General features: G+C 42.0%; 6 protein-coding genes across 6 annotated transcripts; 3 read left to right on the top strand and 3 right to left on the bottom strand.

Annotated features, from left to right (window-relative positions):
* Positions 1-11,656: 11,656 nt before the first annotated feature.
* Positions 11,657-13,810, bottom strand: LOC109400264 (heat shock protein 70 B2). The gene has a single exon (XM_019672747.3). It carries the CDS (start codon positions 13,619-13,621, stop codon positions 11,702-11,704), a length of 1,920 nt encoding a protein of 639 aa, XP_019528292.3. The 5' UTR covers positions 13,622-13,810; the 3' UTR covers positions 11,657-11,701.
* A 2,754-nt stretch (positions 13,811-16,564) lies between these two features.
* On the top strand, positions 16,565-20,296 carry LOC109423617 (heat shock protein 70 B2). Its single transcript, XM_019698591.3, has one exon. The coding sequence runs from the start codon at positions 18,220-18,222 to the stop codon at positions 20,137-20,139; it is 1,920 nt and encodes a 639-aa protein (XP_019554136.3). The 5' UTR covers positions 16,565-18,219; the 3' UTR covers positions 20,140-20,296.
* A 6,942-nt stretch (positions 20,297-27,238) lies between these two features.
* LOC115265081 (heat shock protein 70 A1-like) lies at positions 27,239-29,520 on the bottom strand. Its single transcript, XM_029869302.2, has one exon. The coding sequence runs from the start codon at positions 29,318-29,320 to the stop codon at positions 27,401-27,403; it is 1,920 nt and encodes a 639-aa protein (XP_029725162.2). The 5' UTR covers positions 29,321-29,520; the 3' UTR covers positions 27,239-27,400.
* Positions 29,521-31,814: 2,294 nt separating this feature from the next.
* On the top strand, positions 31,815-34,079 carry LOC115266509 (heat shock protein 70 A1). Its single transcript, XM_029872756.2, has one exon. The coding sequence runs from the start codon at positions 32,004-32,006 to the stop codon at positions 33,921-33,923; it is 1,920 nt and encodes a 639-aa protein (XP_029728616.1). The 5' UTR covers positions 31,815-32,003; the 3' UTR covers positions 33,924-34,079.
* Positions 34,080-40,597: 6,518 nt separating this feature from the next.
* On the bottom strand, positions 40,598-43,276 carry LOC115265080 (heat shock protein 70 A1-like). The gene has a single exon (XM_029869300.2). It carries the CDS (start codon positions 42,698-42,700, stop codon positions 40,772-40,774), a length of 1,929 nt encoding a protein of 642 aa, XP_029725160.2. The 5' UTR covers positions 42,701-43,276; the 3' UTR covers positions 40,598-40,771.
* Positions 43,277-52,016: 8,740 nt separating this feature from the next.
* LOC109400253 (heat shock protein 70 A1-like) lies at positions 52,017-54,173 on the top strand. The gene has a single exon (XM_029869301.2). The coding sequence runs from the start codon at positions 52,181-52,183 to the stop codon at positions 54,098-54,100; it is 1,920 nt and encodes a 639-aa protein (XP_029725161.2). The 5' UTR covers positions 52,017-52,180; the 3' UTR covers positions 54,101-54,173.
* The last annotated feature ends 17,668 nt before the right edge of the window (positions 54,174-71,841 follow it).

Below are 71,841 nucleotides of genomic sequence, written 5' to 3'. Positions count from 1 at the left end.
ATTGTTCTGGAGGCTTTTTCTACTACGTACGATACATGTTGTTTGAATGTCAGCTGAGTGTCAAGGATTACTCCCAAATCGGTCGACACGTTGAATTTCACAGCCATTAAGCTTATACGAGATGATGATCGGCTGGCGAATGTGGTAAAAAGACATTACGGAACATTTGTTTGGATTAACGACCATGCCATTCAAATCGCACCAATCCGCGAAAATATTGAGCTCTTCCTGAAGACGTATTGCATCATAAACAGAGCAAATCTTCAAGTAGATTTTCAAATCGTCCGCGAATGATAGTTTAGGGCCTTTAATTGCGTAGTTGACGTCGTTGAAATATAGCAGAAAAAGTAGTGGCCCCAGATGGCTACCTTGTGGGATACCAGATGGAGCCGGAAACTCATTCGACACGGAGCCTTCGACGGTGACTGTTAGCTTACGACCGACGAGGTACGAATTAATCCATCTCAAAACACTACCGCCGACACCAAGCCTTTCCAACTTAGCAATCGTTATAGCGTGACTGATTTTATCGAAGGCTGCAGACAAATCCGTATAGATGACATCCGTTTGGACTCTCTCTGCAAAGCTTTCCGCAATGTACGTGGTGAGACACAAGAGGTTAGTCGTGGTCGACCTACCTGAGATGAACCCATGTTGGTCGTCACTCAGATATTGTTTGCAATGTGCGAGAAGTGGGTCCATAATTACAAGTTCAAACAGCTTGGAGATTGCGCACAGTGATGTGATACCGCGATAGTTGCAGACGTTCCTGCGATCACCTTTCTTGTGAACGGGAAACATAACGGCGGTTTTCCAAACCGACGGGAATTCACCACTTGACAAGGACAGGCTGAATACGTGCTGCAGAGGAGTCAGGAGATTTTCAATGAACCTCTTCACAAAAACGGATGGGATTCCGTCAGGGCCAGACTTGCTCGATGACTTTAACGACGAGGCGGCTCTGAAAATCATGGCATTGTCGATGTCAAGTCTGTATAGACTACTTCCAGTCATTAACGGAACATTGCAAGCGGCTTGATGAATTTGACGATCAGGAATGACTTGATTGTTGAAAGTGCTGGCAAACTTGTCGGCAAAAAACTGGCAGATGTCATCGGGGTCACAGGAGAATTTTTCGTTGAAGGTCATGGTTGAAGGAAAGCCAGCCTCTTTCCGTTGACTGTTAACGTACTTCCAGAAGGACTTGGGCCGAATCCTCAGATTCCGTTGGAGGTTTTCCTGGTACCGTCGGAAGCTCAGGCGGCTACTCAAATGGTATGCGGTGTTTAATCTCTTGTAATGGTCTCGCAGCGAAACTGTCCGATATTTCGAGTACTTCTTAAGAGCAGCTTTCTTCGTGGACTTCAGTACACGAAGCTCACGAGTCATCCACGGTTTGTTGTTCAGGAAAGCTTTGAAACATCCATGTAGTTTGAAGTATACTTTCTACAATAACCCTACACCAGTCGTTTATGGACCAAGATTGGTTACATAGTATACCTTCCAGATCTTCTCAACGAGATGCCCAATGCTGACTAAAATGTTTCACAAATGAATTGATTCAAATGCTTCTAAGGAAACTTCGAAAAATCTTCTTACCAGAAGATTCTAGGAACTTCTTGATTTGATGAAAAAACTAAAATAATTTGAAAAGTCTTAAAATTAAACACACCATCTTTATCTTCAAATAAAGATAATTAGATAATTGTCAAAAGGATAAGAAAAATATACATTATGTTTGGAACGTGGCTAGCCACTTTGGGTCTGCTAGTTGTTTATTAATTGGGTTCTTTAGGGGTACTCGGATTATCTCACAATCGGATTCTCCGTCCAAAAATTATGCGAAATCCAAAATTTCATAATTGTTTGAGTCCGGGAACTATTTTTAAAATGCGTTTAAAGTTTGTATGGGGATTTTTTTTGTCCGGGTTGAACTGTCACATTATCGATTGAACTGTCATTCAATCCACGAAAATTAAAACTGTTTTGCTGATTTAACCATCAAAACAAAGGTGTTGGAATCCAATAAAATCACGTTATACTCAGAAAAATGAGCTCTTCGATTAGGCTATACAAAATAGCAATATTTTGTTCACTAAACAACCCAATTATCTCAAGGGTAAACGTATCGTTAATATAAATATAAATAATAACTGAATCATAATAAAGTTCCCCATTGCTTTCAGCCCCAATCCACTGACACTATGCCCAATCCTTCTTCGGCATATCTTCATTTACGGAAAACTTCGGCTTTTCTATGTGACGTTCATTAAGATGCCTAACATTTCTCACTGAATTTATGCGGCAATTATCTCGCCTTCACCAAACTCTCGGTTCTGTTAACGACGATGAACACGTAAGTCTCAGAAAGAATCCCCAAGTCGCACAGTGTAAAAGCTTCCTTCCGTATCCGGCGGCATTCTTCGACTTACACTTTTGATTATTTCCACTCACAGCAAACGGATCATATGTTCTTTCTCGGGGTTTGATCCCACTCCAACTCAAATGCACCACAACGTACCACTGCTGAACGAAGAAGAGGTAATCCTTTACAACACTTAACCGGAACACGATTGTGTGTCCTGTCTTCTTTCCGTCCTCTCTTCCGAGATGAAGCGATTAGGGAAATCTCCTTACGGTTTGAGGAGATGGCAATACGCTGCACTCGAACCGGAAGAGTTGAAGAAGGGTAAAGATTGTCAGAGCACTTGAGCTACATTTTGCTTTTCCTATCGAAACAGAGCACTACATAATTTTAGTTTTATTGAGGCTTTATTAGCCTGAGTCGGTTTTGCAGACAGCGTAGACTGAAAGTTCTAATTCAGTAGGCCATCCCGAAGAGGGGGTGGTCCGGCACCCCACCTCTAGCAGATGTTCCAAATGCGCTCGCTACGGCTAGATAAGATCCGCGACCACGACAACATACGATAGATAACGGAGCGCACGGCGCGCGGCGGCAAACGGTAGACGACGACGGACAACGGGACAACACCCCGCCGGTAAGTACCCACATACACAGCGGAACAACGGGGTTCCAGCCACAGAGAAACGATTCGACTGATTCAGGACTCGTGACGAAACTGAACGGCACAGCTGACTGGCAGACTGACTTGACCTGGCCCAGTCACCGACGACACGACCACGACCGTCATCATCGTCATTCACTAGAGAAGAGTCATAGTCATTCGGAGTCGGTTGCGAATCCGCCGAAAGGTCCTTTCCTGGAGGACGAACAAACGAACGAAAAGCTTGGCGGAGCCAGCGTGTTCGGATCGGGTCATACCTACCCAGCCGATGACGATGATTGCGGGTGGATATGTAGAGCACATGCTTCCCGCAAACAGCTGTGCAGGGTGGCGAGCAGATAAAAGGGGAGCTTTTCGAGGGGCCGGATACGAACAACGTAATGGTGAATTTAGGAAAAGTGTTGCTGGAATGGGACAGTTGAACGAAACAAATAAGAATATGCGTTGAGGTGAACGTGTCCAATATTAGCATTACGTAGTTAATGGATGCCGTCAAAAATATTGACAACTTGCTTCTCTGCCTTATTGGTGAAAATAGCGAAAAGCTTTATCCAACACAAAAAGCTCGTGGAAAACATGGAAGCTAACTTGGATAGGAGCATCGGATAATTGGGATACTGGCCAGCCAATGATGGCATAAATGATGTAAACGCCGACCGTAGAACAAGAGTCGCCACTCAAAGCCGTAAAAACCTATCTTTAGACTTAATATAGAAGAAGAGGCGTTAGCTTCAAATCTTTTTTTTGCTAGGAGTTCGTCTACCGGTAGTAGGAAATAATGAAGTATCGCTACTAAAAGCTTCGTGGACAAAAAATCAGAAGCTTCTGGGCATTTTTTTAGAAACGTAGGGTCATTGAGTACCTCTCCACTTTAACAAAACGTACGAAATGGTTCGGCGAAACTAATCCCGTTCAACCTGGTGATTTGGTCCTCATCATCGACGGTACCCGACGACGTGATGGATGAGTACGTGAACGTGTGCTTGCAGTGCTGCCAGCTGCCAAGCAATAGTGCAAACTACGGGCAGTGCACCCTCCAGAAAACCTGTTTCTAAACTGGTGGTCTTGGAGATATCGAAGGATCTTGGAACCGAGGACGCTGTGAGGTTCCACCAGAGGGAGGATGTTGCAAAATTGTCAGTTCCGCCAGAGTAACGCCGGAAACACGAACAACCTAACGACGAAGAAGCAGAAAGCAGAATAACAATAGTTCCTCGATGGTGACATGTGGTGTATTGTGGAAGGCACAAGTTACAATTATCGTATAAATTTAAGCCAGATTGACATCCTTAAAATTAAATGAGATATTCGTGCTAATAGAATCTGGCCATGTAAATAATGTGAAACTTAATTTGAATTTCATCATAGATTGTAGCTATAGATCACTACCATATCCTGATTGACGCTGAATTTCTGTTAGCGCTTATCTCGGAATTCCTCTTGAAGGTGTTATTCCAGGGATTTCTTCGGGAAGCTTCTCCAACGATTTTAAGGAGTTTTTCACTAATTTTCTGCAGGAATTCCTTCCGGGGTTTCTTCCTAAGTCTATCCTGTGATTTCTTCAAGAAATTTAGCTTTCTTCTAGAGTTTCTCCCAAGATTTCTACAGAGGTTGCAGCTGGTAAATTTCCCAAAGGCTCTCACGGGATTCCTTTAAGATTTCTCTAAGAGCTTCTAAGAGACAGATTTGTTCCGGTATTGATCCTGGGATGTCTCTCAGAGTTTTGCAGAATTTATCCTGGACTTTCTCCTAAGATGTTTTAGAGAGTCTTTTTGCAGGAGCTACTGCTGGTATTTCTCATGGATTTCAAGCCGTATTTTTTTCGGATATTTACCAAGGGTTTTCCTTGTAGGTAATTATCTTAATTCTTGCAGTGATCCACCTGAGATTATTTTCTTACAGATTTTATCGGGGTTATTCTCAGAGCTTTTCCCGGAATCAGTACCAGAAATTATCCCAAGATTCTGGAGGCTCCGTCTTTGGGGTTTCTTTAAAAAAATACTCCCGGAATTCTTGCACGATTTTTTCAAAGAGTTTTTCTCGGAATATCTCCTGGGATAACTTATAAGATTTCTTGTACAAAATTCTCGGAGAAACATCTGAAGGAATCCCGGTCAAATTTTGCGAAAATCTTCGCAAAGACCTATTGGAGAAATCTCAAGAAGAAATCCTGAGAGAAACTGGGACATCCCGGAAAAAAAGTTCTGAGACCAATCCCAGGAGAAAATATTCAGGAAATTTAGGCAGGAACTCTGAAAACCTCTGAAAATAATCCCGGGAGAAACTACGTGCGAAATCCCGTAAGCAAATGCACGAGAAATATCTGAAAACTATCACTGGAAAAAATCCCTGGAAGAACTTCTGCAAAAATCCCTAAAGAAACTCTTGGAAAACTATCCCGGAACCACTAAGAGACATTCCTGGAAGAATTTTGAAAAAATCTTAGGGAGGAATCCAACGAGAAACTCTGGAAGAAGGTCCGAGAGGTACACACTGTAGCAGAGACCCCGTAATAATTCTCGAAAAAACTGAAATCGGGAAAAATATCGGAAGGAGCTATTTAACGAAGCAAATACGTAAAAACTACTGGATATTCTTGGGAAAACTGGACAAAGCCAGAAAACAAAAAAATCTTTGATAATTTGAAGAAAAAAAAACTGTCAGCAACTGGAAATTTAAAGGAAGAATTCTGTAAGGATTTCAAAATCTCAACATTACTACACCACCAGCACAGAGTACAAACATACAAGTTCAAATTCAAAACTGTGTATTGATTTCAACGGTTGTATAGTCTTTGGAATTACTGATTGAAATCCTGATGTTTTTTTCCTAGTTTTTTAGAGTACATATTTGGAAATTATTGTAGGTGGAATGTCAAAGCAATTTCTTGAAATTAACTCAAAAGAACTTTGGGAAAAGTTTAAAAATTTTACTCAACCGATTTTGCAATATATTCGAAATAGTTTGTTAAACAACAAATTAGGAGTTCAGCAATTTGATGAAATCTTTTGGATAAGTAATCTTGCGCATTTCTCCTCATAATGTTTAACTTAAGTTTTGAAAATATTTCTGTATAGTTTTTGGAAGTATAGAACTTTTATAAAATTTGGGCTAAGTTTTGATCGCGGAATTTATCAACATTTAAAATTTCCCACTTGAAAAACCTGGAAAACTCAGGAAGTATTATTTTTTTTTCTTATGAGTAGACCTTTCAGCTTGGTCTGCCACTATTAACTAGTTCTACTTTATTACTTTACTAGGGACGAATTTCGCGCCAACCCTTCTATGGGGCTGGCAGCACCCTCTCAGAATCGAACGAAACTTTGTGGGCATAAACAATAGGTCTTTCTAAGCAACTTTGCATATTTTGTTTTTCGATATTTTTCAAGATTTACGAAGAGGGCCTAATTTTTTTCATAGATTTTTTTTCAAAGCGATGTAACTCAAAAATGACAAGACCTACAAAAAAGTGTTGTATGGCGGACTATCGTGAAATTCCATGGAGTTTTTTAGAAAAATATCCAAAAAATACAAAATTAATTCCTACACTGAAAAATAAAGGTTTTAAAAATTTAAATCGATATTACAAAAAAACCCTATGTTTTTAAATCGATGATTTTTTTTTCTGGAGAAAGGTATTTTAATTAACTACATTTTCTCCAAACAATGTTGCTGTGACATATTTAAGGGAAAAAAGTTTTTCTAACAAAAACTTTTTTCATGTCCACATTGAGTGAATATTTTTCATCGTGTTTCGTGCCAACATGGCCATACACGGTTAGAAAATTCACTCATTTTCGAGCTAAAGTGGGACAACTCAAAATTGAGTAAATTTTTTTTCCAGCGATAGCGCTGGCCCAAGTGCGAAAACCTCATCAGTTTAAGCCGTATAATATTCTTGATGATGCGAAGAATATTATACGGCTTAAACCAGTTGGATTTTTGCACTTGGCCCAGCGCTATCGCTGGAAATGCAATTTACTCATTTTTTGAGCTGTTCCAGTTTAGCTCAGTTTTGTGTGAATCTTACTCATTTTAGAGTAACATTTTCTTAGCGTGTATATAGGTTCAGTAGCCTCTCATCAACCAATGAAACTTTATGGATGTTTAAAAAATTGTTGAAGAAGCAATTTTGCATAATCTAGCATTCATCTAGACTACCATTTGAAAAGGGCGTATTAGGCCCACACTTATATAAAAAACAGAAAATTCGAAAAATTTCAAGTCTTACCTCCTGTATCGATTGTTTTGGACTCCCAGGAGCTACGTTCAGCATTTGAGCGAAAACGAGTTAGTCTAATACACAAATCTCGGATACTTTTTCAAAACGACGTATAATACACGCAAATCCTATGTTGATACGTCGTTTTGAATAAGTATCCGAGAAATTATGTCACGTAAAATACGTCCTTTTTCAACCCCCCTCCCCTCCCCTCACCACTGTTTGTATGGGTCGTCACGTTCTGCAAAACCTCGCCCCCTCCCCTTCTTAAGCGTGACGTAATTTGTGCATGGCCCCTAATGGGGCACTCAACGGGCTTGAAGTTTGTATGGGAAAACTTTGTCAAATGTATGCAGAAATCTTAAGCTTTTGATTTTTGCCGCTAGGTGGCGCTGTAAGCGTTCAATTAATAAACACATTGTTATTATTGTAGGTGACTATATGCCAAACAACTTTGTTGAAGACCCGTAAGTGATTCGCCAGTGAGGCGAAGCATTGGGATTTCATTATTGATATTCCTTTACATGTATTGGAAAAACGACAATAATGTTTCACCTCAATTTACCTAGAGTATAAATTTTTAACAGGCTTCGGATCACTTTGCGGTCTTCGATAAAGTTGTTTGGCATATCGCCACCTACAAGAATAGCTGAGGTTTTTAATTATTTTTTTACTAATTGAACACTTGCAGCGCCACCTAGCGGCAAAAATCAAAAGCTTAAGATTTCTGCATACATTTGGCCAAGTTTTCCCATACAAACTTCATGCTCGTTGAGCGCCCCATTAGGGGCCATGCACAAATTACGCCACGCTTTAGGAGGGGAGGGGGGTTTTGCAGAACGTGACGACCCATACAAACAATCGTGAGGTCCCATACAACAAAGCGTGACATTGAGGAGAGGGGGGTTGAAGAAGGTCGACATAATTTGTGTATCACCCCTTAGACTAAATTGATTTCGCTCAAATGCTGAACGTACACTCAGAAATAAAAGTATACACGAAATTACTATAATTTATGCATTTTGTATCCGCATCTCTCTCACTCTCTTTCTGTTTTCATGCTATCTGGTGCTTCGCCTGGGTTGACGAAACACTTCTCTTCAACCCAGGCTAAACGGCAGATAGCATGAAAACAAAACGAGAGTGAGAGAGATGCGAATACAAAATGCATAAATAATAGTAATTCCGTGTATACTTTTATTTCTGAGTGTAGGTTCTGGGAATCCAAAACAACTGATGCAGGAGGTAAGGCTTGGCATTTTTTGAATTTTATGTTTTTCATATAAGTGTGGGTCACTCCAATACGCCTTTTTTAAATGTTAGTCTAGATAAATTTTAGATTGTGCAAAGTTGCTTCTTAAACAATTTTTTGAACTTCCATAAAGTTTCATTGGTTGATGAAAGGCTGCTGAACCTATATATGGCCATGTTGGCACGAAACACGGTGAAAAATATTCACTCAAGCAATGTAGACATGAAAAAAGTTTATGTTAGAAAAACTTTTTTCCCTTAAATATGTCACAGCAACATTGTTTGGAGAAAATGTAGGTAACTGAAATACCTTTCTCCAGAAAAAAAATCATCGATTTAAAAACATAGGGTTTTTTGTAATATCGATTTAAATTTTTAAAACCTTTATTTTTCAGTGTAGGAATTAAATTTGTATTTTTTGGATATTTTTTTTAAAAAAAACTTCATGGAATTTCACGATAGTCTGCCATACAACACTTTTTTGTAGGTCATGTCATTTTTGAGATACATCGAAAAAATACACGAAAATACACGAAAAAAATCTATGAAAAAAATTAGGCCCTCTTCAAATGTTACTCTTGAAAAATATCGAAAAACAAAATATGCAAAGTTGCTTAGAAAGACCTATTGTTTATGCCCACAAAATTTCGTTCGATTCTGAGAGGGTGCTGCCAACCGTTGGTCGAGTTGGCGCGAAATTCGTCTAGGGTAACATTTTACTCACCATGCGCTTCATTCGTTTCGTTTTCTGCAATGCAATGTTCGTGCTTTGCGTCGTTCGTATCTATGTTCGTGTTTGTGATTCTTCACGTAGCAGAGCCAATGGTCCGTTGTATGTGGAGTTCAAATTTCCGCATTCTCGTTAGAGGTCCGCTACTTGCTGTTCTCCGTTTTTTTTTTTAATACGAAATTCCTCCGCGATCATCCTGACCTCCAGCTGTTCAAAAGCACTCCAGTACGGTCGTTTTATCGTAGTTAAACACGTGGCCTTCATCAATGGTGTGTATTATTAAGCCCGATGTTGGATTTTTTTTTTGCTGTCGTTACGATGTTCGAATATCCGAACCTCCAGCATGCATTTTGTCTGCCCTATATATTCTTTTCCGTCGACGGCTCCACATGGTATCGAATACGTTACATTTGTCTGCTTCCCTGGTGGTATCGGATCCTTCTACCATGTGTTTGATTTTGTGCTGCGGCTAGGCAGCTAGGACCACGTTGTTCCGCTATAGATTTTTTTCTCAAACTTTTTAGTTAAACTTCCTATGAAGGGAGCAGACACAAACGTGCATTCTTCTTTCAAAATATTGTAGTGTTTATATAAGCGTTTTTTTAGACGCGATGTACAAACCATGTTGAGTAGTGTTTCGTCTCCAGGTTCTTTATATACTCCTGTTCTAGTTTCTCCAACACCACATTGTCAATGATAGTTGATGTGGTTTATCGTTGACGATGTGTTGACATTCTGTTCCTGCACAACACTTACTTGAACTGTCTATAGTGCCTACCTCTGAATAGAATCCATAATTACAATTTTGCGTTATGTATTGACAAAGAAATTGTAGAAAGGTACCTGCGGTAATCATGTGGTCGAGAGTGCAAACGTTGTACTGAAATCTCTAGACTGAGCAGTTGTATTTACTGGTGGTATCGAAGATTTCTGGTTGTCGTTGCTGGAAGTGCCCTGCAAGATATTTGAGAACAAAGTGTAAGTAATCTAGACAAAGTTTTGTATCAGTTCGTCAAATTAGTACATGGATTAATGTTTGATACCTCTGAAGAAGACACAAAACCTTCGAGAGTGATTAACCACCATTTAAATTGGGTCCATTGAGGTAAAATATATTTAGGTTCCTCCTTTACGGCAGCATTACCTAAATAGTAAGTTTGATTTACGGAAAGGAAGAGAGTGGGGTTGAGGGTATTTCAAGGCGTGTTCGGAGGTAAGAGATAAGGGCGGGTTTGGCATATTTAAGAGTCTCAAATACTTTATTGAACAAAAGTCACCATGTCTATGTACATAACTTGTAACCTTTCGCATTATTATGAATAAAGTTTTAACTCGCATAGGCTCATACATGTGCTATGAGTTCAATTATTGCCCAGATCCGAGATATTCCTGGCAAAAAGGCCATCGCATCTACAAGCGTAATCACTGATGTAGTGGAGCATTATGAATGAAACTCAAGTTTGCACAGTCTTATGCAACTATGCCCTTTCAAAGAGTGAGTTCAATGTATGTTTGAGGATCTCCAAGAGCTCCAGTCAGTATAGGTTATCGAATTTACAAGCGTAACCATTCTGAAACGTCTAGAAGCCCTTATGAAACCATTTGAAACGCCTTTGATACTGCTTAGAACATGGCTTAGTATCTCTCCTGATAGTGTCTAACCCGCCTAACACCCCGCTGAAATCTCCTGAAACGCCCTGAAGCTCTTCGGAGAGCCTATGAAGCCTCGCTGAATACTGCAGGAATGCATTGAAACGCCTTCGACATCCAACACCCTGTATGCGAGAATTGAAGGGTAAATCCAAGCCACATTTTTCCTGAAGCAAAATGATCCCACTGCTGAAACAAATCCTGTCTTTTAAATTTTCCTGTCAGTTGAATTTGGAATTCATTTGAGCATTTTTCTACTATTTATACCAAGCAAGATATCCTAACAGAAACGATGCCTACATCTCAGAATAAGGTCCCATAAGGGCTTCTATAGCTATACTACTTATTTTGCAAAAGTTACATTTTTTGAAGTCAGTGGTGTCTGGAGCGGACCTGGTGTGATGGTTAGAACACTTGACTATAACGCCGAGGACCTGGGATCGAATCCCACTCCCGACAAACTCACAAAATGTGGGTTCTTCCTTCGGAAGGGAAGTAAAGCGTGGGTCCCGAGATGAACTAGCCTAGGGCTAAAAATCTCGTTAATACAGATACAAAAAAAAAAAAAAAGAAGTCAGTGGATACATTTAACAGGCCTTATGAGTTTGAAAGCCTTCTATTTCGGCATGTTTAGTACATGTTTAACAACAGCACGGAAATTTAATTTGTAATACTGTAGTAATTTATTTTCGTGAAAAAATCCTACTTATGAAAATAAATGTATTGCTACTTTCAGTCTCATTTCAGGCATTCCTACAAAATACTCAACATCATTCATTCTATCTCTCAACATCCTTTTAGTCTCATTTCTCTCAATCCACTTTAATCGACTTCCTCGACGGTGGGTCCCGTTCGGCCACCGAATCTTCCTGCCTGTTGGCCACAGCTGGAAGCACCGGCTCCAGCTCCGGCTCCACCCTGATGCAACCGAGTCATGATCGGACTGCAAACTCGGCTCAGCTCCTGCATCTTGTGCTCGAACTCATCCTTCTCGGCCATCGTATTTCCGTCCAGCCATCGGAGCGTTTCGTCGCATTTGTCATTCACGGTATTCTTGTCCGACTCGCTCAGTTTGTCTCCGGCCGACTCGAGTGATTGCTTCAGCTGGAAACAGTAGCCTTCCAGCTGGTTTCTGGCGGAAATACGCTCCCGTTGCTTCTCGTCTTCTTCGCGGAATTTCTCAGCCTCGTTCACCATCCGGTCGATATCGGCCTGGCTAAGTCGGCCCTTGTCGTTCTTGATTGTGATGTTCTTTTCCTTTCCGGTGCTCTTTTCCTTGGCCGATACATTCAAAATACCATTGGCGTCCATATCGAATGTGACCTCAATCTGAGGAACGCCTCTAGGAGCCGGTGGAATGCCTGATAGATCGAACTGTCCCAGACGGTTGTTATCTCTGGTCATGGCGCGCTCTCCTTCGAATACCTGAATCGATACTCCTGGCTGGTTGTCCGCATAGGTCGAGAATATCTGGGTCTGCTTGCACGGGACTCGACTGTTACGCTCAATTAGCTTCGTCATGACTCCTCCAGCTGTCTCGATGCCCAGGGATAGTGGGGCCACATCAACCAGCAGCACATCCTGGATCTTTTCGTCCTTGTCTCCACTGAGAATGGCAACTTGAACAGCGGCACCATATGCCACGGCCTCATCCGGGTTGATCGATAGGTTCAGCGACTTTCCACAGAAGAAGTTCTGCAGTAGGTTTTGGACTTTTGGGATGCGAGTTGATCCACCAACCAGAACGATGTCGTGAATTGAGCTCTTGTCCATTTTGGCGTCGGACAGAGCCTTCTCAACTGGTTGAAGTGTGGAGCGGAACAGATCCGAGCACAGTTCCTCGAATCGAGCCCGAGAGATTTTCGTGTAGTAGTCGATTCCGTCGATCAGGGCATCGATTTCAATCGTGGCTTCAGTGCTGGATGACAGTGTGCGCTTCGCTCGTTCACATGCCGTTCTCAGTCGTCGCAGAGCTCGAGGATTCGTTGAGATGTCTTTCTTAAACTTACGCTTGAATTCCTCAACGAAGTGTGACACCATGCGATTGTCGAAGTCCTCTCCTCCCAGATGAGTATCTCCAGCCGTGGCTCGTACCTCGAACAACGAACCTTCGTCAATGGTCAGAATGGAGACATCGAATGTGCCACCTCCCAAATCGAAGATCAGGACATTGCGTTCACCTTTGAGATTCTTGTCCAGTCCGTAAGCCAATGCAGCTGCCGTCGGTTCGTTGATGATTCGCATCACATTGAGTCCCGCAATGGCTCCGGCATCCTTCGTGGCCTGTCGCTGGGAATCGTTGAAATAGGCTGGAACTGTGATGACTGCATTCTTAACACTCTTTCCCAGATAGGCCTCGGCAGTTTCCCGCATCTTCACCAGAACCATCGAACTAATTTCCTCCGGAGCGAATCGTTTCCTCTCACCTTTGAACTCGACTTCAATCTTTGGCTTTCCACCATCGTTGAACACCTTGAAGGGCCAGTGTTTGATATCGGCCTGGATTTTCGGGTCGTCGAAACGGCGTCCAATCAATCGTTTGGCGTCGAAAACTGTGTTCTGCGGGTTAAGGGCCACCTGGTTCTTGGCTGCATCACCGATCAGACGTTCCGTATCCGAAAATGCCACATAACTGGGGGTGGTTCGATTTCCCTGGTCGTTGGCGATGATTTCCACTTTGCCATGCTGGAACACTCCCACGCAGGAGTACGTGGTTCCCAAATCGATACCAATTGCAGACATTTTTTTGCTTTGGATTCGCTGACTTTTGATACTTTTTGACTTGTAATATGTAATACAATTTCACTTCTGATTCACTTATTTCACTGACTGAATTTGTTTCACTTCTGAATACTGAATTCGTTTGCGTAGATTTGCTTTCGCGCTTTATCGCTCTTGCTTGTGCTTCGTTCTCTTGTTTGAACTGTTATGACGAGAGCTGCTCGAACCGGGCGTTTATATAGTGGAAGCGAGCAGATCTAGAAAATTCGAGTGCTTTCTGTGAGAGTTCGAGGAAATTCGTTTTCGTGTTTCTCGATTGATGTCGGTGTCTCTGCTACGAGGTGGGTGCAAGTTTGTCTAATGTAATTGTGTTAGTGTCGTGAGCGCTTCTTTAGACTGGCTCAAATATTTGAATGAAAAAACACACATACATTGCTTCGGGTGGATTATGACTGTAATAGTTTTCAACGATATTGACAGTAAATAAAATTAAATCAGTGAAATTTTAGGCAAAGGTAAAACGCGGTTACACAGTTTGAGGACAAAATACGGTTCTGCTACGGGTATATTTAATACATCTCTCTGATCTGTAGCTTCTGAAAGTTTGCGTCTCTCTAAAAAATAAATTTAAGAAGTGTTACCCAAACCTAAATTCTACAAAGACTTCAATGCATAATGAGAAAAAAAACCCTCGAGCCACCTGTTTCACACATGTCTGAAGCATTTGAGAACCTTATGATTTAATAATTTAGGTGAACTAGTCTAGAGCTGTGACCCGTTCGATCGGCGTAGAAACGAGAAGAAATTTCTCGAGCACTCGAGCATGTATGAGTGTGCGTTGGTACTTTCTTCTGTGCTGCTTTCGGCATCACAAGCTTTGTTTTGATTCTTCGTTCAGCATCATTTTTTGGAAATAGGAATTCCTCTGTTACTCTTTACCAACGTAAATTTCATCATTGTGATTCACCGGAGTATTTTTACTTTTTAGATCCAAATTATGCACCTGGTTACCGGCTAGACGACCGCATCTAAAAATAAGAGAAGCTTGCCTACTTTTCAGTGGACAAAATTATTATTGATCGTTAATGTTTGGTATTTTTGCTATTTTTAGGTTTTATGGAAAAATAAACTCTATGATATTCAAGTCGAAGCTAAGCTTAGACCAACAAAGCTAGGAATGGAAATGCATCGAGTATATATATCACCAAATTGCGTACTAGCATTTCGGATAGAATAAATAAATTGATGACTAGCTATATCTATTTGAAAGCGCAAAACTTGTCAATGCAGATCTGAGGCTGCAACAGATCAACAATATATCGAACAATTTCAAGCCTGAGTTTGATTTCAGTTTCTTCTCTTTTCTTCTCAGTTTTTTAGCTCGAGAAATAGTTTGTTGATTGTGTATCAAATTGGAGTCATTTTTGATCTAAAGTTTTGGGTCTATCAGCTTTGAACAGACATTTACTGAACTTAGCGGACAAAACTAGAAAAAAATGTAAATGGGCTATTGATGTCATGGACCCCTCTACAGTGCTGATAATTTCATTTCGATTATTCCAGACTCAACCACCTATAGCTCATTTCGTTACAGAAGCTAAACCTGAAAATATGGTATATGGAAAACTGGTGCGGCTAGACCGCTCTCAATAGTCCATTTTACGAGCCGTTTTTATGAATGAAATTTTGACAGGAGGTAGCGTCCAAACCTGTGAAAATCAATATCATCATCAACATTGTTGTCACTTCGTAAAATGGCTCATATGATTTAAGGTAAAAAACAACGACTATCTTCGAAAAATGCCGACTGGCATTCATGATGAATATCATATGGCAGTTTTCGAAGGTACCACCGTCGTTGAGGGCAACAATGGGTCAGATGGGCGACATTGGGTCAAACATTATCTGAAACATCTCATCAAATCTTACGAATATCAAAACGAAAATTTTATGGTGTCATCCTCGTAGTTGCCAGTAGTTGCTGTCGTAAAATTCAGTTTCTAGAGCAATTAGTTCTCTCTCTCTCTCTCTCTCTTCTTGGCGTAACGTCCTCCTGGGACAAAGCCTGCTTCTCAGCTTAGTGTTCTATGAGCACTTCCACAGTTATCAACTGAGAGCTTCCTCTGCCAATGACCATTTTGCATGCGTATATCGTGTGGCAGGCACGAAGATACTCTATGCCCAAGGAAGTCAAGGAAATTTCCTTTACGAAAAGATCCTGGACCGACCGGGAATCGAACCCGTCACCCTCAGCATGGTCATGCTGAATACCCGTGCGTTTACCGCCACGGCTATATGGGCCCTCATTTAGTTCATTTTTCATAAATCATCGAAAAAAGCCTGAAATGAAGGCCTTTTTAAAATGCCACTTTTAAGGCTCGATGAAACATCACACTTGATACTTTTCAGAATCTTGAACTCATATTCATCATATAATATACTAGCTGACCCGACGTAGCTAGCCACGTGTGCTGGGGAAAGATTGTATAAAGTATAAATAGTATAAAGGAGAGTTCCAGAGATTTCTAGAATGTCCAGCTATTTCTGTAAAATTCTCGAAAACAGTTCAGAATCTCTCTCTTCAAAATGCTGCTCTCTTGAACGTTCACTAATCTCCAGAAAGTTCTCGAAATTTAATAAATTTTGATTTTCCAGAACTTTTTAGAAGGTTCATTTTATATTTTTTCATGAACGCTCACCAACTCCTCGAACATTCTCAGCATTAAAAAATACGTTCCAGGAAATTCCAAAAGATTCGTTTTCTTATTCTTTCTGCTGCTATTAACGTTTCAGCAGCTTTTTGGAAGTTCCAGGTATTTAAAGCAGTTTGATGTTCAAGAATGTTCTAGAGGATTTTTCTGTTTTTTTTTTGGAATGTGCAGTAGCTTCCAGAAATATCTCAAAAAATTTATGAATTTTGTTTCACAACGTTTCTTTTTTCTGGAACGTTCACAAACTTAAATTTAAATTTAAAAAAAAATCCAAAAGGTTCTTAGTCTTGTTTTGAGACGTCCAGTAACATCTCGAAAGGTCTTAGAATCTTAAAAAAATTGATGATCTAGAACATACCTGTACATTATTATTCTTCTTTTTTAAACATTCAGTAATCTTCAGAAAGTTCTCGAAATTCTATGTAATTTGATGTTCCAGAACATCCCAAAAGGTCCTTTATTCCTTCTTGAACGATTATTAACTTCCAGAAAGTTTTCGAAATTTATAAAAAGTGTAACAGAACATTCCATAAGGTTCCTCTTATTTTAGTAGCTTACAGAAAGTTTTCCGTATTTGAGAAAGTGTGATTTTCCAGAATATCTCAGATTATTGTTTTACTTTTGGTGCATTCAGTTACTTTCAGGAGGTTTCTGGAAATTTTATAGCTTTTTATGTTCCAGAACATGCGAGAAGGTTTTTTTGCTTGTTTCCAAACTTCCATAAAGTTTTCTAAATTTTATTAGGTTTGATGTAAAAAACATTCTAAAAGGTTTTTTTCTAAAAAGTTTACCAACTTAGAAGTGGTCATTAGAAGAGGAAGTTCTCAGTTAATAACTGTGGTAATGCTCATAGACAGAAGCTCATAGCTGAGAAGCAGGCTTTGTCCCAGTTGAGATGTTACTCCAAGGAAAAGATGTTCCATAATGCCACAGAAGGTTATTGCCCTTCTTTTGAAGCGTTCAGAAACTTCAAGGAGATACTCGAAACTTTAAGAAGTTCAATAATCCAGAACATTCTAGAACGTTCCTTTTCCTTTTTTCCTGGAACCTTCAGCAACTTCCAGAAAATTCTTGAATTCTATAGAATATTGATGTTCCAGAACATTCCAGAAGGTTCTTCTTATTATTTCTGGAAAGTCAAAACACATCCAGAAAGTTCTCGTTATTTTTTATAAATTTAATACACCTATGGTGAGACAACAGAAGAAAAAAGGCATCCAGGTGAATCAGGTTCGTTCCAACAACCAACAACAACAATCACGACTAGCTTCATAAATGTTCTGTTATACCGAAATGCACCGGCATTGGATATGGAGAATTTTCCAGACATTCGATTAATTTCTTTCTGCTTTCTCCCTCGAAGACATTCCCCCTTCCATACGTAGTAGCAACAAACACACTTCCAATCAACCCCATCAGCCCGATAGAAACTCGAACGTTACAAAGTGCTCTAGACTTTTCTCGCTCGCAACACGAGTGTGTTGATCCCATCAGTTCAGTGTGCGAACCACTGACTGTACCTGCCCCTATCTCGAATAATTGCCAACACATACAATCATAACTAACACGACATGAAACCGAACGACAGCGAGCAGGCAGCAGCAGAGACACCGACATCAATCGAGTACCTAATCGAACCTGCTCGAACACGCATGGAAAGCACTCGAATCCTCTAGATCTGCTCGTTTCCACTATATAAACGCCCGGTTCGAGCAGCTCTCGTCATAACAGTTCAAACAAGAGAACGAAACACAAGCAAGAGAGCGATAAAGCGCGAAAGCAAATCTACGCAAACGAATTCAGTATTCAGAAGTGAAACAAGTTTAATCAGTGAAAAAAGTGAATCCAAGATAAAATTGTGTCATTACAAGTCTAAAAGTATCAAAAGTCAGTGAATCCAAAGCAAAAATGTCTGCAATTGGTATCGATTTGGGAACCACGTACTCCTGCGTGGGAGTGTTCCAGCATGGCAAAGTGGAAATCATCGCCAACGACCAGGGCAACCGAACCACCCCCAGCTATGTGGCATTCTCGGACACGGAACGGCTGATCGGCGATGCAGCCAAGAACCAGGTGGCCCTCAATCCACAGAACACCGTTTTCGACGCCAAGCGGCTGATTGGACGCCGTTTCGACGACCCGAAAATTCAGGCCGATATCAAACACTGGCCCTTCAAGGTGTTCAACGATGGTGGAAAACCGAAGATTGAAGTCGAGTTCAAGGGTGAGAGGAAACGATTCGCTCCGGAGGAAATCAGCTCGATGGTTCTGGTGAAGATGCGGGAAACTGCCGAGGCCTATCTGGGAAAGAGCGTCAAGAATGCAGTCATAACAGTTCCAGCCTATTTCAACGATTCTCAGCGACAGGCCACGAAGGACGCCGGAGCCATTGCCGGACTCAATGTGATGCGAATCATCAACGAACCGACGGCAGCTGCATTGGCTTACGGTCTGGACAAGAATCTCAAAGGTGAACGGAATGTCCTGATCTTCGATTTGGGTGGTGGCACATTCGACGTTTCCATTTTGACCATCGACGAGGGTTCGTTGTTCGAAGTACGAGCCACGGCTGGAGATACTCATCTAGGAGGAGAGGACTTCGATAATCGTATGGTGTCACATTTCGTGGAGGAATTCAAACGTAAGTTCAAGAAAGATATTTCATCGAATCCTCGTGCTCTGCGGCGACTGAGAACGGCATGTGAACGAGCCAAGCGCACACTGTCATCCAGCACTGAAGCCACGATTGAAATCGATGCCCTGATTGAAGGAATCGACTACTACACGAAAATTTCTCGGGCTCGATTCGAAGAACTGTGCTCGGATCTGTTCCGATCCACACTCCATCCAGTTGAGAAGGCTCTGTCCGACGCCAAAATGGACAAGAGCTCAATCCACGACATCGTTCTGGTTGGTGGATCAACTCGCATTCCAAAAGTCCAGAACCTGCTGCAGAACTTCTTCTGTGGAAAGTCGCTGAACCTATCGATCAACCCGGATGAGGCCGTGGCATACGGTGCTGCAGTTCAAGCTGCCATTCTCAGTGGAGACAAGGACGAAAAGATCCAGGATGTGCTGTTGGTTGATGTGGCGCCACTCTCCCTCGGAATCGAGACAGCTGGAGGAGTCATGACCAAACTGATTGAACGCAACAGCCGAATCCCATGCAAGCAGACCCAGATATTCTCGACCTATGCGGACAACCAGCCCGGAGTATCGATCCAGGTGTTCGAAGGAGAACGCGCCATGACCAGAGATAACAACCGTCTGGGACAGTTCGACCTGTCAGGCATTCCACCAGCTCCCAGAGGCGTTCCCCAGATTGAGGTGACATTTGATATGGACGCCAACGGTATCCTGAACGTTTCGGCCAAGGAGAAGAGCACCGGTAAGGAAAAGAACATCACGATCAAGAACGACAAGGGCCGACTTAGTCAGGCCGACATCGATCGAATGGTGAACGAGGCTGAGAAATTCCGCGAAGAAGACGAAAAACAACGAGAACGCGTTTCCGCCCGGAATCAGCTGGAAGGCTACTGCTTCCAACTAAAGCAATCACTCGAATCGGCCGGAGACAAACTGAGCGAGTCGGACAAGAACACCGTGAAGGACAAGTGCGACGAAACGCTCCGATGGCTGGACGGAAACACGATGGCCGAGAAGGACGAGTTTGAGCACAAGATGCAGGAGTTGAGCCGAGTTTGCAGTCCTATCATGACTCGGTTGCATCAGGGTGGAGCCGGTGTGGGAACTGGAGCCTCGAGCTGTGGCCAACAGGCAGGAGGATTCGGTGGTCGAACGGGACCCACCGTCGAGGAGGTGGATTAAATGACGAAAATGTTGATGAATGAGCGAAAAACTAAAAATAATAGAATATTAAATTTTTCTCATAATGAGACTTTAAGCTTCATAGACTGATTTATCAATTGCATATTACCGTTATAATTTATTTTCGTGAAAATATAATGTACAGAATGATCTCGAACTTCACATGTCTACAGTTTAATCTGAAAACATACCGAATTCTTCTTGGTACGATGTTTCAACTGGAGTAGAATATACTGTTCAGCTTAGTGCTCTAAAAGCATCACTGAGAGATTTCTTTTCAAATGAACATTTTTGCGATCTATATTGCGATATGAACAGATACTCTGTGGCCAGGAAAATTCTTCTCAAGGATAGGTTTCTGATGAGATGGCTTGAATAATGAGGTTATTTGGTGAAGCTTTAATCTGAAAAATTTCATGCAGTTTGCGCCAAAGTTTCACCGATCAAGATGGAGAAACAAACCAGATAAATGATGCAGACAGCCTTCTGCTAACCACACCCATATCCCCTTGACACCTTGGAGATCGTTCAGCTGTCTCCATCTTTCGTAGGTGTCCAACTATCCATCCTTTCCAATTCCGCAGCAGTCGCAAGGACGTGGCTAGGACAATACTCGAACATTGGAGGAGCGCGTCAGTCTTGTCTAATAGTCAGAGATTAGTCCCAAATCTTCGAGCTTTTATTCGGACGGGAAGGAGGCAACCCTCATAACAACGGTCTAGGACTGTACCACCTACGAATTTGTGCGACTCGCTTAATGCTAATGTGAATGCTAAATCTCAACAATTTCATTTCCGTGCAAGAAACGACGCGTCTTCAAATACTCTTTAAGTGTTCATGAGAAATCTATCCATGATTCCCCAGAATATCCGGATTCTACCGTAATTCTTCCTTCAAATTCTCCCATTTGCCCCCATGAATAGTTCCTTCCGAGATTGTTTCGCTGTCCTTCCGGACTTTTCGAGAGTTGTTCTAAAGGTTTCGACTAGAGTTCGCCCCCAGATTTCAGCAGAAGTTTTTTTTACAAGGTCTTTGTAGAGTACCTCCCAGGGTTTCTTCCAAAGGCTTTCGCGATATGCTTCCCAAGTTTCTCGCTGGATTTCTTCCAGAGATCCTTCCAAAATTTATTCAATGTTCCTGCAGGAATTTGATGCAGATTTTTACAGAAGTTCTTCCAGGAATTTCTACCAGATTTTTTTTAGTTGTTATTTACATGCAGTTTAACTCAAATAATCTAATTCTACATTCTTCTGCCAGAAAGTTTTTCGACATTTCTCTTTGATTTCCTTCCGTGGTTCCGCCCGTAGCTTCTCCCGGAATTTCTCTTGGAGGTTATCAAAGTTTCCCCTTCATATTTCCTCCCGGGATTAGTCCCAGAATATTTTCTTATATGTCTCAGTGTTTCTGCTGAAGTTCCTTTCGGGATTTCTCCAATAAGCCTTTGCGAAGTTGCTCGCCAGATTTCACCTGCATTTCTTCCGCTATTTCTTCGAAAATTTCTTCAAGGAATTTCATAAGTCATACCAGGAGACATTCCGAAGAAAAACTCCTGGAAAAAAAACCTAGAAGAACTCGGGAAGCAATTATTACAGATATCTCACAACCCAGTCAACCAGTGATCGTATAAGATGTTAAAGTGGAGGCGATATGCGTACATTTTCTATGCGTCTAAATGAAGGCATGCACGCATATGGCCTCCAGTTTATCATCTTATGCAACATTATACGATTACTGGTTGTCTGGGAAGGAGCATCCAGCTTATTGAGACAATTTCTGGTAGGCATTCCGGAAAGAGTGGTGGGAACAATCCCGAAAACATCTGCTTAAAAATACATCCCAAGTGGATCACTGCAAGAATCCGGTAAACAACTACGATGAAATACCTGGAAAAGTTCTAAAAGAAATCACGAGTAGAACTGCATGAGAAATATCAGCAAAAGCTCCTGCAGAAGTCCCAGAAGACACTCCGAAAACAAAAATCGTAGGAGAAAGACCAGGGGAAATTCAGAAAAACTCTAAGAGACATCCCAGGACCAATACTGAAATGAACTTTCTGATAGAAGTCCAGGGGGAAATTCCGAGAGAATTCTCTGGTGAAACGTTTGAAACCTATAAGAACCTTTAGGAAATATCGCAGCTGAAACTCCTGGAGACACCCAGGGACAAATTCTAGAAGAAAGTTCACGATTTTTTGTGAAAAACTTGAAACTTCGAAAGAAATGGCGGGAGGAACTCCAGCAGTTTTTTTTTTAAACTCCTCATGATACTCTTGGAGGAGTTCTAGTAGAAATCCCAGGAATAAATCCTGAAGCAACTCTGGGAGAAATCTCGGAAAGATCTCCTGGGAAAATCCCAAGTGGAACTGTGAAGGGGAATCGCGGACATTTTTAAGAGAAATTCCGAAAGAAATTCAGAAGAAGTTGCGCAACAACATCTACGATATATCCTTAGATGCATCTCCACATGTTCATGTTTTATCGGTACAAAATTTCTCTGAGCATTCAAGAACTTCCCTGAGTATTCCAGGTTGTTCCAGGCAGTAGACACCATGTGAGGTTATCTACGACCTAACGACCTAAAGCATTTTTATTTCTACAAAAGTGAACACCCCAGAACTTTCTTCGTTTTTCCTGAAACCTTCAGTGGTTTCTCGTGAAAGTCATATTTATAAAAAAAAATCCCAGCGTTGTCTTTCTGTATGTCCGTAACGAAATGTTTTTGAAATGTTTCGTTGAAATGTTTCACCATAGTTGTATCAAATTTCTAAAAGGTACGAGAACATTCTAAATAAATAATTTTCTAAAATGCTCTAAAATATGGAACTTCTTAAATTTTTGAGAATCCCCTTGAAGTTTCTGGACGCTTCAGAAAGAAGAAGAAGAGGATCCTTCTGCAGCATTATGGAACATCTTTTTTTTTGGCGTAACGTCCCAACTGGGACAAACCCTGCTTCTCAGCTTAGTGTCCATGAGCTCAGTTATTAACTGAGAACTTCGTCTTCTAATAACCACTTCTAAGTTGTTAAACGTTTTAGAAAAGAACCTTCTAGAATGTTCTAGAGAGCATGAAATTTTATTATATTGGGAAAAATTTATGGACGTTAGGGAACGAGCAAGGAACCAAAAAAGAACCTTCTAGAATGTTCTGGAACATAAAAATCCATAACATTTCCAGAAACCTCCTGAAAGATACTGAACGTTACAAAAGTAAAACAATCATCTGAGATATTCTGGATATCAAACTTCCTCAAATATCGAAAACTTTCTGTGCGTTACTGAACGTTTCAATCAGAGCAAGGAGAAGAACCTTCTGGAATGTTCTGTACACTTTTCATTCTTAATTTCAAGAACTTTCTGGAAGTTTATGAAGGTCCAAGAAAGAAGTAAAGGGCCTTCTAAAATGTTCTGGAACACCAAAATTCAATTTCGAGACCTTTCTAGAGATTACTGAATGTTTCAGAAAGAAGAGAAATAATCTACGAAAATGTTCTAGATAATCAAAATTCTTAGAACTTTCGACAGGTTACTGGACAAAACAAGACAAAGACCTTCTGCAAACTTTTTCAAATTTATGAAAAGTGTCTGAGAGTTTGTGAACGTTCCAGAAAGAATGAAAAATACCCTTTAAGAAGGTTCTGGAACAACCAAGTTCATAAAATGTTTGAGAAATTTCTGGAAGCTACTGAACATTCCAAATGAAAACAGAAAAAATCTCTAGAATATTCTGGAATATTAAACTTCCCAGGTATTTCCAGAAATTACTGAATGTTTCAGAAAGAACAAGAAAACTAACCTTCTGGAATTTTCTGGAACAAATTATTTAATGCCGATTATATTCGGGGAGTTTGTCAACGTTCAAGAAAAAAAAAATGTCAAATAGACCTTCTGAAAAGTTCTGGAAAATCAGAATTCATTAAATTTTGAGAACTTTCTGGAGATTACTAAACGTTCAAGAGAGAGGCATTCTGGAGAGAGATTCTGGAATGTTCTCGAAAACACTTTCATTGAAGAAGTGTAACTGGAATTTTAAAAACATTTTTTTTAGCTAACGTGGCTAGCCACGTCGGGTCACTAGTTTATAAAAAAATCCCAGCTGTCTGTCTGTCTGTTCGTAACGCTTCCAAATGTTTCGTTGAAATGTTTTCACCATAGTTGTATCAAACTTCTCAGAATTACGAGAACTTTCTGGATATTTATTGACTTTCCAGAAATAATAGGAAGAACCTTCCGGAATATTCTAGAACTTCAATAATCTAAAAATTCCAAAAACTTTCTGGAAGTTTATGAAAATTAAAAAAAAAAGAACGATCTAGAATATTCTGGAGTATTAAACTTCTTAAACTTCAGAGAATCTTCTTGAAGTTTCTGGACGCTTTAGAAAGAAGAGGAAGAACCTTCTGCGGCATTATGGTTTATCTTCTTCCTTTTTCTTGGCGTAATGTTTCAAACTGGGACAAAGTCTGCTTCTCAACTCAAGAGTCTATGAGCTCTTCCACAGTTGTAAACTGAGAACTTCCTCTTCTAATGATCATTCCTAAATTGTTAAACGTTTTAAAAAAGAACCTTTTAGAATGTTCTAAAACATAGGTTCCCAAACTTTCAGATCACGCGACCCCTTTTTGCCAGCAGACGTAGTTTTCGCGACCCCCCATAGAAATTCCCTCATTTGTTGTCTGTTACAGTCAAATATTTTACTGTCCCTCACGACCCCCTGGTTGAAGGCCGGCGACCCCCCTGGGGGGTCACGACCCACAGTTTGGGAAACCATGTTCTAAAACATAAAACTTTATAAAATTTGGAAAACTTTTTGGACGTTATGGAACGAGTAAGGAAGCAAAAAAGAAGCTACTGAAACATAAAAATCAATAAAATTTCCGGGAACGTCCTGGAAGATATTGAACGTTCCAAAAGTAAAACAACCATCTGAGATATTCTGGATGACTAAGATACTGAACGTTTGAAAGAGAAAGGAGAAGAACCTTCAGAAATGTTCTGTAACACTTTTTTTTTTAATTTCGAGAATTTCCGGGAAGTTAATGAACGTTCAAAAAAGAAATAAATGACAATCTGGGATGTTCTGAAACATCAAAATTCAGGAAATTTCGAGAACTTCTGGAAATTGCTGAATGTTTAAAAAAGAAGAATAATAATCTTTGAGAACGTTGTGGGTAATTAAATTCTTAAAACTCTAAGAACATTCGAGAAGTTTCTGGACGTCCCAAAAACAAGACAAAGAATCTTCTGCAAACTTTTCAAATGTACGAAAAGTGTCTGGAAGTTTGTGAACGTTCCAGAAAGAAAATAACCTTCTGCAACAACCAAATCTCATAAATTTGTGGAAGCTACTGAACGTTGAAACAACCAGAAAAATCCTCAACAATATTCTGGGACATCGAACTTCCCTAAACACCCTGGAACTTTCTAGAAGCTGCTGATCGTTTCAGAAAGAATAAGAAAATGAACCTTTTGGATTTTTCTGGAACATATTTTTTTTAATGCCGAGAATGTTCGGGGAGTTGGAGTGTGCAATAACCTTCTTAGCAGCACCACTCACTCCCAACGATTTTATGTTCATACACCATTCCCCTAAAACAAAACGGTTGGTACGGTTGTCCTCGTTTCTTCCTTCATTCAATTTAAAAATGTTTGTCAATCATGTGGATAATCTGATTGCCTTAAGTTTTTGAATTAATATCCTCCAACCTATTGGTCTGCACTACGGGCTTGGCCATTTTAATATTTGGGTCACATCTCTGATTTGCTGCAAATATGAATGCTGACAAGAAAATATCAAAAGAAATTTTTGATATTTCCAGGATGCAAGCACTAGAATAGAATAGAATAGAATTGAATGCCGAGAATGTTCGGCGAGTTGGTGAGAGTTCAAGAAGAAATATAAAACGAACCTTTTGAAAAGTTCGGGAACATCAAAATTTAATAAATTTCGAGAACTTTCTGGAGATTACTGAACGTTCACGAGAGACGCATTCTGGAGAGAGATTCTAGAATGTTCTCGAGAACTTTATAGAAATAGCAGAACTTTCAAGAAATCTCTGGGACTCTCCTTTCCATAAAAGCGAACGGGCCAGTAGATTCGGCAGTATTTTCTGAACCGACAAACGTTTATGTGAAAAAAATGTTGCAGTGAAAAAGTGTAACTGGAATTTTTAAAACAATCTAGCCACGTCGGGTGTTTGACAATGTATTTTTCTTTTTTCGAAATGCGCTCTACTGCCGTGAATCGCATATCTGTCCCATTTGCATAGGAAATCCAGCAAAGATGGGACTGATATGCGATTCACGGCAGTCTAGGACTGTTATGTTCCAGATTCCAGTTTTTCTTCTTCCCACAGAAACATTCCTGAAATTTCTTCGAACTCAAAACAGAAAGCTGTCCAGTATTCCATTACTAGCTGACCCGACGTTTGTTTTCACAATTCCGAGAATTGTCATTTTTGTTTATCTATCATGAACCATATTTATTCCTCTGAAGTGTTCTAGAATATCCTACTACATACTTTCCTGAAAAGTGCCAGAAGTTTCTTCTTCTTCTTCTAAACGGAATGTTTTCTCTAGTATTCTGAACAACTTCATTTTTTCAGGAACTTGTAAAAATCAGCCTGTGTATTCCAGAGCAGCGTAACATTTTCTCAAAATCTAGGGATTGTAAAATGTCTATGCATAAGCTTGAAAATCCCTGTTCTAGAATTTTCTGGAATGCATTATAGTACACCAGAAGATTGTATGTTTAGGAAACATTATTCCAAATACTCGAATAATGTGTGGAAAATACAAATTGTAAAATATGGGTAGCATTTCCATTGTCTACTGATGTTTTACAATTTTCCACTGTAAATGACTACAGTTAATGGCGCAAAACTAGCATTGAACCAGAATTTTGTAGATTTACCAAACAAATCATAACTTGCGGGAAATCTTATATTTGTTAGATAAATTATAACGACAAGAATGAAAATAACTGCTATGATTCTATGCTTTCCTCCAAGAACCCTCAAAAATCTTATGAGAACATTTCGGCTAAACTAATGCATATATAACAGGAGTTCGGTATGTTGTCGTTAGTTGCAAAAAAGTGTATATTTTGATTTCATACTGTACATTATTTTTTCACGAAAATAAATTACAACGGTAGCAATTGATTATTCAGTCTATAAAGCTCGAATTAATTAAAAAGCCTATTAAACTAAAATTGAATATTCTACATCACATTTTTCAGCATTCGTCATTCATTCATCACCCTTTTAATCAACTTCCTCCACCGTCGGTCCCGTTCGACCACCGAATCCTCCTGCCTGCTGACCGCAGCTAGTCGCACCAGCTCCCGCACCGGTTCCACCCTGATGCAACCGAGTCATGATCGGACTGCAAACTCGGCTCAGTTCCTGCATCTTGTGCTCGAACTCATCCTTCTCGGCCATCGTGTTTCCGTCCAGCCATCGGAGCGTTTCGTCGCACTTGTCCTTCACGGTGTTCTTGTCCGACTCGCTCAGTTTGTCTCCGGCCGATTCGAGCGATTGCTTCAGCTGGAAACAGTAGCCTTCCAGCTGGTTCCGGGCGAAAATGCGCTCCCGTTGCTTCTCGTCTTCTTCGCGGAATTTCTCAGCCTCGTTCACCATTCGATCGATATCAGCCTGACTCAGTCGGCCCTTGTCGTTCTTGATAGTGATGTTCTTCTCCTTTCCGGTACTCTTCTCCTTGGCTGATACGTTCAGGATACCGTTGGCGTCCATATCGAAAGTGACCTCAATCTGGGGAGCGCCTCTGGGAGCCGGTGGAATGCCAGATAGGTCGAACTGTCCCAGACGGTTATTGTCTCTGGTCATGGCACGTTCTCCTTCGAACACCTGGATCGATACTCCTGGCTGGTTGTCCGCATAGGTCGAGAATATCTGGGTCTGCTTGCACGGGATTCGACTGTTGCGCTCAATCAGTTTAGTCATCACTCCTCCGGCTGTCTCGATACCCAGGGATAGTGGAGCCACATCAACTAACAGCACATCTTGGATCTTCTCGTCCTTGTCTCCACTGAGAATAGCAGCTTGAACTGCGGCACCATATGCCACAGCTTCATCCGGGTTGATCGATAGGTTCAGCGACTTTCCACAGAAGAAGTTTTGCAACAGATTCTGGACTTTTGGAATGCGAGTTGATCCACCAACCAGAACGATGTCGTGGATTGAGCTCTTGTCCATTTTGGCGTCGGACAGAGCTTTCTCAACTGGTTGAAGTGTGGATCGGAACAGATCCGAGCACAGTTCCTCGAATCGAGCTCGGGAGATTTTCGTGTAGTAATCGATTCCTTCAATCAGGGCATCGATTTCAATTGTGGCTTCAGTGCTGGAGGACAGTGTTCGCTTGGCTCGTTCACATGCTGTTCTTAGTCGCCGCAGAGCTCGAGGATTCGTTGAGATATCTTTCTTGAACTTACGCTTGAATTCCTCCACGAAGTGTGACACCAGGCGGTTGTCGAAATCTTCTCCTCCCAGATGAGTATCACCGGCCGTGGCTCGTACCTCGAAGAGCGAACCTTCGTCGATGGTTAGAATGGAGACGTCGAATGTGCCACCACCCAAGTCGAAGATCAGGACATTCCGTTCACCTTTGAGATTCTTGTCCAGTCCGTATGCCAATGCAGCGGCCGTCGGTTCGTTGATGATTCGCATCACATTGAGTCCCGCAATGGCTCCAGCGTCCTTCGTGGCCTGTCGCTGGGAATCGTTGAAATAAGCTGGAACTGTGATGACTGCGTTCTTAACACTCTTTCCCAGATAGGCCTCAGCAGTTTCGCGCATCTTCACCAGAACCATCGAGCTGATTTCCTCCGGAGCGAATCGTTTCCTCTCTCCCTTGAACTCGACTTCGATCTTAGGCTTACCGCCATCGTTGAACACCTTGAAGGGCCAGTGTTTGATATCGGCCTGGATTTTCGGATCGTCAAAACGACGTCCAATCAATCGTTTGGCATCGAAGACGGTGTTTTGCGGGTTGAGGGCCACCTGGTTCTTGGCCGCATCTCCGATCAGCCGTTCCGTGTCCGAGAATGCCACATAGCTGGGGGTGGTTCGATTTCCCTGGTCGTTGGCGATGATTTCCACTTTGCCATGCTGGAACACTCCCACGCAGGAGTACGTGGTTCCCAAATCGATACCAATTGCAGACATTTTTGCGTTGGATTCACTGACTTTCAATACTTTTTGACTTGTAATGACACAATTTTTCTTCTTATTCACTTATTTTAACTGTCTGAATTTGTTTCACTTCTGAATACTGAATTCGTTTGCGTAGATTTGCTTTCGCGCTTTATCGCTCTCTTGCTTGTGTTTCGTTCTCTTGTTTGAACTGTTATGACGAGAGCTGCTCGAACCGGGCGTTTATATAGTAGAAACGAGCAGTTCTAGAAAATTCGAGCGCTTTCCATGCGTGTTCGAGCAGATTCGATTAGGTACTCGATTGATGTCGGTGTCTCTGCTGCTGCCTGCCTGCTATCATTCGACTGGATGTCGTGCTCTCTACGGTTGTATGTGTTGGTAATGATTCGGGATGAGGACAGGTGGTGGGATCAACACAGCCGTGTTAAGACCGAGAAAAGTCTAGAGTACTTTATGATATGAATATTTTTTTTGGATCAAATGAGCTTGATTTGAATTGTGTTCATTGCTATGCATGGGAACTCTGTTTGATATTGAGAGTTGTTAGAAAAACCTAACAAACGCTAATCAGTACATTCTGTCAACGAAAAAACCTGCAATTAATTTTAATAACATCAATTTTAGTAAATTTGTATATAAATGTGCGGCACAGTGCGCAAAAAAGTGCTTACCTTGACAGTTGCAAATTTATGATCTGAAATGCGATGTTCAAATCGAAATTGCAAGAAAACGATAAGAGATAGAAGTTTGATGACAAAGAACGAATTCTAGAGTGGAACAGGGGCCACAACTTTGCCAAAGAAAGAATTTTAAATTATTACGCATTTTTTAAAGATAATTGACAAAAACAAATTTAAAAAACACTACTTTTGAGCTATTGGCTCTAGAAAACTTAGTTATTTAACTAAACCAATCGATTCAAAGATGCCATTCGATAGAAAATTCAATGAATAAGGGCCAAAAAACTGCGATAAATTTGACCATTTTCAAGTTATAGCCAGATAAGGCAATAATAGTCAAAAACATGGAAAGCTCAATAATTACGCAACGGTTGAGATTTGACTATATACGTAGAACGATTTTTTTTTCACCATTCAAGGTCCTCTATCACCCTTTGAAAAGTTTGCACTCAGGAACCCAACACCCTGTATAACGGTAAAAAAATTATTGTAATCCTGATTAGGCACAATGTTCAACAAAGTTGCCATCATCATAGCTTAAATTTTGCCGGCATACAATATATCTAATGAATTCGAAATAGTCAATGTGAAAACAAACTAGTCATTGCGATATCTTCGCAATATTTAATTTAGGACCCATGTATCCGAAGCGGCAAACAAGCAAATATTCAGCAAGACCATAATGAGGGGGGAACTTTTCGTAATAAAAATATTCGTCACGAAATTCTACGAATGCGAAAATAGACCACAGTATATCACTTGGAATTGCTCATAGAACAGGCTCTGTTACAGTGGGGACGTTACGCCAAAAAAGAAGACGAATTGCTGTTGCAGCGTCCATACTCATGACTGATGGGCACACCACGATAATAAATCACATTTCATATTTTCAGACTCGGGTATCATGTTGTATCATCATCCAAGCATATTTGATCGAAGCGTTTAAAATACATCGGTGAATCACATTTACAGAACTTGCGTCGGAAAAATGTAAACATCACATTTCCACAACACGAAGGCGAATGCAGAATCAAAATGAATATTGCGAAAGCGCATGTGCAGAATACAGAACACACTCACACATACTACAACGTCAAGGAATCTTCCTGACGTTTCTAATGAATGAACGTGCACCACAGCACTAGACTGATCCTCCTCAAACGACAGAAGTTCTAAAAGAGTAAACGGGGAAAAGGGGGAAAATTCAAAATATGTATGTAAACGTTTCGATTCATAATTCATTCCTGTTAGAAGAACAAAAGGAGGATTTTGGAACATTCTAGAACACTCTTCGGAAAAAGGAATATAATGTATTTAAAAAAAACCGGAGGTTCTGGAATATTCTAACATTTTAGGGCATATTTTGGAGTCACAAGTTATTATTATTATTAATAATATTTATTAACGACACTTTACCACTCCTGTGGCATTCGTGTCCGAGTCAGAAGTGTTCCAAAACTTTACGCAATTAATGGAATATTCGCCATTATTACTTTCTTAGACTGGTAGAAACAATCTTATCAGCAAACGAGACTGGCAACATCGGGTCCGCTAGTACTTTTTAACGTGTTTCAAAGCAGTACGGGAATTTAAAAATCGAATCGAATCCTATTCTGGATCGTAGATGCAAGACACGTAAAGATTTTTGAGCCAGTCTAAACGAATGACCGCACACAAGAAACTGAGAGAGAATATGACCCACCAAGAGGTAGATACTTCTACCACATTCGAGCAATGCGCAAACGAAAGTGCTCGAACACTCACAGAAAGCACTCGACGTTTCTAGATCTGCTCGTTTCTACTATATAAACACCCGGTTCGAGCAGCTCTCGTCATAACAGTACAAACAAGAGAGCGAAGCACAAGCAAAAGCGATAAAGCGCAAAAGCAAGTCTACGCAAACGAAATCAAATTCAGAAGTGAATCAAACTCAGTCAGTGAAATAAGTGAATCTACAGTAAAATTGTGTCATTACAAGTCAAAAAGTATTAAAAGTCAGTGAATCCAAAGCAAAAATGTCAGCAATTGGTATCGATTTGGGAACCACGTACTCCTGCGTGGGAGTGTTCCAGCATGGCAAAGTGGAAATCATCGCCAACGACCAGGGAAACCGCACCACCCCAAGCTATGTGGCATTCTCGGACACGGAACGGCTGATCGGCGACGCAGCCAAGAACCAGGTGGCCCTCAACCCGCAGAACACCGTTTTCGACGCCAAGCGGCTGATTGGACGCCGTTTCGACGACCCGAAAATCCAGGCCGACATCAAACACTGGCCCTTCAAGGTGTTCAACGATGCCGGAAAGCCAAAGATCGAAGTCGAGTTCAAGGGTGAGAGGAAACGATTCGCACCGGAGGAAATCAGTTCAATGGTTCTGGTGAAGATGCGTGAAACTGCCGAGGCCTATCTGGGAAAGAGTGTAAAGGATGCAGTGATCACAGTTCCAGCATATTTCAACGATTCCCAGAGACAAGCCACAAAGGACGCAGGAGCCATTGCAGGACTCAATGTGATGCGAATCATCAACGAACCAACGGCAGCTGCATTGGCATACGGTCTTGACAAGAATCTCAAAGGCGAACGAAATGTCCTGATCTTCGACTTGGGTGGTGGTACATTTGACGTCTCCATTCTAACCATCGATGAAGGCTCATTGTTCGAAGTGAAAGCTACGGCTGGTGACACTCATCTGGGAGGAGAGGACTTTGATAACCGCATGGTGTCACACTTCGTTGAGGAATTTAAACGTAAGTTTAAGAAAGACATCTCATCGAATCCTCGAGCCCTGCGACGACTTAGAACGGCATGTGAACGAGCGAAGCGCACACTGTCGTCCAGCACTGAAGCAACTCTGGAAATTGACGCCCTAGCCGACGGAGTCGATTTCTACACGAAAATCTCCCGGGCTCGATTTGAGGAACTGTGCTCTGATCTGTTCCGATCCACACTTCAACCAGTTGAGAAGGCTCTGTCCGACGCCAAAATGGACAAGAGCACAATTCATGACATCGTGCTGGTTGGTGGATCAACTCGCATTCCAAAAGTCCAGAATCTGCTGCAGAACTTCTTCTGCGGAAAGTCGCTGAATCTATCGATCAACCCAGACGAGGCCGTGGCATACGGTGCTGCTGTTCAAGCTGCCATTCTCAGTGGAGACAAGGATCAAAAGATCCAGGATGTCCTGCTCGTTGATGTGGCTCCACTCTCCCTGGGCATCGAGACAGCTGGAGGAGTCATGACGAAGCTAATTGAGCGCAACAGTCGAATCCCGTGCAAACAGACCAAAACATTCACAACATATGCGGACAACCAGCCAGGAGTATCGATCCAGGTGTTCGAAGGAGAACGTGCCATGACCAGAGATAACAACCGTCTGGGACAGTTCGAACTATCTGGCATTCCACCAGCTCCCAGAGGCGTTCCGCAAGTTGAGGTTACATTCAATTTGGACGCCAACGGCATTCTAAATGTAACGGCCAAGGACAAAAGCAGCGGAAACGAGAAGAACATCACAATCAAGAACGACAAGGGCCGACTGAGCCAAGCCGATATCGACCGGATGGTGAACGAGGCGGAAAAGTACCGCGAAGAAGACGAAAAACAGCGAGAACGTATTTCCGCCCGGAACCAGCTGGAAGGCTACTGCTTCCAGCTGAAGCAATCGCTCGAATCGGCCGGAGACAAACTGAGCGAGTCGGACAAGAACACCGTGAAGGACAAGTGCGACGAAACGCTCCGATGGCTGGACGGAAACACGATGGCCGAGAAGGACGAGTTCGAACACAAGAGGCAGGAGCTGAGCCGAGTTTGCAGTCCGATCATGACTCGGTTGCATCAGGGTGGAGCCGGTGCGGGAGCTGGAGCTTCTAGCTGTGGCCAACAGGCAGGAGGGTTCGGGGCTCGTCCAGGACCCACGGTGGAGGAAATGGATTGAAGTAAATAGACAAGACTGAATGATAGCTCGAGTGAATGATGTTGAATGTGATGTAAATATGTATTGTACATATGTCTAGAATGAGATTAAACATTTATTTATTTGGTTTTGTTATAAGTTCCTATAGTTTTTACAAAAATAAATTATAACTGAACAAATTTACAACAATTTCGTTCAACTACATCTCGAAAAAATATTCCGAAATCCTCTAACAATAATTTGAACTTATTCTATAAATTAGATAATTATAAGTAGGTGAACTGTGAAGTTGGTGAAGTACTTTCCGAAAGAAAATTTGATGCAGCATAGTATGGAAAAAAACCTCGGCAATTCTCCACACAATGCGGACTTGTGATTTGGTGCGATAAAAGCTGTTTTCCAAACAAACGATAGTTGCGATGCGATAGAAGCTGCTGATTCACTAGAACAGTTCTTCAGAAATAAGGGAAGGATGCCGTTGGTTTCAAGTAATTTTTAAGTATAGTGTTCGTCAATTGCGCCGAGTACTTTATTCGAGGAGATCTGTATAACAGGTAGGTTTATGATGTGCGAGCGAATATGGTCGAAGCGATCTTGGCTAGCTTCATTGTGACGCTTTGCTGAATATGTACACTCTCAAAGAACAGTGAAAAAAAATCGAACGCCTCGGAATTGGAATTAGCTGGGGCATTGTTGTAATCCACGTGGCGAGGAACGCGTGCAGCTGTGCGTGTTTTCAGGATGCTGAGGCCTTTTCGGTCACCGTTTCTGCAATGACCAAGCCACTCGCGTTGCTGTTTCTGCTTCCTTAGTCCATGTGGTGTCCGTTCCCGTCACCCAATAGTAGAATTGGTGCCGACATGCAGTTCTCATGACATGGACTTTGAGGTTTAGGAGTTTCTGATTTGGGAGGTAGAAGCTTAGATTCGGGAGGTAAAAGATAGGTAGCGATCGAGATAGGCCGGGTGATCCGGACCGCTACGCGGGATAATTCCGTGTCTACATCAACAATATCACAAGGCAGCTCGCATACGCGCCAACTTGTGACGTAGTTGGGGGGGGCAAGGCCTCCCAAAAACAATGAAATCCGGCAAATATCGACGCAGTTCATCTTATTCAGGCATATTCACGTGAAAACTAGTACATTGAGGTGAAAAAAGTTCAGCATTGTCCAATTTTGAAGAGCAGCTCGGAAGCTTCCTGTTTCAGAATTTGTTCCAATTTGGATAGATTATTATCATATCCATTGACGTTCGACTGTAGAGCCAGTGGAACTCCTTTACTGAGAGTTCTGGGGAATGGCGGTGAAGCTGTTGAAGCTGCCGATGCTGAAGAGAGGTTGTTGTTCGAGGAGCTAGCAAGAGGGCTATGCCCAACAACGGACGTGTTGCTATGCCGTTCTGAGAGAACCTATGATGAGGGAAAGTACAGGATGCCCTCCGTCCCGATGCCTTTTTGTAGGAACTCGTCCTGTTTGGTTGATTATAGGGCATTGGTTTCCAGGTTGACCAGATGGCTGGTTGTTGCAATGCGAATGATGGACCGGCCTGTTCAGAGTACCCACCGTCCAGAGATTTTCCAGCTAGCCATTGTTCTGGTAGGCATAGAACCGGTAGAGCGGCGTTGCTGTCCCACTTTTTGTCCCTTGACAAAATTCCAGAAGCGTGACGGGTTCAGTTTAACGTAGTTCTGGACATCTTGGCAGTAGTTAACAATAATGACTAACACGTTACTTCGACCTCACGGAGAGCAGTTTGGTCGTTGTCAAATTTGGTGAGAAAAAAGCGATGCCGTGATTCATTCAACACGTTTCGAAGATGGCGAATCTCCCGGGTCCACCAAGACTTGTTGCAGGTTGAGTTAAACGCGCGTCTTTTGCGAGCCACACAGTCATTTAAAGTTGCAGTTTGCTGTAGAAAGCGAATACTGCATCATCAATAGTCGACGATGATCCCACACAACCTCGGCGAGCGTACGCTTCAACTGGTCGTAGCCGCATTTTTTGAAATCGTAGGCGCGTAGGCGACGGACCGTTCAAAGGAGCACGATGGGTTTGTGGTGATCGTCAACTGGCAGAAGTGATGTAGGAGCAGCAAATCGAGCCATGTGCTCCAGTAGACTTACAAATACAAGGTCGAGAAGATTTCCATTTTTGCTAGCAAAACAGTGCTTGGTGGGAGACCGACGACAGCGATAATGTAGAGTGAGCAATTGATGCAAACTGCGGTTTGAAGTCTTTCACTATTCGGTAGTTGAACAACCTCGCAGTAATGATGCTTTTTCACTGCTGCACTCCTCCACTTCGAGTAGGATCGCTGGTTTATTCGCTCCTGTAGGGTATGGATGAAAGTAGAGACTACCTGACGAGAGGAGGACCTTGGTTAGGGGAGTGCGTGAGGAGACGTGGTTGGTGGCAGCTGCGACTAGGAAGCGGAGAATCCGGATTGGTACGGTAACCTGGACCAGAAGACGTAGTAACGGAAATGTGGTCACCGGCGGATACTACAGCTCCTATAACAGCGTAAAAGGATGTACTCGGGTGATATCTCTGCACTACCGATGTCCTACGTCAGCCAGGTCTCCGTGGACACTAGAACGACATAGTCGCAACTGTGGTGAGCAACAGACGTAGTTGTATGTTTTTTGGTACTCACGCCTCTTACGTTTTGGTAATACACCGAGAAGTTCGTCTTTTGGTTATTGCCAGTTCCTTCGACGCTGGAGACAATTTTGGTTCCTGGTGACTCATCGCATGCCATTATTGGATGCGTTACTGGAATCGTCGGACTGCAAAACGGTGAGACGCTAAGAAGCGTTCAACATAGCTCTGGTCCTCACAAGTTCCTACCTCATGCTTTCACGGGTCAATCGATAACAAAGACCGCCTGCTAAGAGTTGTGTGCTTAGCTGGTAGTGCAGCCTTACTTCAGCTAGATTGAGCAGGTACGTCCCGAGCGTCTGTTCACCAAGGAGGTGCGGCTCAATCAGCGTCTGTTCTGGCAACAAGCCATCTGCAGATTACCAGACCATCAAACAGAAAACCAAATCGTTCTAATCAACGGTAAATTCTTCTCGGATTAACTAATGTCCGCACATACCGCAGTGCGAATATAGATTCGGATCACTACCTAGTCGCTGTATGCATGCGCTTAAAACTTTCGACGGTTATTACCACACGTCGAAGTCGAACGCCGCGGCTCAACATTGAGCGGCTACGTAACGTAGAAGGGGCTCAAGACTACGCGCAGCAGTCAGCAGTGACCCTACCAACGGAAGAGCAGCTTGGCGCAGCTACACTTGAAAATGGCTCGAGGGACATCCGATCCGCCATAGGTAGTACCTCGGCTACAGCACTAGGCTTCGCGACTCCGAATCACAGAAACGACTGGTACGACGGCGAATGTGAACAGTTGAAAAAACGAGAAGAATGCAGCATGGGCGAGAATGCTGCAACACCGTACGAGAGCGAATGAGGCACGTTACAGACAGGCGCGGAACAGGCAGAACTCAGTCTTCCGGAGGAAGAAGCGTCAGCCATCACGAGTCTTCTCACGAGCGAGCGTGAGGTGGTCGAGAGGTGGCGGCAGCATTACGGTGAGCACCTCAATGGCGACGTTGCAAGCACCGAAGGTGGCATGGTAACATATCTATAGGAGTACGTGCGGAGGATGAAAGACTTACGGTCCCTGATTTTTAAGAGATTGAAGAGGAGGTTTGCCGGTTGAAAAACAACATAGCCGCTGGAGCAGATCAACTAAAATGCGAGCTTCTAAAATACGGTGGAGAAGCACCGGTGAGTGCACTACACTGGGTCATTACCAAGATTTGAGAGGAGGAAGTATTACCGGAGGAATGGATGGAAGGTATCGTGTGTCCCTTCTACAAAAAGGGCGACAAGTTGGATCGCGCGATCACACTACTGAGCGCAGCCTCCAAGATATTCTCTCAACTTTTATGCCACCATCTATCACCGATTGCAAGAGAGTTCGTGGGGCAATATCAGGCTGGATTCATGGGTGAACGCGCGCTACAACGGACCAGATGTTCGCCATGCGCCAGGTGTTGTAGAAACGCCGCGATTACAACGTGCCCACACATCACTTGTTCATTGATTTTTAATCGGCGTATGATACAATCGACCGAGACCAGCTATGGCAGATTATGCACGAATACGGATTCCCGAATAAACTGATACGACTGATCAAAACAACGACGAATCGAGTGATGTGCGTAGTTCGAGTATCAGGGACACTCTTGAGTCCCTTCAAATCTCGCAGAGGGTTACGGCAATGTGTAACCGTTCGTCGAATTTGCTTGAGAGGACCTAAAAACTCGGTGGCTTTTGCGCCACTCTCGCGTACCAGAGACCACCGGTTCATTTTTGATTTGCCCGACAAATTAGACGACTCTTCACTCAAGGGCTTCCTCGAACGGCCGTGGCTCGACTGAAATTTCCAAACGTACTAGAACTAATACACAAACATTCAAACTGCATCAATGACGGAAACTTACAAAGAACGGAACTAAGCAAATAGAACAAATAACAAGCAAATGAAAGAAAGTATTTGAAGTGAATTTATTTGATAATCGTCAATTTAAAAGGAAGGGCAATAACTCAAATTAAAACATCCAGACAATTGAATTCACTAAAGTGTATATTATCTTTCGCCATTGAGCGGCAAATTTATGTTGCGTGTTGTGTGTGTGTATTCATGGCCATGAGTGACATACCTGCGCAGGTTTTGTACGTCAACGGTGGTTTCTCCTGGCCAATCGTCAACGTTAGCTCGCTGTCCTGAATGTTCGCCGGACTATAGGTGCGGAGGGGTGTCGGCGGTCCGGTACTCTGCCTGATCGTACGTTGGCCGCACGCAGGTAGGCCGAAAGTATTCCCCTTGACTCCGTTTAACTGCCAATAATTGGCGGGCGAGGACGAGCGTTGTGGCTTAAAAAAGTCCTATAAGATACGTAACATGAATCGTCATTAGCTTAGCCTAGACACAAACCTTACATGAAACGGATAATCTCTACTAGATGAAACGGTTCAAATCCAAAGTCAAATTCAACGAATCCAATTCAAATAAGATTTTACTTAAAAAGATAAAAACGACAAAAGCTACAAATTTGAAACGATGGCGGAAACGTACATCTGACTAAAGAGTGAAGTCAGGCGAATCGGATTAGTCAATAATGTGTCGAAGACAAAGTACATGCTGGCCACGGGCTCTAGGGAGGAATTACCGCGCCCGCCACCCCGAATTTCTATCGACGGTGATGAAATCGAGGCGGTTGAAGAATTCGTGTACTTGGGCTATCTGGTGGATGCCGACAATGACACCAGCAGAGAAATTCAGAGACGCATTGTGGCAGGAAATCGAGCTTACTTTGGACTCCGCAGAACTCTACGATAGAACAAAGTTCGTCGTCACACGAAGTTAACTATCTACAAAACGCTGATTAGACCGGTAGTCCTCTATGGGCACGAAACATGGGCTCTACGTGCAAAGGACCAACGCGCCCTAGGAGTTTTCGAACGGAAGGTGTTGCGTACCATCTACGGCGGAGTGCAGCTGGAAGACGGGACTTGGAGAAGGCGAATGAACGACGAGCTGCATCAGCTGCTGAGAGAACACACGCCGAAAATCGAGGGAGGCAACGGTGGGCGGGTCATGTCATCAGGATGTCGGATAGCATCCCGATTGAAATGGTTCTCAAGAGTCATCCGACCGGTACAAGAAGACGTGGTGCGCAGCGAGCTAGGTGGGTCGATCAACTGGAGACGATTTGCGGACCCTTCGCAGAATGCGGAACTGGAGACGCACAGCCATGGACCGAGTCCAATGGAGACGACTCCTACGTACAGCATCGGTAAGGTAAGTAAGTGCCCTGTCTCGCCTAGTATGGACTTTCAGTTCCGATCACATTCATTAACAACTCAAAATTCTTAGAATAACTAATTGTCTGTCACAATTTTTAAGTCAAGTCAGCAGTTTTGAATTTCGAAGCTTTTACAGAGTTTGATAAAGTTTATTTCGTGTTAAGTACTGTTCCTTTTAATTCCACTAAGAATTTGCATCCTTTGACAGACACGTATTTCGACATCAACTGTAAGGTCGTCTTCAGTGTTTTGTCGAGTCGAATCAAGTGCAAGACACTGAAGATGACCTTACAGTTGAGGTCGAAATACGTATCTGTCAAAGGATGCAAATTCTTAGTGGAATAAAAAGGAACAGTACTTAACACGATTTTCTATTCCACTAACAAGCCCAGGTTCATCTTCATCAAAGTTTATTTGAAAAATGGGAAAATCAGGCCAAACATGTCTAAAGGTCCTATCTGCAGAAGAGAGGCTCTCTTTAGTTTCCCTCTCTTTCGTTAATATCTCAGCTGTTTATTTGTATTATGATTGTCTCCTTGCATTGAACGATAGTCAAAATAAACGTCTTTTGATTTGTACTGCAAAAGTAGTTGAAAAATGTACCATTACATTGCAATAATTGAAAGAGAAAGTGAACAAAGAGAGCCTCTCAAATGCAGATAGGACCTATTGAAATGTTTGGCCTATAAATATCTGAAAAGTTTTAGGCAAGCAACTGCTAGCTTTCAACCTAATGACTTATGACTGTTCTGCCAACTATCTTTAGAGCTAGAGGCTTTTGGTGTGCTGATTCTAATTACATTGAAACAACAATTTATTTTTGCTAGTATATTTTATTTAACAAAATAACATAATAAGATGCACTATTTAATTGATCTTCCTTGTGATTTTCCCAACTCGATATTTACAAAGAATCAACAAACGATCTGCATCGTCCATATCAACAGCCAATCTAACAAATATTCAGTCTCATTCAATCTCTCAACCCATTTTAATCAACTTCCTCGATGGTTGGCCCCGTTTGCGATTGGCCACCACATCCTCCTGTTTGCTGTCCTCCACAACTTGAATCTCTTGCTCCAGCTTCGGCTCCACCCTGATGCAACCGAGTCATGATCGGACTGCAAACTCGACTCAGCTCTTGCCTCTTGTGTTCAAACTCATCCTTCTCGGCCATCGTGTTTCCATCCAGCCATCGGAGCGTTTCGTCGCACTTGTCTTTCACGGTGTTCTTGTCCGATTCGCTCAGTTTTTCTCCGGCCGATTCGAGGGATTGCTTCAGTTGGAAACAGTAAGCTTCCAGCTGGTTCCGGGCGTAAATGCGTTCTCGCTGTTTTTCATCTTCTTCGCGGTACTTTTCTGCCTCGTTCACCATCCGGTCGATATCGGCCTGGCTCAGTCGGCCCTTGTCGTTCTTGATGGTGATGTTCTTCTCGTTTCCGCTGCTTTTGTCCTTGGCCGTTACATTTAGAATGCCGTTGGCATCCAAATTGAATGTAACCTCAACTTGCGGAACGCCTCTGGGAGCTGGTGGAATGCCAGATAGTTCGAACTGTCCCAGACGGTTGTTGTCTCTGGTCATGGCACGTTCTCCTTCGAACACCTGGATCGATACTCCTGGCTGGTTGTCCGCATATGTTGTGAATGTTTTGGTCTGTTTGCACGGGATTCGACTGTTACGGTCAATTAGTTTGGTCATGACTCCTCCAGCTGTCTCGATGCCCAGGGAGAGTGGAGCCACATCAACGAGCAGGACATCTTGGATCTTTTCGTCCTTGTCTCCGCTGAGGATGGCAGCTTGTATTGCAGCACCGTAAGCTACGGCCTCATCCGGGTTGATTGACAGATTCAGTGACTTTCCGCAGAAGAAGTTTTGCAGCAGATTCTGGACTTTTGGAATGCGAGTTGATCCACCAACCAGAACGATGTCGTGAATTGTGCTCTTGTCCATTTTGGCGTCGGACAGAGCCTTCTCAACTGGTTGAAGTGTGGATCGGAACAGATCCGAGCACAGCTCCTCAAATCGAGCTCTGGAAATCCTCGTGTAGAAATCGATTCCGTCGGCCAGGGCGTCGATTTCGAGAGTAGCTTCAGTGCTGGAAGACAATGTGCGCTTCGCTCGTTCACATGCCGTTCGCAGTCGTCGTAGGGCTCGGGCATTCGATGAGATATCTTTCTTATACTTGCGCTTGAACTCTTCCACAAAGTGTGACAACATGCGATTGTCGAAGTCCTCTCCTCCCAGATGAGTGTCACCAGCCGTAGCTTTTACTTCGAATAGCGAACCCTGATCGATGCTCAGGATGGAAACGTCAAATGTGCCACCACCCAGATCGAAGATCAGGACATTTCGTTCACCTTTGAGATTCTTGTCAAGACCGTAAGCCAATGCAGCTGCCGTCGGTTCGTTGATGATTCTCATCACATTGAGTCCGGCAATGGCTCCGGCGTCCTTTGTGGCCTGTCGCTGAGAATCGTTGAAATATGCTGGAACTGTTATAACTGCATTCTTGCAACTTTTTCCCAGATAGGCCTCAGCAGTTTCCCGCATTTTAACCAGAACCATCGAGCTGATTTCCTCCGGAGCGAATCGCTTCTTCTCGCCCTTGAACTCGACTTCGATTTTCGGCTTTCCGGCATCGTTGAAAACCTTGAAGGGCCAGTGTTTGATGTCGGCCTGGATTTTCGGGTCGTCGAAACGGCGTCCAATCAATCGCTTAGCGTCGAAAACTGTGTTCTGCGGGTTGAGGGCCACCTGGTTCTTGGCTGCATCACCGATGAGTCGTTCCGTGTCCGAGAATGCCACATAGCTTGGGGTGGTGCGGTTTCCTTGGTCGTTGGCAATGATTTCGACTTTGCCATGCTGGAACACTCCCACGCAGGAATACGTGGTTCCCAAATCGATACCAATTGCAGACATTTTTGCTTTGGATTCACTTTGTGGTTTTCGATTCGAATTGATACACTTTTCACTTATTTCACTACTTCAAATTTCAAACTGACTTCACTAGGAACTTTGTTTTCGTTTGGTATTGCTTGCGTATAGCTTCGCGCTTTGGATTTCAAGTGAGTGTTTCGCTCTCTCTTGCTTGAACTGTTATGACGAGAGCTGCTCGAACCGGGCGTTTATATAGTGGAAGCGAGCAGATCTGGAATAGTCGAGTGCTTTCCGCAAGCGTTCGAGGAGGTACGATGTCTTCGCTTATTATTTACCATTTGCTAGAATGAACTGGACACACACAGGGAATTCTAGAAGGGATCGAGCAGTTTCCTCTACCTGCTTGAATTTTCTGGATGTGTATTTGGTTTCAATGTATAGTGCCAAAAATTGATGAGCGTGTGTGTGTTTTTCGTCACAGAGGTGTTCAACTTCTCCCACATGAATCTTTATACAAGACAATGTATAGAGCAACCTTGAATGGCAAAATTAAAGTAATGTTCATCAAAATTCCATGATGACTTCGCTTCCAATGTTTTCGAGCTGATAACTATTAGATCATACGTAACTTTTAAGAATACCGAGTAGTTGTCAACAGTACTTTTTCGAGACATGAACCTTTACGTAAACTAAAGAGACCGAAGAACAAAGAGACGACATACCATGCTGATGGTGATTGTGGAACTGATTTAAAACATCACGATATTGCGCATTTCCCACCCAACTGGACCCCTTTCGCATTTAGCATATGTGCGGGAAATTGTGATTTCGCATCGAATCGTATCGGTGTCTTCTACGCACTTATTCAGCACCTTAAAGTGAATATGTGCGCAGAAGACACCGACACGATTCGATGCGAAATCGCAGTTTTATTGATGATCCCGCACATACGCTAACAGCGAAAGGGGTCTGGTGGGTTTGGGAAATGCGCTATATTTTCCTGTGGCGATATTTGCGGAGAGATATAACGGAGCAGGTGAAGGCAGCCCTGCCGAACACATTTATGGTATTCTACATTTTTGTTTTTAAGTCAGAGAAGATTTTTTGTTACAAATACACTCCCGTTCAAAAGTTTGGGGTCACCCCCTCAAAAACATGTCATTTTTTTAGGCCCATATCTTCGCCAATTTGCGTCCGATTTCAAAACCCTAGGTTTCATTCAAAAGATAATAAGTCAAAAAAACTTTGAACATGATTTAAAAGAAACTTTTTCAAAAAAAATTGTATGTAAACTTAACCCAACGTTGCCAAATTTTCTAAAAAATGAATATAAACTTACGGCAGTGTCACTGGAAGTTGGGTCGACCAAATTTTAAGATGAGAGCGGTAATGTGACCCATTTTCTATTAGCTTTCAACTGATTTTTACAGAACTTAGCTAAAAAATCTAGAAAAAAAGTTTTCAAATAAATTAATCCTTGATGTCATCGACCAAAAGTTTGGGGTCACCCCTCAATATGATGTATCGGTCAAAAGTTTGGGGTCACTTTCGTAAAACATGGAAAAGTGATTTGGTGATATCTTCGTCATCTATAGTTCAATTTTAATTGTTTTTGGCTCATTTCAAAGATAATTAACTAAATTTACGTTTGATGTCTTCAACTTAACGTATTTAACGATTTTTGTATATAAAAATGTTATGTAAAGTTAGCACATTTCACCACGCTTCAAAAAATGAGGCAACTTTACGTTAAGTTTTAGTATGTAAATTTCAACAAACATGTGGGGTTCAATATCTATGCAGTAAGTATCATTCATTTTGTTTCAAATAAGCCAAGAAGAATTAAAATTGAATGAAAAATGACGAAGATATCAACAAATCACTTTTCCATGTTTTACGATAGTGACCCCAAACTTTTGACCGATACAGCATTTTGAGTGGTGACCCCAAACTTTTGGTCGATGACATCAAGGATTAATTTACTAAATAACTTTTTTTCTACATTTTTTAGCTAAGTTCTGTAAAAAGCAGTTGAAAGGTAATAGAAAATGGGTCATATTACCGCTCTCATCTTAAAATTTGGTCGACCCAACTTCCAGCGACACTGCCGTAAGTTTATATTCATTTTTTAGAAAATTTGGCAACTTTGGGTTAAGTTTACATACAAAATTTTTTGAAAAAGTTTCTTTTTAATCATGTCCAAAGTTTCTTTGACTTATTATCTTTTGAATGAAACCTAGGGTTTTGAAATCGGACGCAAATTGGCGGAGATATGGGCCTAAAAAAATGACATGTTTTTGAGGGGGTGACCCCAAACTTTTGAACGGGAGTGTACGTAAGAAAATTGAACAATATCCAAGTAACCACTAAGTCGTATAAATTGGCATTAAATCAGATCTATATTCGTTAATAGAGCATCGTTAGCAAAGCTAACAGGCACTGTATCCTTTATTAGAGCTGCTCAAAAGCCATTTTTGACGTATTATTCGGCCGATTTACGGCCAATACTCCCTCAAAAGTTAAGAAGCTTATGAATTTTCTCAAAACACTGTGCTCTATTCATCTCTTTATAACTATGCATTTTCTTTGAGTACCAAAACTTAGCGACAATGTTTCGAAAGTTTCCCTGGCTGTGGAAAACTTCAATAATCAGAGATGTATTTAGCGTACAATCAATTTGTATGGGGCTTCTCTCGGTCGGATAGAGATGGTGTGCACCAATTGAGTTGTAAGCTAATACAGTGACGATTCGTTCGTTGAGAGCTCGTTAGATGGGCTGTCTCGATGGTTGAATGTTCACTGGTTGGGACAAAACCCAACTAAAAAGCACTGTCAATGTCAAAATAGATGTCTCCACGAAGCGAGAAATCGGGCAAGACTGCTCGATTTTTCACTTGTATCAGGCAACACTTCGAGAAAACCAGAGTGATCCAGAGCAATCCAGAGGAATTCTGAGCAACACTTCGATAACAGAGTTACTCTCGATGTATCTGTCTTGCCCCTAGTACCAGGGCATAGGGGAGTTGCAAAAGGAATTTTCGAAGAAGTTCCTATGGGAATCTTTGGATGAATGTCTATAGGATTGTTTGGCATCATTTGAAGCAATGAATTCCTCATGAAATTCTCCAAGAAATTCCTGGAGCCTTCTGGCGGAATTTCAGAGGGAATCTTCGGAAAATATCCTGAAGAAATACCTCGGATAATTTATTTTATTTGTACCTATTCCTCTTCGGAGACATTCGTGGAGAAATTTTAAAAGAAACTCTTGAATGAAATTTAAATAATTTTTTGAGCTTTATTTGAATAACAACCATATTGAGGAACAGTTTCAGGAAATTTCTGGCAAAAAATCATGGAAGGATTCCTGAGAAATCCTAAAAAAAAACAATTCTGAAGTAAACTACGGGAGAATTCTTGGAAGAATCGTTGGGCATATTTCTGGAAAAATCTTTGAGGATTTTGTTTTAGAAATTCTTGAATAGATTCCTAGTGTAGTCCATGAAGCAATTTCTAAAGAAATGAACGGAGAAATTTCTTGAGAAATTCTCGGGAAATTTCAAGAGCAATCCTTGGAAAGTTGCTAAAAAAGCCCAAAAAAACAACTCCAATAAAATTCCTCAAGAGATTTCTCAAGCAATTTTTCTAGAAATATCTTCAGCGATTCCTCCAAAGATTCGTCCAGTCCTCATGGATTCTTCCAGGTATTGCTCCACAAATTTCTCAAGGAATTCCTCCAGAGATTCACACAGGAAACCTCCAGGGATTCCTCCTGAGATTTCTTCAGGTATTCCTCATGCAATTCCACCAGTAACTTCTTCAGGGGTTTTTGAAAGAATTCCTCCAGGGATTCCTCTTCCAAGGATTTTTCCAGATATTCCTCCAGGGATTCCCTCAAGAATTCCTACAAAAATTTCTTCAGAGATTTATCCAGGCATTCCTCCAGGGATTTCTTCAGGAATTCCTCCAGGGATTCCATCAGAAAACCTGCAGGAATTCTTCCAGAGATTCGTCAAGCAATTCCTCTAGAGATTTCCTAGATTTTTTCCAGGGATTCCCTCAGAGACTCGTTTAGTCCCAGAATTTGTTTCAGGGATTGCTTGAGAGATTCGTCCAGTAACTCCTCCAGGGATTCCTGTAGAAATTCCCTTGAGGTTTTCCAAAGAAAATCCTCCACGAATTCCTCCAGGGATCCCTCCAGGAATTCCTCCAGGATTTCCAACCGGAATTCCTCCAATAATTTCTCCAGTCATCCAGAAAACCTCCAGGGATGCTTCCAAAGATTTCTCCAGGAATTCCTTCAAATATACCTCCACGAATTCTTCTAGGGGTTCCCCAGATTTTTTAGGGATTCCTTCAGAGATTCGTGCTTAAATTCTTCCACTGATTCCTCTGGGGATTCTCCCGATATTTCGTTCAGAAAATCCTCCAAAGAATCCTCCTGGAATTCCGACATGGATTTCTCTAGGAAATTTCCAAGGAATTCTTCCAGGGCTCCCTACAGAAATTCTACCTAGAATTCTCCCAGAATCCCTGTAGAGATTTCCCAGAAAATTTTCAAGGGATTCTTCCACAGATTCGTCCAGCAATTCATCCAGGAATTCATCTAGATATCAGTGCTGAAAATTTCATTTCGTCATATTTAAATTCAATCACCTACAGCTCATTCTAGAAGCTGAACCTGAGAATATGGTATATGAAAAACTTGTGCGGCTAGACCAGTTCTACAAGAAAGTCGCGGAAAAATCGGTATGTTTTGAATATTTAAGGTAAATGTCACGGACTACCTTTGAAAAATGCCAAATGATATTCACCGTGAATATCATTGGCATTTTTCGAAGGTAGTCTGTGACATTTACCTTAAATATTCGAAAAATACCGATTTTTCCGTGACTTTCTTGCAGAACTGGTCAAGCCGCACAAGTTTTTCATATACCATATTATCAGGTTCAGCTTCTAAAATGAGCTGTAGGTGATTGAATTTAAATATGACGAAATGAAATTTTCAGCACTGCTAGATATACTTCCAGGAATTCCTCTATAGATGCCTCAGAATTTTTTTTCAGGAATTGCTTTAGAGATTCGTCCAGTAACTCCCTCATGGATTCCTATAGAAATTCCCTGTAAGATTTCTCCAAAAAAATCCTCCAAGAGTTCCTCTTGGGCTTCCTCCTTATTCCTCTAGGGACTCCTTCAGGATTTCCTCCCGGAATACCTCCAGGAATTACTTCAGGATTTCCTCAAAGGATTGCTAGAGTAATTCCTCCAGAGCTTCCTCCGGGAAATCCTCCCGATATTTCCAAGAAATTTGTAGATAACCACTGGATTAGTCTCTCATGCTCTCGCCGTTCTGCGTGCTCGTCTTGTAATATGCCTTCGGTCAATTCACATTCGCAAAGATTAATTGAGAAGAATTGTAAGCACCGAGTCGTGTAGTAACGTGTCGATATATGTCCAAGGATTCCCCTCTGCAATTCCTCAAAGGATTTCTCCTGAAATTCCTCCAGGAAATCCTCAAGGTATTTCCAGGAAATCCTCAAGACATTCCATCAGAGATTCCTCCAGGATTTCCTCTGTAGAGTGTCTCCAGGAATTCCTACAGGTATTCCGCTAAGGAATCCAGGGATTCTTGCAAGAATTCCTCCAGGGATTACTCCAGAAATTCCTTCAAGAATTTACCCATGAATTTCTTTTAGGAATTTCTCAAGGTATTTCTCCAGTCACCACCGTGGGTGCACAGGACTGGAAGTGAGTATTTCTCCAGGAATTCAACCAGCTATTCATCAAGGGTTTCCTCCAGCGATTTCTCCAGACAACCTCCATGGTTCCTCAAGGATTTCTGGATTCCTTGAGAAATCCCTAGAGAAATTCCTGTAGGAATCCCTAGAGAAATTTCTGGAGCAATCCCTAGAGAAATTTCTGGAGCAATCCCTAGAAAAGTTCTAAAGGAATTCCTCCAGAGATACCTCTAGAAATTCCACCATGGATTCCTCCTGGCATTCTAGAGATTTCCCAAAACTTTTTTCCAGGGATTCCTACAGAGATTCGTCTAGGAATTCCTACAGGAATTCATCTAAAAATGCGTCAAGGAATTCCTCCGGAAATTCGTCTAGGAATTCCTACAGAGATAACTGCAGGAATTTCTTCAAAGATTTCCCAAAAAAAAAATCCAGGGGTTCTTTCAGAGATGCGGGACTAGTTTTTGCAAGCCGAAATATCCCATAAAAAACCGAAAAAAAACGCAAAACTTTTGCGGTTTTTACCGGCTTTTTCCGTCTTTTTTGGGATATTTCGGCTTGGAAAAACTAGTGTCAAACCTCAAACCCCCCCCCCCCCCCATGTGCAGAACCTCGAAAAATCGTCGATATTGCCTAGAAAATATCAGCCCTACATAAGCAGTTCGAATGCATAACTGCCTTGAGTTAGCATAAGCTGTGCTGCTCAAAAGCTTTTGGCTGTTAACACTTATGTGGCCGGCAGGGTACCCGGGTACCTTTTTCAATTTCAAATCTCGATATTTTAATGGTTATTGAGACTAGGATGTTGGAACTCTGTTAGATCTTAGAACTCGTGTATATACATCTATTAATGGGGTTGACCGAATTTTAAAGTAAGGAGGGACAGGGGGAGGGGCTCCTGCATTTTTTTATTACGTGGAAGGCCGGCAGGGTACCCGGGTACCCACGAAATTGAAATGATCATATCTCCGTCAATTTTTCATCGATTCTGGAAATTTTTAGCTCATTCAACTCAAAAACTCATCATCTATCGGGAAAATATTTGGTTAGACCGATCTAATCACCGTGGTTTTCGGAAAATCCATATTTTTTGGGAGTATGTCCTTATACCATATTGAAACCCACATTGTTAAGGCTAGGATACCTTAAAGTGTTTATGGTCGACCATGGCCCCACGGGAAGCGTGTTCCGAAATCACAGTTTCAAAGTCAACACGTTTTATGATTCCAGGCCGGTCAGATACAATATGCCAGAGCAATTTTACGATGCTTGGTACCGAAATTGCTACTAACCTACCGAAAATCCCGTATATTGTATTGTATAAAAACATGGATCCGGAAGTCCGGATTTTCCGGTACCTATGGTGATCGGACCGGTCCAACCAAACACGATCTCGATAGATAATGAGTTTCTGGGTTAAATGAGGCAAAAACTTTTAAAATCGGTGGAAAAATCGCTGAGATATGATCCCTTCCATTTCGTGGGTACCCGGGTACCCTGCCGGCCTTCTACGGGTGTTTTTTTTGCTGGCCACACTACGGTTAATTAGCATTTCAACTGCTTGAAGTGTTTTCACTTGGGAGCAATCAGAATGCTTTTCAACTGCTCTTTAAATGCTAGGAGCAAAAAGGTTGGGAGATATGTTACGCATTTGGCAACACATACTGTCTCTCTCTTACAGAGCCTATGCTTCTGTTTACAAATTTGTGCATCTTATTTGTTTCTTCATTTTCCCTTACTCATCAAAAAGCACCAAAGAAAACATTACTGCAGCTGGACTGGATTGGGGACTTGTCCATCAAAAAATCACCAAGTATTTATCATTTCGTCGCAAAATGTGTGCCGAATAGGTGGATGCTTTGGTGGATCATAGGATTGTTTGAAAGAGGGAAGAAAGAATCATATTCCACAGATATTTAAAAGAAGGGATCATAATATGCTCTACCACAATGAAATATCTCAATGAAAACAAGTTTTGGATGTTGAATCTGAAGCTGTTATCGAATCATTCTTTATATTGGTGATTAATTCAACGCACGCCACCGGAACAGCTTTAGCATCGTGGATCAAGAGCAACAGAATCAGAAGAAGATATGATTCATCAATCTCCGGATCGTAAGTTAAAACCTACATCCACTACAAAAATCAGCAAAAAAGTACCACCTAGTACCGACTGGAATATGGAAGGACGATGAAACGGGGAAGCAGGATTGAGAGAACGAGAAGCAGACGTCAATCTATTTTTGTTTTTTTTTGCTCGACGAGGCGTTACGCTTCTTTGACATTTCGTCACGACGTTCCTGAAGGGATAGCACTAAGACAGCCCGTTATTTTGCCAAAACCTGCTGTGAGGTAGCACTATAGGTGCATATACGGCTAATTAGCATTAAACGCCTTGTCGTAAAGGCTACTATAATACTGAAGGAATGCTATTTTAAATGCTTACTGGTTACTTGGGTAGTTCGTCTTCCGAACGACTCTCGAGGGCGATAGTCAGGGTATCGTACAAGCTTAGCGAGCTTCTCAAGATCATCGCGACATTTTCCTCCAGCTGCTGTCAGACATTCGTCAGGCTACTGGCCAGCTCCTCCATGCCGAAAATGTGCTCCAACATGTGCTCCTATTCTTCCGAAAAACGTTTGTCACAGATTCGCTTCAACAGCGAGACCTTCAACGTGAGACGGACCCTCTGGTGGTGGTTCTGGAGGGCCGTCTATACTTCCTTCGCGATTTTCGGTGACCGGATCAACGGGTGCTGGTTATCCTCGATCAATAACCCGAAGTTTCGTTTCCGGTTTCTCACCTAGTGTCACGTAACGTCACAGTTCTTTACGGACCAGCAAAAGTTCCACCTTGAAGCACCAACTCGAATGATTGGCGTTGTTCAGCTTTCGCAGGCTGAATCTGTCTTTTTTGCTTCGACCTCTTGTTCGACCTAGGTTGAACTTGCTCGAAGTTGCTGCATCCCGCTCTTACCCGTTTGATGACAAATATATTAAATATTAAATATTAAATTACAAATACAAAAACTAACTTCTGATGTATGTGCGTGGTATTCTCTTCGACATTCATTTTTTTTCGGGACATATCTGCAGCACGTTCATGGACTGTGAAGTCCGTGGTTGCCACAGTGTGGTGTAAATAACTCAACATTATGTTTTCGCCTCTTTGTACTCCAGTCTCTTTAATGTTTACATTCTTTCTGATCCCGTTCCACCGTGATTCCGCGCATAGTGGTTTCTGCTTTTAGTAGTGTTGCGTGTACGTACACGCTGCATTACACGAACACCACTTGAGTTACTGGTTGAAAATAGTAAACAAAGATCAGCTGTTCCCAGCAAAATCAAATGGGCATATTTTCAACCAGTAGATTTGCATTAGTGTTCGTGACACCGCGCTGCGAAACCACTATGGCAAATATTTACGACTCACGCACACATCCACGTGTCCATTCAGCAGAGACACCCAAATTCGAGCAAAACGGACATCAAAACAAGCCACGTCCTATACACTGCTGCACGTGGAATTTTCCACTCTCATGCCACAACACGCACGTGGAAAGAACTCGAACGTTCTGGAACTGCTCGACTCCCGTGTTGATATATAGGCCCAAGTCGAGCAGCTCTCGCCCAAAACGGTTCAGGCGTAAGAGCCAGTCGCAAGCAAAAACGTGAAAACGACAACAGAGCGCGGTAAAAGTTAAAACGCAAAATCTTTTTTCACCCTTCGAATGGTGAATTGTGCGGGAATTTTCCGCCCGGAATAGTGTGAAGTTTAGTTTGTGGAAATGTCCGCGATCGGAATCGACTTGGGAACGACCTACTCCTGTGTGGGAGTGTTCCAGCATGGCAAAGTGGAAATCATCGCCAACGACCAGGGAAATCGCACCACTCCCAGTTGCGTGGCCTTTTCGGACACGGAGCGGCTGATTGGTGATGCGGCCCAGAACCAGGTGGCCCTGAATCCGAAGAACTCGGTATTCGATGCGAAGAGGCTGATTGGCCGTCGGTTCGACGATCCGAAGATTCAGGCCGATTTGAAGCATTGGCCGTTCAAGGTCATTAACGATCATGGAAAACCGAAGATTGAGGTCGAATTCAAGGGCGAAGTCAAAAAATTCTCGGCGGAAGAAATCAGCTCGATGGTTCTGGTCAAGATGAAGGAATGTGCCGAGGCTTATTTGGGGCGAAACATGAAAAACGCAGTCATCACGGTTCCGGCGTATTTCAACGATTCCCAGCGTCAGGCCACGAAGGACGCCGGGGTCATTGCGGGACTCAATGTGATGCGAATCATCAACGAACCGACGGCAGCTGCATTGGCTTACGGTCTGGACAAGAACCTCAAAGGTGAACGAAATGTTCTGATCTTCGATCTGGGTGGTGGCACATTTGACGTCTCCATCCTGAGCATCGACCAGGGTTCGTTGTTTGAGGTCAAAGCCACAGCTGGCGATACTCACCTGGGAGGAGAGGATTTCGACAATCGCATGTTGGCCCATTTCGTGGAAGAATTCAAGCGCAAGTACAAGAAGGACATCACTCCGAATGCGCGCGCTTTGAGGCGTCTGAGAACGGCATGTGAGCGAGCCAAGCGCACATTGTCGTCCAGCACTGAGGCCACAATCGAGATCGACGCCCTGGCGGATGGAATCGACTTTTACACGAAGATTTCCAGGGCTCGCTTTGAGGAACTTTGCGCCGATCTGTTCCGCTCCACTCTTCAACCAGTTGAGAGAGCTCTGACCGATGCCAAAATGGACAAAGCTTCAATACACGACATTGTTCTCGTCGGCGGATCAACCCGTATCCCGAAGGTTCAATCCCTTCTCCAGAACTTCTTCTCAGGAAAGTCGCTGAACTTGTCAATCAACCCGGATGAGGCCGTCGCCTACGGAGCGGCTATCCAAGCGGCCATCCTCAGCGGCGACAAAGATGAAAAGATCCAGGATGTACTGCTCGTTGACGTGGCCCCACTCTCGCTGGGAATCGAAACAGCCGGAGGAGTCATGTCCAAGCTGGTCGAACGCAACAGCAGAATTCCGTGCAAGCAGACTCAAATCTTCACGACCTACTCGGACAACCAGCCCGGAGTGTCCATCCAGGTGTTCGAAGGTGAACGCGCCATGACCAAGGACAACAACCGCCTCGGCCAGTTCGACCTCTCGGGAATCCCGCCAGCCCCAAGAGGCGTTCCCCAGATCGAAGTCACATTCGATCTGGACGCCAACGGCATTCTCAACGTCACCGCCAAGGACAAAAGCAGCGGAAACGAGAAGAACATCACCATCAAGAACGACAAGGGTCGCCTCAGCCAGGGTGAAATCGATCAGATGGTGGCCGACGCCGAGCGCTACCACGAAGAGGACGAAAATCTCCGGGAAAGCATCGCCGCCAGGAACAAACTCGAAAACTACTGCTTCCAGCTGAAACACTCCCTGGAGTCGGCCGAGGGCAAGCTGAGCGAATCGGACAAGAACACCGTCAAGGAACGCTGCGACGAAACGCTCCAATGGATGGACGCCAACACGTTGGCCTCCAAGGAGGAACTGGACCACAAGATGGAGGAATTGAGCCGCGTTTGCAGTCCGATCATGACCAAGTTGCATCAGGGCGCAGGCGGCCCCGGAGGAGCTGGGGGAAACCGGTTTCCGACAGGTGGCGGACCTGGAGGACGGCAGGGGCCTACCGTCGAGGAGGTCGACTAAAAATACCAAGGCATTTATTCATAAATCGGTATACATACATTAGAGTGGCCCAAACGTAACTCAGGAACAATTTCTGGAGCTCGATTTGAATAGGTCGTATGTACTTTTGTCGATATAAAATTCGATCAGTTTATTTTAGTCATTGTAGCAATATGGCAGATATTTTGCAAACTTTTAATGATGGAACAGAAAGCCTGTTTTGTGAGGATTCTGCTGTATGTATTAACTTTGCTCAATTTCAACGGTTTCCGCTATAATAAGCGAATCCAACTGATCGAATTTTTAATCGACAAAAGCACATACGACCTATTCAAATCGAGCTCCAGATTTATTCTTCGTAACCTTTTAATAAATGTTGGACCCTATCATATCATAATTAACCACTACAATTAAGAGGACGTTTCTTTCGCATTAATGTTTGCCCGTTTAGTAGGTTTAGCATAGCTGACCATTGTCGGAACTTCAGCGGTAAGTTCTTTATTACGTATAACTGTTAACTGTGACTGCCTGTTAAGTATCCTAGTTGTGTAATTCCCTAATAATCATTAAGCGCATTTAATCCTAAGAAAATTGACAACTCAAGCGCTTCTACATAGTCAATAGTTAGAAATAAACGTTTTGAGTTGCTCAACACCAAGTTACCGATGTTGTTTTACGTTGCTATTCCGAAGATCCGGAATCTGTATGAATAAATTGCTTGTACTTACCCAAGATCAAGATCTACTCTGCCGGTGGACGCATAAATGTCCCATGTGCAAAAACAGACAATTGAGAAAATCGCGTCCAAAGTTCAAAAAAAGGAAATTGTCTCAACTATGAAGTATAAGTGCTGAATCGTGTTCTAACATCAACCAATTTTTAATTTGAGCACTATTTTTTGTTTTAGAGCGATTTTATAGTTCCATAGAATTTCCAATGAAACGTGACGCTTATGCGTCCACTTTTAAGAATGTTACAAATCGGCCATGCATTTTTTCAACAATTTTCGGAACAAACTACCTATTTTTATTTCCCCATATGATAGTACCCCACGATGCATGGCCATGGGCTGCAAAATCTCAATATTGCCAAAAATGCACATGGGACAATTATGCTTCCACCGGCAGTACTGGCGGTAAACGGTTGAAATCTATACAACTTGTAGAATTAACTGCATTTGTTTCCAGTAACTGGTGATGGTTGGAAAACACTACTTAATCGGCAAACCTTTGAACCATTCATTTTCAATTAAAAACCAAGGACATCAACAGAGATTATAGGTCTACCCGGAAACTAGGCGGAAATTTAAATTTCGTAAAGTTTGTAAACACACGCGGCGGTGTAGTTCGTTTGTTGATGAAAATGATTACACCGCCCGCCCGCATGCACGATCGATTAAATTTATCAAAAACGGGGTAAAATTTCCGATCGCCGTAATGTCGTTTCTGAAGGGCGAATAAAACACACATCCCAGTGCATTTCGTAAGCTTGACGTCAGTCTGACATCAGTCTTACGGTCAGTCTTACAGAGCTTGACATCAGACTGATGTATTATTCCTCTCAAGAAAAATCAGAATATGGCGATTATCTGCCTCTGGCTTCTGATATTAGCGCGACAGTCACTAATCATAACAGCGTCACCAGATTTAATAGTATATAATTCCATTATATGGGGTTTGACAGCAAGAACACTCATTCCACTGAGCCACTCTTGCCGTTCGTCACAAATACATTCAAAAACATCTGTCACTTCGCGAAACCCACATGCTTTTGTTTTTGGCGGGAACACTTTTTCTTTTGTTTTGCCTTGCGACTGTCATGCGGCGGTATGCCTTGCGAGCGTACGACCGCCGCAGGATTCTAAAAAAAGATAAGCGCGACAATATACTGATGTATAGAAATCGGTCTTATAAGACCGACGGTCAGTCTGATGTCGAACGATTCTGCACTTTGCGTCAAGCTGTCGGGCTTCGAATATACGAGTTGGAGCTCGACGAATCGGACTGACGTAAGCCTGATGTCAAGCTAGAACGTCGAGCCCTGTCAAGCTCCTTTTACGGGGGTTCTTCTTCTTTTTCGTTTACTCTTGTTTACAAAAACGGTTACGAGCTTTTGAAATGTTGGCGCTCAATGGTTAAAAATGCATGAAACGCAAGATGAAACGTTATTTTATTTATTTATTTATAAAACTTATCGTTATGAATTAATAAAATAATTACAATTTATAATTAATTGGGTGAATTGAAAGTAACTTAACATCTATAGATATACCGTGAGGGTTTCAAGAGAAGAATTGGAAATTCCTTGAGATTAAGGGGGAATGCACATAGTGATTCCAAGAAAAAAAAAACTGGAGATCTTTGGCGATATTAAGAAGAAACTATTTAAATCTGAGCCTTTCGAGAAAATATAACGATTCTTGGGTATACCGTAAGGATTCTAAAGATTCCAAAATAAAAAAAGCTTGCCATTCTTAGGGAAAGCACAAGATATATGTTCCCAGTAATTTCTATAATTGGGTTCTTTAGGGGTATCCGGATTATTTTATAATCGGATTCTCCGCCCAAAAATTAGTCGAAATCCAAAATTTCATAATGTTTGGAATCCGGGAACTAGTTTTAAAATGCATTTAAAGTTTGTATGGGAAATTTTTTTCGTTCGGGTCGAACTGTCACTTTATCGATTGAACTGTCATTCTATCCACGAAAATTAAAACTGTTTTGTTAATTAAACCATCAAAACAAAGGTATTGGAGTCCAATAAAATCACGTTATACTCAGAAAAATTAGCCCTTTCGATTAGGCTATAGAAAATAGCAATATTTTATTCACTAAACAACCCAATTCTCAGCTTTTTACGCTAGCACGAGGGGTGATTCGAATATGACGTTTCTTGCCGACGACCAAATTTCAGTTCAATGCTATCTTAGTAGACTGCTGGGATCTAGGCTAGGATAGTCTGTTGATTGAAGTGTCAACATTTTTCACTTGTTTCGTTTCACAGCGATCCTCAGGATATTTTGAAATGGTGTTACAAATTTATTTATTCTGTTGGAGAAATTAATCTGGCTTTATTTTTTAAGGTCACCTGCACAATGATTTAACGCACATTGATTGGAAATTTGTTGGCACATCCCTTTTACACTCTCGAATCTCATTGAATCAATCTGGTCAACACCTTCCTGCACTATCCAGCTTCCTATTTGGCGGTGCATAATGAATAAGAGTCTAAACTAATGTTTTACGATGATGATCTCAAATAGAACAGAATGCCATATAAGTTGGAATAACAATTTTGTGTATGATTTGGGAATGTTTGATTCGGTAGCCATTGGTTCATGTTTGTAACGAATAAATTAATTCTAGGTCAAGGGAATAAAACTAATTCTTCTGACAATAAAAACACACGGGTTATTCTTTATGATTAGAGCATTTTGTTCAAATAAAGTTTGTGTAGCCGAGTATAATAGAACCGTACTTTTGTTATTGGAGATTGAACTTGGGAAGTCATAAAGTTGAATACGGCGAGCTTCGAACCACAGTGCATGAACATTCTTAGAACTGTCGACAGCTGTCCTGGGTAAATTCAGCTATTTCGAGTCCTCAGAATTCCATTTTTTGCGATAAAGCTTCTTGACCTAAAACGAATTAAAAACTAGATAAATTTCTTCGGCAAAATACACAAGTAACACCATTTTGAAATACGCTGAGGATCACGGGATCACTGTTGATGCAAATCAAGTGAAAAATTTTGACAACTAAATCAACAAACTCCTAAAACAGTCTACTAGGACAGCATTGAACTGAAATTTGGTCGTCGGCAAGAAACGTCATATTCGAATCACCCCTTGCGTTAGCGTAAAAAGCTGGATATGTTCTTCCTCGGGAATTCTTCCAGAAGTTCATCGGGAATTCTTCCAGAAGTTCCTCGGGAATTCTTCCAGAAGTTCCTCAGGAATTTTTCTACAAGTTCCTCGGGAATTCTTCCAGAAGTTCCTGAAGAGTTCTTCCAGAAGTTTTTCGATTTTTTTCAGAAATTCCTCAAGAATTCTTCCACAAGTTTTTCGGGAGTTCTTCCAGAAGCTCCTCGGGATCCTTCCAAAAGTTCCTCGGAAATTCTTCCAGAAGTTCCTCGGGAATTATTCCAGAAATTGCCCGGAAATTCCTCCAGAAGTTTCTCAGGAATTTTAACAAATGTAACTTGGAAATTTTTCCAGATGTTTTTCGGGAATTCTTCCATAAGTTCCTTGGGAATTCATGTAGAAGTTCTTCAAGAAGATCCTCGGAAATTCTTCCAGAAGTTCCTCGGGAATTCTACCAGAAGTTCCTCGGGAATTCTACCAGAAGTTCCTCGGGAATTCTTCCAGAAGTTCCTCGGGAATTCTTCCAGAAGTTCCTCGGGAATTCTTCCAGAAGTTCCTCGGGAATTCTTCCAGAAGTTCCTCGGGAATTCTTCCGGAAGTTCCTCGGGTATTCTTCCAGAAGTTCCATGGGAATTCTTCCAGAAGTTCCTCGGTAATTCTTCCAGAAGTTCCTCGGGAATTCTTCAAGAAGTTCCTCGGGAATTCTTCCAGAAGTTCCTCGGGAATTCTTCCAGAAGTTCCTCGGGAATTCTTCCAGAAGTTCCTCGGGAATTCTTCCAGAAGTTCCTCGGGAATTCTTCCAGAAGTTCCTCGGGAATTCTTCCAGAAGTTCCTCGGGAATTCTTCCAGAAGTTCCTCGGAAATTCTTCCAGAAGTTCCTCAGGAATTCTCCCGGAAGTTTCTCGGGTATTCTTCCAGAAGTTCCATGGGAAATCTTTCAGAAGTTCCTCGGGAGTTTTCCCAGAAGTTCCTCGGGAATTCTTCCCGAGATTCCTCGGGAATCCTTCGACGGGAATTCTTCCAGAAGTTCCTCGTGAGTTCTTCCAGAAGTTCCTCGGAAATTCTTCCAGAAATTCCTCTGATATTCTCCCATGAGTTCCACGGAAATTCTTCCAGAAGTTCCTCGAGAATTCTTCCAGAAGTTCCTTGGGAATTCTTCCCGAAATTCCTCGGGAATCCTTCCAGAAATTCTTTGGGAGTTTTTCCAGAAGTACCTTGGAAATTTTTCCCGAAATTCCTCGGGAATTCTGTCAAAAGTTCCTCGGAAATTCAGTCAAAGGTTCCTCTGATATTCTTCCAAGAGTTCCACGGGAATACTTCCAGTAATTCCTTGGGAATTCTTCCACAAGTTCCTCGAAAATTTTTTCAGAAGTTCCTCGAGAATTCTTCCAGTAGTTCTTCGGGAAATCTTCCAAAATCCCGGATAGTATTTCAACGATTTCTAAAAATCGCAAAGGATTTTTGTAAATTCCCATTCATCTGGCATGAATCCTACGAATTTAAGAAAATATTCTCAATCATTTATTTGCGTCAAAAGCAACTCGAAAAATATTTGAATAATTCCTAAAAATCTCTAAGGATTCTCAGAAATTCCCAGTCATCTGGGATGTATTCTGGGATAATAGAAAAAATCTCAACCATTTATAGAAGTCGGTCGCTTTGCGAAATATTCCTGAAAATCCAGGTGAAAATCCCTAGATTCTCAGAAATTCCCAGTTATATGGGATGTACTCTAAGAATAATAGAAAACATTATCAATCATTTATAGAAGTCAGTAGCTTCGTGAAATGTTCCTTAAAACCCCTAGAGATTCTCTAAAATTATTAGTCATCTGGGATGTATTCTAAGAATAATACAAAATATTATCAATCATTTATAGAAGTCAGTAGCTTCGCGAAATATTCCTGAAAATCCCTAGAGATTTTCAGAAATTCTTAGTCATCTAGGATATATTCTAAGAATAATAAAAAATGTTCCTAATCTTTTATAGCAGTCAGTAGCTTTGTGAATTATTCCTGAAAATCCCTAGATATTCTCAAAAATTCTTAGTCATCTGGGATGTATTCTAAGAATAATAAAAAATATTCCTAATATTTTAAAGAAGAGTAGCTTCGCGAAATATGTTTAAAATATTTTTAAAAATCCCTAGCGATTCTCATAAATTTGCAGTTATATGGGATGTACTCTAGGAATAATAGAAAACATTATCAACAATCATATATAGAAGTCAGTTGCTTCGCGAAATATTCCTGAAAATCCCTAGAGATTCTCAGAAATTCCCAGTCCTCTGGGATGTATTCTAGGAATAATAGAAAATATTATAATTCTGGCGTTCGATTTGAATAGGTCCTATCAGCATTGGAATCACAGCAAACATACGACCTATTCAAATCGAACGCCAGAAATCATTTATAGAAGTCAGTAGCTTCATGGAATATTCCTGAAAATCGCTAGAGATTCTCAGAAATTCTCAGTCATCTGGGATGTATTCTAGGAATAATAGAAAATATTATCAATCATTTATAGAAGTCAGTTGCTACGCGAAATATTCCTGAAAATCCCTAGATATTCTCAGAAAATCCCATTTATATGGGATGTGTTCTAAGAATATTAGAAAATATTATAAATTACTTATAGAAGACAGTATTGCTGACTGCACCCCAAATTGGACTGACACAATAGTGTGCACACACCTTCAAAGTGTGATTGCAACGCAGGGTCACGTCGGATCGAGTTGAGGTCTTCGGTGCACTTATTCCTTGTAAATGGAGGAATAAGTGCACCGAAGACGTCGAGACGATCCGAGGCAAATGTGCACTTTTATCACACTTTTTAGGCGTACCAAAAAAAGTGTGATAGTCCAATTTGAGATGTAGTCTGCAATAGCTTCTCGAAATATTCCTGAAAAGCCCTAGAGATTCTCAGAGATTCCCAGTTATATGGAATGCATTCTAAGAATAATAGAAATAATCAATCATATATAGAAGTCAGTTGCTATGCGAAATATTCCTGAAAATCCCTAGAGATTCTCAGAAATTCCCAGTTATTGTTGCGCTTATCTTTTTTTAGAATCCTGCGGCGGTCGTACGCTCGCAAGGCATACCGCCGCATGACAGTCGCAAGGCAAAACAAAAGAAAAAGTGTTCCCGCCAATATCCCGCTAATATCAGAAGCCAGAGGCAGATAAACGCCATATTCTGATTTTTCTTGAGAGGAATAATATATGGGATTTATAATAGAAAGATAGAAAATATTATATCTCATTTATAAAAGTCAGTAGCTTTGTGAAATATTCCTGAAAATCCCTAGATATTCTCAGAAATTTTTAGTCATCTAGGATATATTCTAAGAATAATAAAAAAGGATCCTAATCTTTTATAGCAGTCAGTAGCTTCGCGAAATATTCCTGAAAATCCTTGGATTCTCATAAATTCCCAGTTATATGGGATGTATTCTAAGAATAATAGAAAACATTATCAATTATTTATAGGAGTCAGTTTCTACGCGAAATATTCCTAGAAATCACTAGAAATTTTCAGAAATTCTTAGTCATCTGGGATGTATTCTAGGAATAAGAGAAAATATTATCAAGTAAACATTGCCTACAAAATTTTGATTGCAATGTTTACTCGGATATGGGTCGACGCCGTAGGAGAGAAAGAGAAGGAGATAAAAAGTGACGTCACTGTGCAAGCTCCCATTACGACGAAACGAGAAAAGCAAACAAAAATCGAACTGTCAAACCCAGTTTGAATAGAATATCTGGAGCAACATTTGAAAAGGGTCCAAGAGGTTTTGTGTCTTTTTTTTCGAAAACGCTCCGTAGGGCATAACAGCAGCCCGCCCACGCAAATGAACACCGTTATCCGAAAGATCGATGTTTGCTCTATCTGATAACGGTTTTAAATTTTGTGAATAAGCTGATGGGGGCTCAGGAGCGACGTGTGAAGTCATTGTTTACCAATGCTTGTATGCCCTTTTCAAATGTTGCTCCAGATATGTGAGGGAGGGAGTTGAAGTTCATCTCTTTCTCGCACACACCTTAAAGGCAAAATCCAAAATTTTCGAGTTTGACGGGTTCGATTTTTTTTAGACCAGTTGCTTAGAGGGCATGCACCCAAGCATGCACCCATAAAAATTTTGTCGTAATGTGCATTTACGGGCCCCCTGATTTTCGCCTACTGCAGAAATGAAACGAAACTCGCGTAACATTTAATAAAGGCCTATCTCAAAAATGCCCTTAAAACACCGACGAACCGACGTGACAGTGGTGATTCAAAAGTGTCCCCCCCCAAATTTAACGGTCGACCACCGAAGCGAGCGATCGCTTCTGTCAAATCAGCGCAGACACAAACCGTTTCCTATATGAACACACGGGGGTTCGGTGTCGAGCTATCAAATCATCGCGAGACGTTATAGAGGTGGCGATAGTGTTCGGCTATTTTTCATCATGGCGTCGCGGACAACAAATTTGAATTTATTTGTTCTAGCTGTCACGTCGGTTCGTCGGTGCTTAAAAAGTGTTTTTTTGCTCATTTTTTAAAATGTATTTATTTTTGTACATGTTTTCGTGAACATTTTCTGAAACATGTAATACAGATGTGCCATGAAAAATCAGAATATGGCGATTATCTGCCTCTGGCTTCTGATATAAGCGCGACAGTCACTAATCATAACAGCGTCACCAAGTTTAAAAGTATATAATTCCATTATATGGGGTTCGACAGCAAGAACACTCATTCCACTGAGCCACTCTTGCAGGTAGTCACAAATACATTCAAAAACATCTGCCACTTCGCGAAACCCACGTGCTTTTGTTGTTGGCGGGAACACTTTTTCTTTTGTTTTGCCTTGCGACTGTCATGCGGCGGTTTGCCTTGCGAGCGTACGACCGCCGCAGGACTCTAATAAAAGATAAGCGCGACAATATTATCCGTTGCAAGAAAATAGAGAGCGAAAATGGTGCAAAATCGCTAATAGACCTCCGCTCGTACGTTTAATCGTTATGGTGTCTTTTACAATAAGTGCGCGAATGGGCCAAAGAATACTGCGCCGAAAACACCAACACGATTTACCGTACTGGCGGAGGTATACGGGCAATCGCGCTCAAAAATTTTCGCGCAACGCATAATAATTTGCAGAAGAAAGAGTCGATGAAGACCCGGATAAAAAATTACCATTCATTACATGGTAAATATTATTAACATATGACTGGTTTTATTATTCACAATAAAACACATAGTAGACATATTGTTACTTTTTACAATAGAAATCAAGCCCATATAGTTCGTACAATAAGTGAACATTAGCTTTATTAGTGACTAATTGATTCGATTGTTTTTCAATAGTTCTATAATAATTTATAGTTACTATCAGTAAAAATAATTTAAGTTGTTTTTAAATAGTTGCAAAAGTGCCTGCGAAGTTCTCATGGACTTTTTATTAAAAAAGAGCGAGAAAAAGAGTTTATTTCTCAATTACACTTAAAAACAATTCGTAACAAATAAATAACAATAAATATTATTGTTGCTTGGATCATGTTTGTATAATCAAATACAAAATCACTTGACATATTTTTTATAGTTTTCGTTTTAAATTTGAATACAATAGATGCTTCGATTATCGAATGTTATTCGCTAAAACTTCAACGACTGACAGACGTCAAGCCGTGTTGGCAGAGGAAGCTCTCAATGAATAACTGAGGAAGTACTTATAGAAAACTAGCTGAAAAGCAGGTTTTAGCCAAGTGAGGATGTTACGACAAGAAAAAGATGAACAATGATTTTTCTAATGTTTTCCAATAAATTAAAGGAATCTAGTAAATAGTAAACTACCATTGATAACAATACAAATACAATTTATTTATTGGGGTCAATTGCACCGATGTTAAAATAAACATGCAATAATATTTGTTGTTATGTAAACAGATTTCGCCTTTGAAAAACCAAAGAATTCATATTTCTCGGTAAAATTTTTCTTCAGCATTTACAGATATTAATGGCCACATGAATTGTGAACGATTTATGGTATGGATCATACGACCTGAGGTCTGACTTGTGATATTTGGCAGTTATTTGAAAAGATTGATGATAGATCTTATCAACAGATGCCAAGCAATACATACCAGACATCAGAGTGTTTGATTCTTATCATAAAATGCGCTTATCATTCTGGGGGCAGTTAGTACTCGTAAATGCTGGATATAAATGTTAGCGGGAAATATGAATTCTATAGATTTTCAAAAGCGAAAACTGCTTACAAATAACCACAAATATTATTGTATTTTTATTGTAACAACAATTCATTTGACGCCAAGTTTGACGCCATTCAATTAAGGGGCCGTCCATATACCACGTGGACAAAAAAATCATCATTTTTGACCCCCTCCCCCCTCCCCGTGGACAAGCGTGGACTTTCCATTGACCCCTACCCCCCTCCCCTATCCACTTATCCGCAAGCGGTAATGGTGGTGGCGGGCTTGTCCAACCGGTTCGGTTTTTGACGTTTCATGGGGGAAAGTCAAAACAGTTTCATTCTCCTCCTCACCCCTTCACCCACCGTTTGATGGCGCCAACCGATTGCGATCCCCACGAAACGTCAAAATTCGAATCGGTTTTTTATGCCCGCCGCCGCCATTACCGCTCGCGGATAAGTGGATTGTCCACGTGGACATCCCAAATATTATTTTTTTATTTTTTACAAATTTGAAAGATTTTTTTTTAGAATGATATCTTCTTTGTAAACAATGTCTTATATTCAAGTAATAATTTACAAATTTCAAATATTCAACAATTTTTATAATAGGTATAGGTTATATTTTTAAGCAAAACGAATTAAAAAAACCACTTTGAGCGGCTTCCTTTAAGATGTAAAAGATTGGAACAAGTTTTCACCATTTTTTATGATATGAAAACTTTCATGTGCAGTATTTGGATATTTTTTAAGATTCTATTTTCTTGATTCCTTCTGAAAACAAGAACAACAGAATCATTTCAAAAAGCATAGCTGTGTGGTATATGATGCACGTGTGCAGTACGTTCTGAGTAACGCCTAACGCCTAACTGTCAGTGCGCAACCGACCAGCGCATGGTTGGCCATGACTCGTCCTCTTTCTTCGGACGTCCGTCGGGCGCATCAGACGTGCGGCACCGAGCACGGCATTTCCCCCAGCGAGGATTAATCGGAATTCCACAATGGCGAACCTGCCAGGTTTATTGCGAGCTTTTCGCAGTAAATAAAAGCGAAAATTGTGACTCTAGGGCGATTTAAGGTAAGCGAGTGCAAGAAAAATGTGAAATTGTGTACAATTTGCAGTCGAGCACGCAACAAGAATGTTTTTTGGATCGATTGACTTTTGGTTTCAATTGATCATACTGGCTCGGTAACAAAAGCGCACGGATGATTCGAATTGAGCTCGAATGTAGTGATTTGGTTTCGGCTGGTGACGCCGAAGGCGCTGTAGAACAGCGCCGGAGTTCTTCGATTGTGGGATCGAAGAGGTGGTTAGGAAAACCACCCTGATGATTTGGTTTCGGTTGGTGACACCGAAGGCGCTGTCGAATAGTGCCGGAGTTCTTCGATTGTAAAATCGAAGAGGTGGTTTGGAAAACCACCCGTATGATTTTGTTTCGGTTAGTGGGACCAGAGGTCCTGTAGCATAGCGCGGAGTGCTTCGATGGTAAAATTCAGGAAGGATGGTTTGGAGAACCATCTCGATGATTTGATATCGGCTGGTGACGAACCAAAGTGATTAGATGGTTCAAAAGAAGAAAATAAACACGGTTTTATCTACCTATTTCATTATCGGAAGGATATTGAAGAGCCATAAAAGTGTGTTTTATTAAGGAAAACATGGCTTTTGCGAAAGAACTATTAAAAACACGGGGGTGCTACGGTGATCTGATTTTGTTGCCGCTTATCATGCGCAACCAGTGCTCACTAATTCACTCAATACAGCAACGGGAGAAAAATAAGGAAAAACGCAAACAAAGTTGCGAAAACAGATGTTGTGTGTATTTTCACAAGCAATTCCCACTCCCTGTAGAAACTTCACCTAAACATCGACACTCTAAAATTGAAAATTATCAATTGACTAGGGGCAAGACAGATACAGTGAGAGTAACTCTGTTATCGAAGTGTTGCACAGAATTTCACTGGATAGCTCTGGATCACTCTGGTTTTCCCGAAATGTTGCCTGATACCAGTGAAAAATCGAGCAGTTTTGCCCGATTTCCCGCTTCGTAGAGACGTTTCTGAATGGATTCGATCAAAAAATGTTACTCAGGATTGCTCAGAGTTGCTCCGGATTGCACAGTGTCTTGCCCCTAGTCAATTGATGTCGCTTTTTCACGATCGACATTTTTTTTAGATCTAATGTGATGTAAGCGTTTTGCACCGATATCCCTCGTAAAAAAGGTAAACATTCAAATTTCACGACAGTGTTGGTGAATATTTTGGCTGGAGCATAAATTTATGCTCCACGTAAGGAGGCACAATCCAACCTGTCAAACTCCATAGTGAAAAAAAATAGGTTACCGCCCCCTTGATGAAAAACGATTGCGTTTGAGGTGCATGCCTAGCAAAACGCGGTACATATGAGGACGCACCATGCTTCTGTGTCTCATACAATAACTTACAACACACTTTCCACGTGTTATTTTGACTGAATTAGCGGATGCTGATTACATATACTTTAATTTTGATGTGATTTGGCTTAAGCTTATTGGATAAGAAGTATGAGTGGATTTTCCTGAGTGTAGGTCTCTTTAAATTAGCATCAGAGTACATGGAAATCCACCGGATTATTCCAAAATGAAGAAATGCCCACCAACTGGTTGGCTGGCCTCATATGCCCAATCAAGAAGTAAGAGCACAGAGAACAGACGTTTAAGCTTGAACAAAAATACGTCGAAATCGTGTGTAAAGGATTTAAGTGTCCTCAACGCCACCAACGGAGACTGCCCCACAAAACGAAACGAGCGCCAAACGGTAAAAAACGGCGAGCACTGGAAACGAAAATGACAACACAACAATGTAAGTGATGGGACGCTGGCGCCACGCAACGGGAGCATAACCACGTACTCTGATATGGCCGTTACAAAGTTTTACACAAGGCTGAAAGCGAAGATAGACGTCTGTTCTCTGTGGTAAGAGCTCAGACTGGAGTGTGCCAATTACAGAGGGATAACCCTTCTAAATTCGGCGTGTAAGATACTGTCGCGTGTCCTGTTCAACAAACTGAGACCTCTTGAGCAGTCCTTCGCCGGCGAATACCAGGCTGGTTTTTTTGTGAAAGCAGATCAACAACAAATCAAATGTTTAATCTGCGGATGGATAAATTTCGGTAATATAACTTGCAGACTCATCATCTGTGGATTGTTTTCAAAGCAGCGTACTATTCAGAGAAAAGAAATGAGCTTTGGCAGATAATGTCAGAACATGGTTTTTGGCGAATCTAACGAAACTAACGAAATTTGCAAACGAAATTCGCTCTATATAAAATGCCAATTCTTACGGTGGCCCTCTACGGTCACGAAGCGTGGACACTAAAGAAGGTAGAACGAAAAGCTTTCGGAGTTTGAGCGCAAAGTGCTTCGGACAATGCTCGGAGGGAAACAAGAAAATCGCATATGGTAGGAACGCATGAATCACGAATTGTACCAAGTGTACAAAGATGCAAAGATTGTGAAACGTATAAAATACGGCAGACTTTAGTGGGCTGGACACGTAGTGAGAATGTCAGAAGAAAGAATAGCGAGAACAATATTTAACAGAGAACCTGGTAGGGGTAGGTGACTTCGTGGGCGGCCGCTAAAGCGCTGGCTGCACGCGGTTGAAGAAGACCTGCGATCTTTACACGTTCGGGGAAGCTGGATGAACAGCGCCCAAGACCGACGATGATGGTGCTCTACAATACGCTCGGCGTTGTAGTAAAGCTATTATGTTTCCAGTTCAAAACCGAATTAGCGACATTTTTTCTTTGACTTCCGCTGCTTTTGCCTTGCGTTAAACACTATGTCGGAAGTGGGGCACCAGGTGTACAATACAGCGCCCCACTTCCGACATTGTGTTTAACGCAAGGCAAAAGCAGCGGAAGTCAAAGAAAAAATGTCGCTAATTCGGTTTTGAACTGGAAACATAATACTTTGTAGCCAACAGGGTATCAAGGTAAAATGGAAATGCCCCTTTAAATTAAGCGGCGATTCCGAGACAGTTCTAGTAAATGCCCTTGCAATTCACCTTTTAAGTAAATCCACGATCAAGAAAAAAGACACGGATATCGTCTTCAGCCAAAGGCTTTGCAGACAGAACGGAACTTAACACTAAGCAACGGACACGTGGAGTATGCATCATCGGATACAGAGAAGAAACAATTCTCTTGAAAAGATTCATCACCGGAGCGGAAATCGAACCCTTACCCAATGAGATTGTGCGATATGGTGCGATTAGAAGCTTAATGACGCTGTTCTGTCGTGGAACAGAGATTTTACGGGGTGAACGGATCCAGGGTCGGTAGCTCGCTTGGAAGGAGGGCTATATTATGAAGTGTGGTTTCACTGGGAGAAAAACACAGTCTGTACACTGATTCGGTATGTACATGTCGGGATTGTTTCAGTTAATGTTTACTGATGAAGGGTAAAGGTTGACTTTTGTTGGCGGAGGTTGAAGCTGAAATGTTTAATGTTCGTCGTCGGAATCAATGAGAAGTAAATGGATAGCTGCTTGCATGCACTACATCCCGCTCGGAAATTCCAACTAGAAATCTAGTAGGTATCTACTAGACAAAACAAAATATCTAGTAGACATTTAAGCAGATATCTACTACCAGTCGCATAGAAATCTTCCTCCAGTGCAACATTTTTGTCTACCTCAAATCGGGCGAAAACAATTTCGCCCGCTTTCTAGTCGATATCTCATAGAAATCTACTAGACAAGGGTACTAGAAATCGAGTAGCTGTCTAGTAGATCTCTACTAGGCTGAATTTTGTTTATTTTTCTTTTTTCTTGTTTTGTTTATATTTACAAAAGACAAACAAAAACCTTTTTACTCATTGATTTTTATTTATTCAGAACAAAATAATGAATACAAAAGTTAATATATTATAAATGACCTTAATGCTAAAATCCTACAACTAGAGTTACGGCAAAAGCAATAAATTCCATAATATATTTGGGGTTTTTCATAGGATTTCCATGACGAATTCCTACAGAAGTTACTTCAGGAAGGCCTCTTAGAGTTCCTTCAGGGAGCCTTCCAGGAGTTCTTCAGCGATTCTTCAAGGAGTTCTTGGAGGGATTCCTCGCGGAATCCATACAAGGATTCCTTTAGGAGGTCTCTATGAGATCTTTAGAATTATAATAAAGGATTTCTTAAGGAGTATATTGAAGGGATCTCCCCAGGAGCTCTTTCGTGAATTCTTTAGACGTTCATTCACTGATTACTCCAAAAGTTTCATCGGAGATTCTTTCAAGATATCTTTCAGGATTTCTCTAGGATTTTTCTGGGATTAATTCGAAGATCCTTCCAGAAGTTTATTAAAATACTCCATCAGAGATTCCCCCACGGATTGTATCTCCAGGAGCTCCTTCAGGGTTATTCCTAGAAGATTTTTCAGGGATTGCTCCATAAGTCGCTTCAGCAAGCTCCATCTGAGCATCGTCCAGGAGTTCCTTGGGGGAATCCTCCAGGAATTCCTTCGTGGAGCCCGCAAGAAGTTTCTTCGGCGAATCCTCCAGGAATTCCTTTGGAAAGTATTTCTTCGGAAAATCCTCCAGGAGTTTATTCGGGGAATCCTCCAGGAGTTGCTTCAGGGAATCCTCTAGGAGTTCCTTCGGCGACTCCTCCAGGAGTTCATTCAAGGAATCCTGCAGGAGTAGCTTCGGGAAATTCTCCAGGAGTTCCTTCGAGGAACTCTCCAGGAGTTCCTTCAGGAAATTCTCGAGAAGTTCCTTCGGGACATCCTCCAGGACCTCCTTCGGGGCATTCCAGGGGGAATGATGCTTCCTTTGCTAACCGGAAAAATCCGCATTTATTCGTTGCTAACCGTCGTTAACCGCGCCTAACTGCTGCTTAGTTAGCAGCGGTTAGCGATGGTTAGGAATGAAAAAATGTGGATTTTCCGGTTAGAAAAGGATATGCCATTCCCTTTGAGGTATTCTTCAGGAGTTCCTTCGGGGAATCCTCTAGGAGTTCCTTTGGGGAATCCTCCAGGAGTTCCTTTGGGGAATCCTCCAGGAGTTCCTTTGGAGAATCCTCCAGCAGTTCCATCAGAGAATTCTGCAGGAGTCCCTTCAGGAGTTCCCCGGGAGTTCCTTCGGAAAATCCTCCAGGAGTTCCTTCGGAGAATCTTCCAAGAGTTGTTTTGGGGAATCTTCCAGGAGTTCCTTCGGAGAATCCTCCAGGAGTTCAATCAGGAATTCCTCCAGGAGTTTCAACAGGGATTCCTCCACGAGTTCCATCAGGAATTTCATCAAGGATGCCTCCACGAGTTCCATCAGGGATTCCTTCAGAAGTTCTATCAGGGATTCCTCCAGGACTTCCATCAGATATTCCTCCAGAAGTTCCATTAGGCATTCCTACAGAAGTTCCATCAGAGATTCCTCCAGGAGTTCCGTCAGGGATTCCTCCAGGAGTTCCGTCAGGGATTCCTCCAGGAGATCCGTCAGGAGGGATTCCTCCAGGAGTTCCGTCAGGAGGGATTCCTCCAGGAGTTCCGTCAGGAGGGATTCCTCCAGGAGTTCCGTCAGGAGGTATTCCTCCAGGAGTTCCGTCAGGAGGGATTCCTCCAGGAGTTCCGTCAGGAGGGATTCCTCCAGGAGTTCCGTAAGGGATTCCTCCAGGAGTTCCGTCAGAGATTCCTCAAGGAGTTCCATCAGGGATTCCTCCAGGAGTTCCTTCAGGGATTCCTCCAGGAGTTCCTTCATGGATTCCTGCGGGAGTTCCTTCAGGGATTCCTCCAGGAGTTCCTTCAGGGATTCCTACAGGAGTTCCTTCAGGGATCCCTCCAGGAGTTCCTTCAGGGATTTCTCTAAATAGGAGTTCTTTCAGGGATTCCTCAAGGATTTCCTTCAGGGATTCCTCCAGGAGTTCCTTCAGGGATTCCTCCAGGAGTTCCTTCAGGGATTCCTCCAGGAGTTCCTTCAGGGATTCCTCCAGGAGTTCCTTCAGGGATTCCTCCAGGAGTTCCTTCAGGGATACCTCCAGGAGTTCCTTCAGGGATTCCTCCAGGAGATCCTTCAGGGATTCCTCGAGGAGTTCCTTCACGGATTTCTCGAGGAGATCCTTCAGGGATTCCTCCAGGAGATCCTTCAGGGATTCCTCCAAGAGATCCTTCAGGGATTCCTCCAGGAGATCCTTCAGGGATTCCTCCAGGAGTTCCTTCAGGGATTCCTCCAGGAGTTGCTTCAGGGATTCCTCCAGGACATCCTTCAGGGATTCCTCCAGGAGTTCCTTCAGGGATTCCTTCAGGGAATCCTTCATGAGTTCCTTCAGGGATTCCTCCAGGAGTTCCTCCAGGAGTTCCTTCAGGGATTCCTCCAGGAGTTCCTACAGGGATTCCTCCAGGAGTTCCTTCAGGGATTCCTCCAGGAGTTCCTTCAGGGATTCCTCCAGGAGTTCCTTCAGGGATTCCTCCAGGAGTTCCTTCAGGGATTCCTCCAGGGATTCCTTCAGGGATTCCTCCAGGAGTTCCTTCAGGCATTCCTCCAGGAGTTCTTTCAGGGATTCCTCCAGGAGTTCCTTCAGGGATTCCTCCAGGAGTTCCTTCAGGGATTCCTCCAGGAGTTCCTTCAGGGATTCCTCCAGGAGTTCCTTCAGGGATTCCTCCAGGAGTTCCTTCAGGGATTCCTCCAGGAGTTCCTTCAGGGATTCCTCCAGGAGTTCCTTCAGGGATTCCTCCAG

Source organism: Aedes albopictus, chromosome 1 (genome assembly GCF_035046485.1).
Source record: "Aedes albopictus strain Foshan chromosome 1, AalbF5, whole genome shotgun sequence".
In the NCBI taxonomy this organism is placed as follows: domain Eukaryota; kingdom Metazoa; phylum Arthropoda; class Insecta; order Diptera; family Culicidae; genus Aedes; species Aedes albopictus.
Note: the sequence above shows the minus strand (reverse complement) of the source record. Positions and strands in the feature narration are given on the sequence as shown.

Bases quoted from the DNA above. Each gene is read 5' to 3' on its own strand.
- LOC109400264 (XM_019672747.3), bottom strand. From the start codon at position 13,621: ATGTCTGCAATTGGTATCGATTTGGGAACCACGTACTCCTGCGTGGGA.
- LOC109423617 (XM_019698591.3), top strand. From the start codon at position 18,220: ATGTCTGCAATTGGTATCGATTTGGGAACCACGTACTCCTGCGTGGGA.
- LOC115265081 (XM_029869302.2), bottom strand. From the start codon at position 29,320: ATGTCTGCAATTGGTATCGATTTGGGAACCACGTACTCCTGCGTGGGA.
- LOC115266509 (XM_029872756.2), top strand. From the start codon at position 32,004: ATGTCAGCAATTGGTATCGATTTGGGAACCACGTACTCCTGCGTGGGA.
- LOC115265080 (XM_029869300.2), bottom strand. From the start codon at position 42,700: ATGTCTGCAATTGGTATCGATTTGGGAACCACGTATTCCTGCGTGGGA.
- LOC109400253 (XM_029869301.2), top strand. From the start codon at position 52,181: ATGTCCGCGATCGGAATCGACTTGGGAACGACCTACTCCTGTGTGGGA.